Source organism: Magallana gigas, chromosome 3 (assembly GCF_963853765.1).
Source record: "Magallana gigas chromosome 3, xbMagGiga1.1, whole genome shotgun sequence".
Lineage (NCBI taxonomy): Eukaryota > Metazoa > Mollusca > Bivalvia > Ostreida > Ostreidae > Magallana > Magallana gigas.
Window position 1 is genome coordinate 31,752,472 of NC_088855.1, and position 61,440 is coordinate 31,813,911.

The 61,440-nt window shown below is 32.4% G+C and overlaps 4 protein-coding genes across 5 annotated transcripts in view; 2 read left to right on the top strand and 2 right to left on the bottom strand.

Moving 5' to 3' along the window:
* The window catches only part of LOC105319386 (bleomycin hydrolase), an 8,093-nt gene extending 1,895 nt beyond the window's left edge, over positions 1–6,198 (top strand). Inside the window, exons 5-11 of the mRNA XM_011416910.4 lie at positions 366–458; positions 1,946–2,101; positions 2,635–2,793; positions 3,500–3,570; positions 4,326–4,440; positions 4,768–4,831; positions 5,418–6,198. Coding sequence (XP_011415212.3) covers positions 366–458; positions 1,946–2,101; positions 2,635–2,793; positions 3,500–3,570; positions 4,326–4,440; positions 4,768–4,831; positions 5,418–5,572 — 813 coding nt within the window. The 3' untranslated portion in view covers positions 5,573–6,198. The remainder of the gene's footprint in view (positions 1–365; positions 459–1,945; positions 2,102–2,634; positions 2,794–3,499; positions 3,571–4,325; positions 4,441–4,767; positions 4,832–5,417) is intronic.
* A 4,079-nt stretch (positions 6,199–10,277) lies between these two features.
* On the top strand, positions 10,278–18,447 carry LOC105319388 (small integral membrane protein 14). Of its 2 annotated transcripts, none has more exons than XM_011416911.4 (5): positions 10,278–10,359; positions 12,401–12,476; positions 16,560–16,608; positions 17,043–17,188; positions 18,361–18,447. In XM_011416911.4, exons 2-5 carry the CDS (start codon positions 12,405–12,407, stop codon positions 18,397–18,399), a joined length of 306 nt encoding a protein of 101 aa, XP_011415213.1. In that variant the 5' UTR covers positions 10,278–10,359; positions 12,401–12,404; the 3' UTR covers positions 18,400–18,447. The 2 variants fall into 2 exon arrangements, with proteins under 2 accessions (XP_011415213.1, XP_011415214.1); XM_011416912.4 differs by lacking the exon at positions 10,278–10,359 and adding an exon at positions 11,252–11,319.
* A 367-nt stretch (positions 18,448–18,814) lies between these two features.
* Positions 18,815–25,670, bottom strand: LOC105319389 (fructosamine-3-kinase). The gene is made up of 8 exons (XM_011416913.4): positions 25,384–25,670; positions 25,074–25,157; positions 24,614–24,714; positions 24,215–24,374; positions 23,690–23,740; positions 23,231–23,375; positions 22,215–22,389; positions 18,815–21,852 (listed from the first exon to the last, which is right to left on the bottom strand). Exons 1-8 carry the CDS (start codon positions 25,525–25,527, stop codon positions 21,789–21,791), a joined length of 924 nt encoding a protein of 307 aa, XP_011415215.3. The 5' UTR covers positions 25,528–25,670; the 3' UTR covers positions 18,815–21,788.
* A 2,423-nt stretch (positions 25,671–28,093) lies between these two features.
* Positions 28,094–60,383, bottom strand: LOC105319391 (uncharacterized). Its single transcript, XM_066077853.1, has 39 exons — positions 60,238–60,383; positions 59,317–59,459; positions 58,514–58,625; positions 57,757–57,873; positions 57,233–57,346; positions 57,026–57,139; positions 56,224–56,501; positions 55,760–56,033; positions 55,050–55,637; positions 51,882–52,028; positions 50,940–51,082; positions 50,431–50,542; positions 48,937–49,053; positions 48,400–48,513; positions 48,162–48,275; positions 47,380–47,657; positions 46,628–46,901; positions 45,909–46,505; positions 43,111–43,253; positions 42,657–42,768; positions 42,287–42,403; positions 41,325–41,438; positions 40,419–40,532; positions 38,357–38,470; positions 37,372–37,485; positions 36,321–36,434; positions 36,041–36,154; positions 35,674–35,787; positions 34,759–34,872; positions 34,447–34,560; positions 33,381–33,494; positions 33,100–33,213; positions 32,716–32,829; positions 31,767–31,880; positions 31,456–31,569; positions 31,252–31,365; positions 30,810–31,087; positions 28,971–29,244; positions 28,094–28,868 (listed from the first exon to the last, which is right to left on the bottom strand). Exons 1-39 carry the CDS (start codon positions 60,278–60,280, stop codon positions 28,270–28,272), a joined length of 6,912 nt encoding a protein of 2,303 aa, XP_065933925.1. The 5' UTR covers positions 60,281–60,383; the 3' UTR covers positions 28,094–28,269.
* Positions 60,384–61,440: the final 1,057 nt, after the last annotated feature.

Genomic DNA, 61,440 nt, shown 5'->3' on the forward strand with positions numbered 1-61,440 from the left:
GAGAAAACCATTGTCAACCGACGCGAAGCGGAGGTTGACAATGGTTTTCGAGGGGTGTCAATTTCAACTGTTATCCTCCCAAACAGGCACTATTTATTTTGTTATACTGAATGTCTTTTTTAAAATTTTTAAGAAAATTTTACTGCTTTTATATAGGAATAACGTGAATTCTACAGCGAACCGTACGCGCATAATTTTCGCGCATGTAACATTTTTTAATGTTACCCGTTGCCAAGTGCGTTGCTAACGCTGAGGGTAATAGTAAATATTATTAACTGCGTCTTAACCAATCAGATTTCAGTATTTAACATGAAAGTATAACAATCTACCTTATGTCACATTGATTCTCCTTTTAACTGTGTCAGATGAGGGAGTTCTGCAGGAGACTTCAGACAATGGTTTTTGAAAAGGCATCAGATGAAGAGATCCAAAAGGAAAAATCTTCAATGTTGCAGCAGGTATGTTATACTTTTATTTCTTAATTCCAAAAAACACAGTCATTGAATGTTTTTTTTTTATTTTACAAGCACTTTATGACTAAATTATTGTAATGTTAGAATGTACACAAGTGAAACTTCTGCAGAGCTAGGGAAACAGGAATTTAGGAGTGACTCAAATTGAAATGTCCAGAGAATTTCAGGAGTGTCTGCTAGAGAGCTACTTTGAAAGCCGATTTAAAATTAAATCAATAACAGTTATAACATGTGTTGTATATGTAAGGCATAAATGAGAACATGTACAGTAATACAACAATATCTACCAAAAAAGTAAACAAATATGTGCACATACATGCATATCATGTTTCCAGTTTACAGACATTAAAACCTGAATTCTGTCATTGCTAATTACTCAATTCAGTCCTGACAAAGTTTCACTGTAATCCCAGGCAATAATCAGGTGAATTATATAAACATTTTTTGCAATGTAAAACAAATCTTAAAAATACATGTAAATGAAACCAGACAACAAGTTACAAATATCATCTTTTCTCCCAGATAAAAAAGAATCATTCATAAATTGTTTACAGTATATTACAAATAATAATGATGCTAATAAGAATTGATTTTTTTTTAAAGTTTGGTTTTAGTGTAAAAGCTTGTTAAACTTTCATTCTGCTTCAGTGAATTTTATGTATAAGAATGAAACTTTGAAATATTAAAGCATCAAACCTTGAAATATAAAGATTTTTATCTCTGCAGTCACCCTGGGTCTGCTCAGAGCAAAAAACCTCTTACTTAATAGATAAATTGATATAGGACAAGAACAGTCAACTATATATTGCATTTGACAGCAATATTATCAGAATTCCCTGCTTAATTGTTTATTAAGTTGAGAGCAATTACAAGTATTTTGAAGGAGAAAGAGTAGAGTGTTTTTAACATTTATTACTGGTGGCCAGAAGGTTATAAGAAAGTTTTGAGTAGCTGTGTGTTTCCACAGAGTTATTGTTTATTTTGAACAAGTCTCAGTCGACTAGATCGATGCTTTGTTTAATGAAATGCTTTGAAACTTTGGAGAGAGAGAGAGAGAGAGAGAGAGAGAGAGAGAGAGAGAGAGAGAGAGAGAGAGAGAGAGAGAGAGAGAGAGAACTCATCCTATAAGTATTAAAAGTATATGATATTGCACATTCATAATTATGCATTTTCAAACACATTTTCAAATGCTAATAATAAAAGTAAATGGAAACAGAAATTATTTTGGTGGAAGTATGTATTGAGATTTGAATACAGGATGATCATGTTGGTACATGTATTTCATAATTATAAAGGCTGACGCCAGCGTCCATGTGTCTGCCTGGATTTCTCATGTATTGCAACAACATGATTTAATTCGTTCATTTTAAATTAATCCATGTGTTTTAGACATAGTTTTGTTTAGCAACCATATGGTTTGCTGCCACTCTTTTGACACTTGCATCACTTGCTTTCTTGTTATTATTTTCCAGATTTATACAACTCTTTCCATTTGCTTGGGAACACCCCCTAAAACTATTACTTGGGAGTATTATGACAAATCCAAAAAATACCAGAAAATTGGACCAATTACCCCCCTTGAGTTCTACACCACAAAAATCAAACCAATTTTTAATATGCAAGACAAGGTAAGTATCTTTTTTTAGTTTCATATCAAAATATTTTATGCATTCTCATCACAATATGTTTTGAGAAGGTGGGATGGTGGTGGCCATTTTTAGACTGTATTGATCTCCTTTTGAAGAAGAGCTCGGTATAAAGATATAAAAAAAATACTCAAAATTTAAAGCTAAAATTTACAGAATTTTTCTTTACAAAATGATACATGAGATTATAGCTTAACAAATCATATCTAAAAAAATTAAGGTAGTTCTGATGGTTAATTTGTTAACCACTTTGCCTACTTAATGTTTTTTTAAAGCAATCTATGTATGTATGATACTGATAGCTATATATACAGCTCTGTATAATCAATAAAGTACCAGAATATAGTTCATAAAAAAGCATTACTCTTAAAAAAAAAATATTTATTTATATGCATGACAGTACGTCATTACGTCGTAAGTTAGATAACACTTGTGTAATCTTTATCATCAAGATTTTATCCTTTGGAGCTCTTTGGTACAGGTACATGTAAGTTGTCAATACCTGAATTTTGCAGTTGTGCATTGTGAATGATCCACGAGCAAAGAACCCGTACAACAAGCTGTACACAGTGGAATACCTGAAGAACATGACTGGGGGTCGGCCGGTGCTCTACGTCAACCAACCAATCGGGGTGTTAAAGGAGCTTACCATGAAGTCCATAGCTGATGGAGAGGTAAATAGTGGAGAGAGTGACATTTAATAAGAAGCTTTATAAAAGTCTGCACAATCAATCTTTCTCAATCTTGTCATTTTGAAATACAGTAAAACACGGTTAAAGCGAACACACTTATAATGAACTGACGCTTACAGCAAAGTGATTTTCATTCCCTGTGACTTAATACATGTTGTGAACTTGACGGATATAATGAATTACGCTTATTACGGAGCAATATCGCCTGTTCCTCTAACTTCGTTATAGACATGTTTTACTGTACAGTCATGTACCTGGTTTGTTAAAACTACAATGTTCAGTGCATCGTAAAGGTTTGCTCATTTTTTTCAAAAAGTCTGCCCAACCAATCTTTCTCAATCTTGTTATTTTAATTAAAATACCTGGTTTGTTGAAACTGCACAGCACAATTATGCATCATAGAGGTTTGCTCTTTTTTTGTTCATACTACGTTATTACATGTGCATTGGTGTATCAGGCTTTATACTAACAGAACTAAATTAAAAATCTAAAGCAGCATCTAAGATGTCATGATAAGGCTTTAGCTAAACTCCTCTAGTCAAATGAATAAAGTTATTTATAACCATGCGTTAAGAAATTGTGGGTACCGTACATAACTAGTAAATATGATGTTAATAAAGAGAAGTTTTAAATGACATGGAATCAATGTTTGAACAAGTACTAGCTGGTACATTGTTTATTTTTGCAGGCAGTTTGGTTTGGATGTGATGTAGGAAAGTACAATAGCATTAAACCTGATGGAATCCTTGATCTCAAAGCGTGAGTACATTGCAATGTATATTTTGGATTTTGTGTTATATATCCTTACAGGATCTTAAAGCGTGAGTACATTGCAATGCATATTTTGGATTTTGTGTTATTTATCCTTACAGCTTGTACAATTGTTTATGTTAAAATGCATTTCATCTTTTTAGTAATACCCGTATAATTTTATTTTAAAAACTTCAAGCCTTATTTTTGTCACTGATAGTCAAGCACACAGTCACTAAGAAAATTATTGTCGCATTTGACATGCTAATTATTAAAAAAAAAAACCAGGATCCTGATATATATTTGTTTGTAAAACTGCCTATATACTATGACTTTATAATGTACAAAGCAATAGTCAATCCACAGACACTTGACATTATATATTTTTCTTATAAGAATTAATATATACCCTAGGCTATACCCTCTACCTAATGTTTTACATGTATTAGGTAGAGGGTATATATATATAAAGTCAAACTTTGTTATCTTGAACTAGATAGGACTGTTTAAAAACTTTGAGATATCCGAGTACATTTGTATTTGAGATATCAAGGGTAAAATACTTAAAAAATAAATGGTTGAGACTTACAGTTCACTGCAACATATCCACTGTAATCGAGATATCAGTGATTGAGATATTGAAGTTTAACTGTATTTTTATTTAGAGAAAAATATACATACATATTGTATAATGTCAGGTACCTGTGACTCGATCTTACAATTCAATTAAATAGTGTAGATAAGTATAAATCTATTCTTTTAAGTTTGGATTACAATCTGGTGTTTGGATTCTCGGCCCTTGGATTGGATAAGGAGGGAAGGCTGAACTATGGGGAATCATTGATGACCCATGCTATGTTGATTACTGCATTCCATAAAGTAAGTACTAACATTAAAAGGGTACACACAATAATGTATGCTGACAATATTGGCACAGGGTTAAAAGATGTGTGAATGTCAGTCAATATATCGGGTAGCAGTAGTTCAGTGGTTAGAGTGTTGGCATAGTACGCCACAGGCCCTGGGTGGGAGTCCCAGTGGAGATTTAAATTGACCTTTCACCATCTGTTGCAATGTACATGTACTTCCATCTATATACATGAATTCTTCATGCTGTATGCATATCACATTAAGATTTTCTAGGAAGTTTATTTAAAATTATCAGCCTTTAATGATACATACTGGTTATGTTTATTGGTATTTCAGGAAAATGGTGAATCTACAAAATGGAGAATAGAGAATTCGTGGGGTGATTCCGATGGAGACAAAGGTAAAGATAAATTTATTAAATTCATTATTTAAAATAGAGAACTGCATGTACTGTTAAGATCTATAGAAAATAGCAAGCTTTCGGTTTTAAAATGAACAAATTAATACAAGAATAGCCATGAACGTTTAATTTTGATGCATAGATTCTGATTCACATAGATATACCTGTATTCAACACAAAATTGTCTTGATTGATGAACATCTGCAAATGTTTATATAGTAAATTAATCTCTGTTGTCAGAATTGTTTAAATCAAATTCCATTTTTTGACTGGAAATGTTAGCATCTGGATGACTTACTGGTACATCCTATATTTAATTTCATACTGAAGGTCCACTATAAATGCATACAGACTTAGAATGAAAATTGGACTTAAAAGAAACCCAGATCATAAAAAGATGCAGTTTTAGACAACTCAATCTTCACAAAAATACCTGTATCATATTCTTATAACTTTAGTCAGATCTTGTGATTCACTATGGTTGAATTATGTTTGATGAATTTGAAATAATGGTCTCAAACTCTTTTGAAATATATGTAATGATGTGTCTTTCAGTGTTTGAAACTTATATTTTCTTTACTTGTAGGTTATCTGATCATGTCCGACGACTGGTTTTCAGAATTTGTGTACGAGGTTGTCATTGATAAGAAGTTTCTTACAGAGGAAATTCTGGCTGTCACCAAACAGACTCCAGTAGTTTTACCGGCCTGGGATCCCATGGGAGCATTAGCCAAGCTCTGAGTGGTAGCTAGTGATTGAACTCTGGTGACATGTTTCTTACCGAGCTGAAGGGACATAGTTTCTTACAAACTGTAGGGACATGTTTTCACCAAAAGAATAACATTATATCTATAAAAATCAGTATTCTCTGCAATATTTGTTGAATTACTGTCGATATACAATTATGTGTTGTCTTTGATTTCCTTTTAATTTCTTATTTACAACCGTAAGAGGAACAATATCATAGGATTCTTTTAGTACCATATTTTACCAGTATATCAAAAAATATTTACAAGTTATTTTTATATTTGATTTACATATAATTTTCTCAAAGAAATTGAAAAAAGAATGTGTACATCGATCTGGGACTGTAGTATTATATTTACATGTATTCATGCAGGGCCACATATACTTACATGTTATATATGAACCTGACTTTTCAATATGTACAGCTAGATATCGCCCAAGATTGAGGTTGATTGGTCTTTGCGAAATGAATGCAAAAATTGTCTTTTGATAAAGAATTATGTATACTTTGTAATACTGATAGATTTTTTTTCAATCATTAATTTTTTTGAATTTTACAAATACATGTATGTTTAAAAGTATACGTATATTTGATTGAGATTAAAATGGAAAATTTATAATACCAGAAGTCTTGCTATTTATTTGAAAGCTAAGGCCAGTCTTACATATACGTTTTAATCATAAACCAACTTTTCTCGTTTTTTAATACTACAGAGCCTGTTTAAGCTCATTTTCGTAAATTTGGCGTGCCATAGGGAGCTTTTGGGGACCCACTTGGGGCCCCAAGGCGGCCCCAGACCACTGTCCTTTTACCCTCCCCCCCTTCCCCTCTTCAAAAAATCCTGGATCTGCCGCTGAATATATATACATGCAGATTTAGGGAAAAGTGGCGTAGCTAGAGATAAAATATATGCAGGGGATCTGAGCACATTTTTAAATCATGTAAGCAGTAATTCTGATCTAATATAAGTTTTAATATATGTCTCAGTAATTATATTGACGATAATTGTAGATGTAATATCAGTGGCGGATTCAAGGGGGCGCACCCCCCCCCCCCCTTGTCAAAATAAAGTTAAATCATGCTCCTTCTGGCAAAGAAAATATTCAGCTTGCGAGTCTTAATTATCAACTTTTTAAAAACACTCATGGGATTCGTTTACATTAGACTAATTTTAACGGAGTAGAATAAAAAAAAACCGTGGGTTCAATGGGGTAAAGTACATAGAAAGCCCATTTTAAATACGTTCTCCTTGGGTTCAAATGTAACCATTCACTCACTTGGTTATACTTGTGTTTTTAACGACTCTTTCAAGTTTATAATAATACAAACTGGCATCGTTATCTTTTTTAAAACTTCATTTACATGGTCCCATCAAAATAGAATTTTTAAAAACTGATTAATTTACAGCCATTCGTTAGAAAAAAAAAATAAAAGGAAAGTTTCTTATATTTCTGCAAGACAAAGGTTTTGATGTGATTACTCTAGGTCTTAAATCTACAAACCTTTAAAAATCGTTAACAATTGTTTAACTTTTAAATTATGCTCACGAGAATAGAATATCATATGTAATATAAATTTGAAGGCTTCATTTTTACCCTAAAAATTTCTAGAATCCAAGAGCTCCCGGGGTTTCGCCCCCTGGATCTCCACCAGGGCTTTGCCAAGCTTGAACCCAATGGGGCAACAAGGCAGCCCCCCTGACCCCCTGCCTAAAAGTGGGGCACCTTCTAACTTCAAATTCTGGACTTGCTGGATCCACCCATGAACAGAACAATCCCTAGTAGATAAAGGATCACAACCAGGGGGTAATTATTTTGATTTTTGTATTTTCTTTGTGGGTTTTTTTTTTCTCCCTCGAGGGGGTCTTCACCTAACAAATACTTTGGAATATAAAAAATTCAAACAACTAAGAGAACCAACGGGCACCATTGGATTTATGAAATACAATTCATAACACTAAAAATAAAGTTTTTGAATTGAATTGATCAAATTTTATTGATTAAAATCAATTGGATTAGACACAAGTTCTAAATAACTTAGGTACTTTTATAAATATTGCCAATAATATCGTGACATATGAATATACACGAATAAACATGAAAAGAGCAATCTGCTACATGTATAATATCACATTTATAAATTTAGACATTTTTTTGAGAAGCGACCACATTCACTGAATTTTTTTTTGTTGAAAATTTCAGTGTTTTGTTTATTTGTCAAAGAATCATCCCCCAAAACAGTAAATTTACGTCTATGGAACGCCATAGCTGCCTTAAGGTCAATTCATATTATATGAATTGGTACATATCTTTTATATGCAATAGTAATATTTTCACCAATGAATTTTAATGTAAAGTTCCTATCGCGAATTTTCCGTGAAGTTGCGGTTAGCCCGGTAGCATGCCAATCGGCTTTTTACTAAAAATACTACCCAACTTTCACGAACGTATCTTGTATTTGTTTTGTATTGTAAACTGTAAATTGAAATGTAAAAGTTCTTAAAATCCATATGGTGAATTCAGGGGAAAGCTCAATTCGTTACACTTGCTCAAGTTTACGCTGAATAAAAACTCCAAAACGAAACAAAAGTTCAACAACTTGTATTTAAGTTGATGAAATAACGGTAAATGGTATTCCAATGAAAACCGATTCTCGGAGTTCCGAGATAACAACTTAATAGACGTGCGGAGATTCCAGCACGGACAGTCCGATATAATTCTGTGCACAAAATAGACACTAACGTGCGGAAATCCAGCACAGCTAGCCTGATATCACACACACTCCACTAACGTGCGGGGTTCCAGCACAGTTAGCCCAACATAACACTCTATGCTAACGTGCGGGGTTCCAGCACAGTTAGCCCAACCGTTCTCTTCCAGATCTTAAACCATTCTCTCTTACAATTATTTTTTTTTTTTACAGGCATTGCTTTTTTTTCGATGACAAAGAGATGACATGCCAGAAAAATAAACATTCACACATCTAGCTGTTACGATAATTTCACACTTCTATTGTCCAACAATTATTTAATTTGCCTGGAGATTAAGTAAAGAAGATATCAAAGACTAGTGTCAAGAGGATTAACATTTTTGTCAAATGAAAGCATCTCCGTTTGTATGTTTGGTTATTTCCTTTTTGTTACAAACTAGGCCTAAATTGCGTAGTTAATTTGAGAGAAAAAAAAATTAAACTTAAGTTCTCATAGCAGCTTGTAAATTTTGAATTGATAACCTGTTACATTGTTATAGATAAGTTTAGAAATCTTCGATTTTAAACTTTTAATGTAACAATATCATTATATGCAGTGGTAACATCATTATATGCAGTTCCTGTGCTATTTTCCATAAAGCTGTTGCAGATATCTTCATATCATTTTTATAAGACCATTTTATACAGTGTACGAGGATCCAGAAATTTTTTTGCGGGGGGGGGGGGTCCGATGAATACTGGTCCCGCCGCCACCAACGTTTTTTAATCACTCAACTCAGTCCTCAACTCAAATCCTTAAAGAAACAATGCATGAATTTGAGGTCAAAACTTAGACTTGAGGCTGAGTATTGACTTGAGAAAAGTTGGTGATAGTGGGGCCTGAAGTTTGCCGAAGGGGTGGGGGCAGGTGGGATGTCGGGATCAATAAGTTCCAAAACGCTTGTCATTGTAATATTTTACATGTGTGCTGATGATGTTAGCACTGCATATAATGATGTTAGCACAGTATATAATGATGTTACCACTGCATATAATGATATTACTATTGCATATAAATGAAATACCAATTCATATAATATGAAATTTACCTTAAGGCAGCTATGGCGTTCCATAAACAATGATTGACGCTGAAAGTGGGACTATTTAGAGGTTTTTGACGACTATGGTTGCAGTGTTTCTCAATTTTATGCCTGCTATTTTGTCGGCTGATAATGGGAATAAAGGTTGTCATATATATGGTTACCATTTTGATAGCGAAGATCTAGATGACTACATGATGCAAATTAACGTACGCATTTATGGTCTGTTTTAAAAATTACTGTCCCCTTTATCTCAAAACAATGTTGCATATTTCTATTTGAAGAGGATAGAAGCGCTGAGCCGATCGTAATAATGAAATGCCAATTTGTTTATCTATACTCTGCAGTATGGATATATATTTTGAAATTACGACCCAGTCAATATTTCGTAAAATGTTTATTATAAGAACAGCTTTGGAATTCTTCAGGAAAGTTTTATCAAAACTCGAAAAGTTATTAGGATTTGCAATGAAAAGATACATGCATGTATAACGTGAAATGTTTTAAAAAAGGTTTCAGGAAAAAAAATTATAAGCATATATATGTAAATTGTTTACGTACATTACTTCTATGTAGGCCTAGTACGTATGCCACTGGATAGATAAGAAAACCCAGTGGGTTCCGAGATGTCATACTTACTGAAATAATAATAAGGTGCTTGCTTTTCAGGACACTTATAGGATGCGGAACTTACGAATTGCACCACATTTTAAAAAAGTTATTTATCACAGATACTTAGGCCCAACGTTATAAATAATCATAAATGTTCCACTTTATTACCGTTTAGATTGAGATCATTCAAATATAGTTAATGTTTTTGTAATACATACAGACTACGATTTGCCAAAGCTACATGTGTATCCGAGACTAACGAAAACTATTCGATTTTCCCGCCATAAAAAGTTTCGGACATCCGGGCAATTTCGAAATCATACGTGGCCTTGTTTTTCGTTGAGGCGGAAGTACGGATAAGGATAAAAATACCATCGAAAGTAAGTAGATTGTGAATGCCATTTATAAAATCGGTTACTATCACTAAATAATAGGATTGATTGCTTGCACTTCTACACAGAATTATCCCAATGTAATTCGGGTGTTTAACTCTTTTCATTTGGTGCACAACGAAACGTTTGTTTGTTTACCTTGTCAAAAAAGTATAACATTGATTGCGTCACGCCTTGAAGTCGAAGATTTAAAGCCGATTTAACTGATTCATATTTTGTTAAAGAAAATGCAGGTTACATTGTATATGCCGAACAGAGATAGAAATAGCATTAATGGACGTACAGTATACATATATACAGTGTATTGAAAGTGAAGGGTTTACATAATGTCATTGCATTTATCATGTACATAACGTTGACTAACATGTGCATATAACCGTACATTAGGCGCAAGGTAAATAGCTCTGAATCTCAAGTTTATCATGGTAACAATTTTTATTACTTATTTACTAATATTAATTATCCAAAATTTTGATTCTTGGATTATTTTAAAAGTTGAAGTTAATGCACATGTAACTGTGTATGTCAGTTCTAGATAAGAATAAAAACTTAAAAATGTTAACATACAAGCTTATTGTTACATATCTGAAAGTATACATGTATATATGTAAGATGTACAAACAGATATAAAGCCAAATAGATCTGTAAAGTGTTCAATAATAAATGAATACCTAATTTTGCATGCACATATGTTTTTGTCACTTTATAAACTTGACATGCGTCACAAACGTATATTTATTTCTCTCGCCAACTGGGACCAATCAGGGAGAGTCTAGTCAGCAATACACAATACGCTTGATTTGTTATATGTTTGGATTGTCAATGCATATGATATCACAAAAGCTGTGAATTCATACAGCTAAAGTTTGAGGTAAACAAGGCTGTTTTGATGTTAGTACATTATACTTTTGGACTATAAAGTTATTCCCTAAAAAATTGTGTAAGAAGGTATGTATAAACTGGAACTGAATAATTTTACCGGTAATTAGAAAATATATTTACTAAATAGCATGTCTGCTTATCAAGAAGCAGATAATAATATATATGTGCATCAATTAAGATTAGTTAAAACTTTTGCAAGGACTAGAATTTCCATCTGCCATTGAGTATAATTCATTTGTTTGTAAATTTTGACATTTTCTTTACCATACTTTCTGGAAATCAAATAAATGTGTTGTCTTTGCGACTCCCTGTACCGTTCTATTAAATGTGATATTAATTGTAAAATTTATAAAAACTGTATTACCAGTAATATGATATGAAAAGAAAATTTATCTTCTTTTCTTATTACATAAAAACTTTTTTCTATGCATAACATATTACGGTAAATGCATTGCCCTTTCACTGAAACAATTTTACAAAATTGACTTTTATTTGACTTAGTCTAGTAAATGGGGAAACTTTTTCTGCTTAAATTATTCAATTGGGCAGGGTCTAATTATCAGACTGATATCGATGTGACTAACATCTCTGGTGCATCGGCTGCGTAACTAATAGAGATTGCAAAGTTGTCTAAAGAGCAATCAGTATAAAAAATTTATGAGTGAACGTCATCTGTTTAAAAAGCAGACAAACAAATTAAACATTATTTTTACCATTAACAACAATTTTGTTGATGTTTTCGTTAGTACGAGTATCAATTTTGAGTATTTTGTGAAGGTATCCGGTAATTGGTGTGAAATGGGAAGATCAAGCTGTACTGTACATGTTCCAGATTTAATTGTTTCTATTGGAAGTTGTTTTTGTGTCACCCTGTAATTATTGTAGTTGAATGGATGAAAACAAAAACAGCGGGAGTGTTATATTGCTTTAATGATTTTTTTTTATTGATTCAAAAATATATGACTGTTTGTGCGAAATTGATAAATTGTTTTGAAACCACATCCTTATATATAAACACACAGACCCATGCTAGTTAGCTTATTGGAGTTGCATTCTATGAACCAAAATAATATTTGATTATAATTCTCTTTTCACCACAATTTTAAAGGCGCCAATTTATACACAATTTTATTTTTGTACGTTATAGGAAAATGGCGGATGGATTTGATCCTTGTGAGTGTGTGTGGAATCATGAACATGCCATGCAAAGACTCATTAATCTGGTAAGTCTGTACATGATTGCCATTGTATATATTATATTTATATACTGTGGCAATCATTAGATTTTGTGGTGGCTCAATTTTCGTGGAATTCGTGGGGACCGCTCACCCACGAATTTATATCCTTCACGAATAAATAAATTAGGACAGTAAAGTCATAGTTCCTTTTGTGTAAGTATCCGAGAATACACGAAATTATTTCCCAACGAACCTGTAAAATTCAAGCAATCCACGAAAATTGGCCCCCACCAATTTTAATGATTCCACAGTACCATAAATTTTTTTGCTTCTTTATTTCAATTGGTATCCTTTTAATAGGTTGTCATTATGGGCTGTGTTGCATGTATGCGCATTTTAAAATCTGTGCAAAATAACACAAAATGTAATACTGCCTCCTGTAGTCTAGATATTTGCCTTAGTCTTTTATATGCCACAAGACGTTAAAGTGTATGATTTGACCTTTATTCTACATCCACCTCTCAAATTGTTGTAGCTCACTTTCATTCAATTCAGTACTTTCATTTATTAAACAATAAAATATGACTCCATCATCAATTTTTATATGTTGATGGCAGGATATTGTTTTATAAATCAGTGGGACAAATATTTGATCATCAATGATCGTTTAAACATGACAAAGTGCAATAATCATTAGGGGCGCAATTTGCAAATATAATGACACCAGAGGCGAATATGTGTTAATCAATGCGGAGCAGAGTAATCCATGATAGGCAGTTTCGATGTTCAACAAATATGGCTCCTTTTTGTGGGACAAGTTTAACGGGGCCCTAATGTATACCATTTATCTTTCTTCCTTTTGATGATAGACATCAATAAATTGACACTGTATTAATTATATCATTGAAGGGTATACCTTTTTTCTTTGATGGTTTAGAGACTTAATTGACCCCAATGTACTGTAATAGGTTGAATGTTTTACTTTTCATCAAAACTTCATAGGGGTCTGAACTTCAAAATGAAAGGATGTGTCCAATCTATACCGATCATTTTTTGCGTGCAGATTTTGTTCATTCGGATTTCTGCTTGAAGTTTATCGACTTACTGTGTACATGCAGTCTATGTTCTTGATCAATTAACGTGTATTTTAAACATCAAGTCGCCTGCTTCATTCAATATTTAAGAACTGGATAGGTTGTAATCGGAAGCTGGATTGATTTAATGATTTTTTTTTCTCTTGAAAGAGACATTTCATTTTGTTGAATAGGAGTTCAATCAATCATTTATAACATAGCACAACAAATATTGGTACACAGTGATGAGGGAATTAAAATTGAAGGAGAATTTGGTGGACCTTAATGTAGCTCTTTGGGGAAAAGAATAAAAAAAATATCAGTTGTTCTTATTTAGCTAGTCTGGCTTGTTCACTTGAATATACCAAACAATTTAAACTAGCTTGTGTAGATAAATGTTGTTACCAAATAAGGCAGATAATTTTTATCCTTTGAAAGTTGATATCTTCCTTGATTTTCTTTATTTAAAGAAAATTTGAATGTACAAGCTCATTTCAGATATCAATTGGCTTTCATTCTATAATTTCATATTACATACAGATACATGTATATAAGCTACTTGTCATTAATTATATGTTCTTCACCGATTACACATAGAATTATTGATTTTATTTCCGTTTAAAGAGTCAGTGCGTTGTTTTGAAATTCTTGGGAAATTAGCTGTGTATATAAATAAGTTGGAAAATCCTTTAACTTGCAGAATGTAATGTGAACAAGTCTGTCAAAAAAAATGTTTCATTTTGATTTTACTTAAAACAGAATGAGATCTATTCTTTTGACTTATCAGCATGATCAGAATTAAATCTAGAATTCTTCTTCCTGAAAGTGGAGGTACATGTAGAGCTATAGTTTCACAACTAAAGTTGTATTAATGAGGGAAACTTTGAATTATTATACCCCCGCAAACGAAGTTTAGGGGGGTATATTGGTTTCACCCTGTCCGTCTGTCTGTCCGTCCGTCTGTCCGTCCGTCTGTCCGTCTGTCTGTAGACGCAACTTTGTCCCCCCTATAGAATTTTTTATTACTGCATGGAACAGTTTGAAAATTTGTACATATGTTGAACACCATCTGAAGATGTGCACCTGCAATTTTTTTTAAGATCAGACAAGATTTAATGATTTTATGACAGTTTTCATTTTCCTTGTTCTATATATTGTACACTAATGTTGAAAAGTAAGGGAGGTAATCCTTACAGATTTTATTAATTAATTAATAGAAAACACTCTAAAATATATTTATATAAATACATCCAGATGGAGTTTTTTGTCTTTATGTCTTAATTAATAAAAAAAAAATTATTTTTTATAAGTATTCTATCAACTGACAATGCAAAGTTTATGTTTGTCAATGATAAATTCTTAGGAGCTAATGAGAACATCAAAGACAAGTGTGGCTGAATTCATTTGTCCCAAGGGGCCATTATCTGAGCCATGGTTCAGATGGAGCATGTGTCTAGGGGAAATTGATAATCTGTAAAATGGGTGATGGTTTTGGGGCTATTTTAAAACTGTTTCATGTAAACCAAAAGGTCTATCATTATAAGGAAATAAATAATATAATTATTAATAAAGAAGTTAAACTATTTTTAAAGGTTGTTTAAATTTATTTGTCAAGTAATTCGTGAAGTGACCCTATTGGGCATTAATTTAAACGAAATTCAAAATTACTGATATGATTGTAGTGTTTTGGCAATTTTAGAATTGTTTGTAATATTAAATTTTCTTTTTTACATATTTTTACATAGTATGGTAATTATGGTAATATTTTGGAGTTTATTAAATTTAACAAGCTCATCAAAGAAAATCATAGTCCTATGGGATCAATTTTCTGATATGGAGTTCAATTGTGCCATAGGAAAAAGTGAGGAAAATTTGAAACAACTAATTGCATTTGTCAAGACTCTTATTAGAAAGATATTGAAAGTTTTATCAACAGAAGAGCATTGCTTGGCTACCGGTATTTCTATTCACTGCAAAGGGAGGGGTTATTGTCATTTTGTTGATTTTTCTTTAAATCAATTAAATTAAAAAAAATATATCATCAAATACATACATTTGTAAATGTATTACTGTTATAGATATGTATTTACAGTGAAATTCTGACAATTTTGATTTTGAATTTTCTTTGTTAACTATTTTTATTTTTTTTTACATTTCTAGAATTTTTTTTTTGTATGTGTTCCAAACCTTAATTATTATTCAATTCAATTATTTGTCCCATTTGAAATTAGCCTAGCGGGGGTATTAGTCCCATTAGGACAGTTCTAGTTTCCAATAATTTTTTTTTATCAATTGTTCCTTGGATCAGCTAGGAAATGCACTTACCTGAACCAAGTTTCTAGGTCAAAGGTAAAGGTCAAAGCAGACCTCTGTTGATAATTCTTGTGAAAGGGGGAAAAATGTAATCCATAATCTCCCTTAAGCCCTGTCTTGCTCCAGATATAAAAAGGCTTCAGCCTTGATATGGGTAAAGGGCATGCATTGACTTTGAACCATTTGGTTAAATTGAATTCTTGTCCAGATCAATACAATTTCTTCCCTTGACTCCAATCTGACTCTTACTTCATCCACAAAGTGCCTCTAGGTTAAAAAGGTTGTGCAATGACCTTGTACATAGTTGGTCCGAGTTAAAGGTCACCTCAGAAAAAAACTTGGCCCTATATGGCTGATATTTCACAAAAAGTGTGCACAGTGACCTTGAGCAGTTTTATAGGTCAAAAGTTAGGTCATAGCAGACCTTTTTGAAATCAATTTCAGGGCCGTTTTGTTACATTCTATGGTTCAATCATGCTCAAACTCTACTAAATAACTTCCTTTAAAATTGGGTAAGGTCAATGACATTGAACCAAGTTTTTTTTAAATCAAATGTCAAGGTCATAGGAAGTGCTTAAGTAAATCTTTAGCTGAATTTAATGTTTTACCTTGTCCTTATCTATTGGGTTTTTTTTTTATTTGAAAAATTTGTATTCAGGCATTAACTGAATTTAATTGTTTGTACTTGAGGTTATTAATTATATCACATATATATATAATAATATCATTTCATCATTTACAGTTGAGGAATACACAGTCCTATTGTACAGATAATGAGTGTCTAACAGATTGTAAGTATTGATGGTATTTCATATGTAAAGAATTAAATTCTTTCATCTCACTCTCAAGAGATCCTTTTGAACTCAATTTGTTCATCAAGTTATGTGTGAATTTTTGCACAAAGTTCATAAAATATTTTGCTAATAAACTTTACTGTAAGCCATAGATAAATATGACTTTTCATTAAAAATTTGATTGGTAATAAATCTAACAATCCATGGTATTCTTGATGTCTGCACACTGGTCAGTGGATTTTACAACTTTTGATCATCATTCTTTTGGTCTTCCATTGACCATCATTCTGTTAGTTTTCCATTGAGCATCATTCTGTTGGTCTTCCATTGATCATCATTCTGTTGTCTTCCATTGATCATCATTCTGTTGGTCTTCTATTGACCATCATTCTGTTGGTCTTCCAGTGATCATCATTTTGTTTGTCTTCCAGTGCCGGGCTCCAATACAGCTCCTGATGGAGGATTCAGTTCCATGATGCTGATGATGCTGGGATGGTTGGTTGTAGCTACCTGTCTCTATCTACTACGTCCCAACAGTCTACGTAACCGAGGCGATATGAAACCATCCAGGAACAATGTATGAACTCTCATTTTAAAACAGATCCTCTATACACTCTTATCCAAAAATTCTCAAACTAGCACTAACTGCATGGTGTACAGTAATCTTAAAAGATTTGAATGAATTACAACTTTCAAAATGAATCAAATGAAGATATTTTTAAAAAAATATAGCAATTTTTGAGAAGTTTTCAATTTTGAATTGAAAAAAAATATTTATAGGTAAAAACATTTTCATGTTGTACAGTGGAGCCTCAGTTATCCGGACGCTTTCGTTCCCAAGTTGAATCGTCCGGATAGGTGAAGCGTCCGGATATCTGAAATGTGTCTATTGTTGCCATAAATGATAATGTATTTGTATACTGTTGATACTAGTTTTTTTGACTTTCATACCATATAGCAACACATGCTAGAGTTGTCTGTTGATATGAACGTTTTTAGAGATAAAGAACTCTGCTTTATTGTATTATTTTGTCATGAAATATTAACCGGACAAAATGATAACCGAATCTAGCTAAATTCTTTGTGTCCAAGTGTGTTATGTGTGTAATACACTGTTGTTCGCAATTTTCCAATTTTTGAAAGTGATTTGGGAAGTCAGTGTGTTTATACGAGCTACTCATGAGAGTCTAGCACGTAAAAAAAGGTGTGAAACTTAATTGACAGGGGTAATCTTTAGTAGTGAATAGGGCATCATCAAATTTTACCGTCCGGTTAAATGAAGCAAGATTAGTAGTAAATCGGTGTTTTGTGGTAAAAACAGACCGTCCGGATCCGGAACGCGGAATTCCAGATAAATGAGACAAAATAATGTATAAAAAATCTGTTCCCAAATAAAATCGTCCGTAAACTGAAGCGTCCGGTTATCTGGCGTCCGGATATCTGAGGCCCCACTGTATTCAAAATTGAAATCTGCTGGTCAGATGTATGATACTTTATCCTGTAAGCTACTAAGTTAGACAAGCAAATCCATCAATATAAATTATTTTGCAATGTATTTAAATCTCCATGCTGTTGAGTAATGAGTATGTGAAGTTTTGTAAGAAGTATTATAAGTCAATGCTGAAGAAGACTCCTGTTCCCCATCACCATAATGTACAATGTACACAATCACAGTACACTAAAAAAAATTTATTGCACCGGTAATAAAAAATGACATTTTTGTAATTAATTTTGTTTTGATATTTTTAGGATCCTAGTCCCCCTCCCCCTGGCCCCTCAGTAAGTTAAATGTCCACTCAGTAACTCGGGATTTCAGACTCGGCTCACCCTAAGGACCCAGCCCCCAGAAAAACAACGCCATCATTTCTCTCGCATCCTGTCCGAGGAATGAGTGCCGCTGTGTGGTTCCACTTCATCTCATCATTTGTACACACGGAATATCATTTTTCCATCTATCCATAACGGTGCAATCAGAACTGTGTATTTATGTATCAGCATAATGGATATTGATGTGGGATTTTTATTTTTATTTTAATTTGATTGATTTTCACACGTGTGCTGATCAATACATTCATACACTGAGTGTGTGTTGGAGAGAACTAGGTGAATGAGGATATGAATTCGACCTGATATGTAAATCTCAAAAATTCAAAGATGAAAAAGTTGTTATGTAATGTAATAGGAATACAGAATTTTAATATTAATAAGAAACTTGCATGAACTTCAAATATTGATACATTAATTTTCTATGAAAACAAATCTATAAAAAAGATATCGAAGGTGTGTCCCCATGGATATTTTTCCGATTTGTATTCATCATTGTTGAATTCCCATATTTTTGCTTCATGCACAAATATAATGTCATGTAACAGTTGGTGCATTTTAAATGGTGATTTTGAAAATACTTTTGGTACAGGTTTCCTTTTAATTGTGATTCATGAATAAACAAAATAGAATGTAATCTGTCCTTTGAGGGTTCAAATTTTGACTTTTTCAGTGCTTTCATGTGATGGTCATGGTGTTGGTTTAATATTCTATGCGTCATTTATAAAAACATGTTTATAAATCCAATTTTTGCATTATAGCCCATAGATTATGAATTATCTGTAAAATGCTCCCTGTTTCATTTAAAAATAAGTTTGTTGATCATTATACCAATTAAGGTTACACCATTATAATGGGTTTATATATTTTGCTGTAATAGTAACATACGTTTTATTTGTTTTTTCATAGTTATATTTGTTAAAATTTATAAAGTTTTGAAAAAACACTATTTAGAATACATGTACACAACAAATGTATTTTTTTTACACAAACACGTGTATATATATACAATTTTAATATAGTCAATAGGAAACTCAAGCTTTTAAGAAAGATATATGGTTCTACAAAATAGTGGAAATTTCTTTTAAATTAGTATGGTTGTAACTGCTAATGATACATGTATCTTGTTGAAATAAGATTTCTTTGTTTATGAAATAAAAATGTTTTTGTTAACGAGTCAGATTGTTATTAATTAAGGAATAAGGAATCATTCTTTGAGTGTTATGAGATGATCATTTTGGATGGGGCATGATCAAATCCAATTAAAGGGGCATGGTCACAATTTTGGTCAAAAATTATTTTTCCTATTTTAGATGTTCACAATGCTTCAGCAAGACATTTTTAATAGGCAAAGAAAATTTGAGTGTCATTTGTTGAGCTATTAGCAAGTTTTGGAGCTTCCAATTCTTTGCTATGTAAACAAAGCTTTTGTTTACATTTTGAATGTTGATGGGAAAATTCAAGTTTTAGACCTAAAATGAATGCCTAAAACATTAGGTGCTGTTTATTTATGCTTATAATGAATTAGAATATGGACAAACTAGCTTGAAAAAATTCTTTACTGCTATATTAAACCTTTGTAAACAAACACAGGGCACGAGCCTATGTTTACACGACAAAGAATTGTGAGCCCTGTATCTTGCTTAAATTTCTACGACTGACTCTCAAATTTTATTAGATCATTAGAGATGCATTCCTAAAGCATTGTAAATAATAAAAACAGAATTTGACCAAAATCGTGACCATGTCCCTTTAAGCCCATAGGTCAGTAATTGTTATACTTTATTGTCGGAATGCCAGAGTTGAGTTTCAAAACTCCTACCTTTGCATATAAATAGGGTTACAGGCTAAACTTTTGAAACAGTTCGAAAAGAACAACAACACTATTCCTATGGAAGATGACTAGGCATCTGTGGGAGGAGCTGTGCTCTGCTTGATTGGTCACAGGCATTTAGTTAGTTACAGAAATGTTGCAGGGTAATTTTTGAATGAGAAGTTTTTGGACAAAATGTCCCATAGATTATTTAACCAACAGTTCCTGTTATCAAAAGGCTTTTGGTTTGAAGAGAAAATGTGCATGCTCTTAATAGCTCATTCCCCACAGCCTGAAAGAGTCTCCATGCATTAATTAACAAACTTAACTGCTTCAGAACCTTTATTTTAACAGTATAAATGTACATCCATGTATAAGCAAAGCAAAATCAATCTGCAGAACAAATAACAACTAGAACTGTCCTAATGGGACTAATACCCCCGCAAGGCTAATTTCAAATGGGGACAAATAATTGAATAATAAAGGTTTGGAACACATACAAATAAAAAAAATTCTAGAACTGTAAAAAAAAAAAAAGTTAACAAAGAAAAATTAAAATCAAAATTGTCAGAATTTCACTTTAAATACATATAACAGTAATACATTTACAAATTTATGTAACTGATGATATCTTTTTCCATTTAATTGTTTTAACGAAAAACCAACAAAATGACAATAACCCCTCCCTTTGCAGTAAATGGAAATACCGGTAGCCAAGCAATGCTCTTCTGTTGATAAAACTTTGAATATCTTTCTAATAAAAGTCTTGACAGATGCAATTAGTTGTTTCAAATTTTCCCCACTTTCTCCTGTGGTACAATGGAACTCCATATCAGAAATTTCCCTAAACACATGCTCCATCTAAACCATGGCTCAGATAATGGCCCCCTTGGGACAAATGAATTCAGCCACACTTGTCTTTGATGTTCTTATTAGCTCTTAAGAATTTATCATTGACAAACAAAAATTTTGCATTGTCAGTTGATAGAATACTTATAAAAAATAAATTTAGTTAAGACATAAAGACAAAAAACCTCTATTTGGATGTATTTATATAAATATATCTTAGAGTGTTTTAATACTATTAATTCATAAAATCTGTAAGGATTACCTCCCTTACTTTTCAACATCAGTGTACAATATACAGAATAAAGAAAATGATAACTGTCATAAAATCATTAAATCTTGTCTGATCTTAAAAAAAATTGGAGGTGCACATCTTCAGATGGTGATCAACATATGTACAAATTTTCAGACTGTTCCATGCAGTTGTAAAAAATTCTATAGGGGGGACAAAGTTGCGTCTACAGACAGACGGACGGACAGACAGATGGACAGGGTGAAACCAATATACCCCCCTAAACTTCGTTTGTGGGGGTATAAATATATAATTTTAATGATTCCTTTCAGCAAGTCAAATGAATCACAGATTCCTATACATGTATATTCCATATATTCTTTTTCAAAGGACTCTAGATTCAATAAAGGTTAACCTGCTTATATGATACTTAGATAGCACTCGTATTTACTAGTGATTAAGTTACTTCAGTAGGCGGTGTAGTGTTGAAAGGGATGAATCTCTGTATGAACCTCCAAAATGATTCCTAAAAAGGAAAGGTGTAGATAGTGCATGTACAACTAATGCTGAAAACATGAGCATCCCATCATTAAGCATCTCATTTGTTAATACATCCTAGTGATAGGCACCTGAAGTTGTATACTTTTCTAGTATAAATTTTAGGAAGAGGGTATTCATTTTTTATTATAAGAAAAATATATTAAGTCAGGTGCCTTTGATCTTAGTAGATTAATTTTAAATGAATTACTGGTATTATATTCAAATATTGAAACAACTAGAAAAAATTTACTCAGTTTCAATATGTGTACATTAATTATGTAATTGATAAGCATAGAATCATAATTATTTGTGTTTTAACCGTTAATTTTAGTGTAGTAGACAACTAACCAATGATTAAGGTAATGGAAAAGTTTGTACAGATCTGATCGCTTCCGGAAACCTGCAGCACGAGGAATAACTTTGTGGTAGTGTTCGAAGAAAGCTGTTGAAAAGCCCCCAAACATCTTAGCAATGGCAAGATCAAATTCTGAATGGCCGTAGAAACTGGCAGGGTCAAATATCACTACAAAGTAAATAGAACCATTTTAACAAGAGCTTGGACTTTGGGTAGTTGTGTCAAACTGCATTGTGATGTACGCCTGTCTATTTCATTGCTGGCATTACAGCTATGGCCCTTTGAAATCAACAAGATTTGTCTAGCCTTTGAGCTAAGACTAAGCAATCGGTGTATATTTCGCTTGAAACCAGCGTCATTTTAACTTGTTGTGGCATAAGATATGGATGGTTACGTCCTACTGAAAGTCCAAGGCCGTGTTAAAATGGTTCTAGGTTAATTTAGTACATGTAGCATGCATGCATATAGATTTCATACAGGTAGACATTAAAATCAATGCCTGTTGTATGTACCTTAAAATGTACTCTTCACAATCTGAGAAGGGAAATAACTATTTTTTTTCTTGGATTTCCATAATTTGATTTTAAAATTTTCAATTTAAAGTGGGTCTTAATTGTCCTTCATTTTTATATCAATATATACACAAGCACCTCTAAGCTATTGTTTTCCTCTTTTATTTAAATATTTTGCAAAAAAATTTTATAAGTTGATAAATCTCAGTTCTAAATACAGGGTCACAATGTTCTTGGCTCTATAGCTCTATATAACCCTCAGTTTTAATGAATACAAATAATTTAGGGGTAATTGCAATGTGTTTTTTCTATAACAGACACAAAAATAGAGGCAATGAATTTAAGTCCCTTTTTCTGTTAAAGTTTTCTTCACAAGGTATGCATGCAGACAGCGTGTGAAAATCAATAATTTTAGGAAGATTCTCCTAAAATCATTTTCAAAGATTACCATGTATGTAAGAGCACTAAGAGAGATTTAATGAAAAAAACTCTTTTACCTGGACCATCATCATCTTGTCCAACATTTCCTCCCCATAGATCCCCATGCAGAAGAGCTGGTTGTACATTATCCAACATCTCAAAAAAGGGCGGCAACTTCAGTTGTAGTTTTGACCATAATTCCCTGGCCTCTTTGTCACCAGACTGAAAGCCGAAACAATAAAAAAATCAAGGTAATTGAAGCATTCATTTATATACATTAATTTCATTAATATTTATGAGCACCAGTTTTGGGATATTTGGTTGTATCAACTGCAGTTTCAATGACATATTAATCTTGTAATATGAACATAACATATAATTTTTTAATTTTGCATTTACCCTTAGCATTTTTAAGTAAGATTAGCTAATTAGACAGCATACAAAAGTTGAAGAAACTGCAAATTATCACTATAATTCTGATCAATATCACCATTCATATAGCATCTTTGAGTGAATATGGCTGTTATTATACTCACATCTTTTTCTACCAAATCAAATTGTTGCTTTAACTTTTGTGCATAAAAAACCTGAAATGCATACAAAATCAATTCAGTTAATACAAAATAATACACATGTATACATCTATAATGAATAACCTTGTTTGATGGATTTGGATGCATGGTCAACACTTACAAAATTGCACACTTTAGAAATTGTTTTGACATCTGGTCAATTTTAAGGCCAAATTAATCTTTGGTGAATCTAGTTTATTTTGCCAAATTAAATATCAGTTAAAAAGTTTGTAACATTTTTTTTCAAAATTTATTTTTATTCAAAATCAGCAATTTTTTTTTTTTTTTTGAAAGGAAAGAATAAAACAAAAATATTTTTGATTTAAAAACATAAAATATTTGCATGTGTATTCTTCAAGTAAAAACACATTTTGATGTCAGAGGTAGAGACTAACTATATATCTACATATACCTCACGCAGAAGTCTAGCATTGTGACCTACATTGTAACTAGCCATTGGCTTTATGAACAGCATTCATTATACTGTACCGGCCAGCTACTCTGCCAAGTGTTGTTTTGGGGTAAAAAGCCACAGCATGTATCTATGTCAAATCCAAACTGAGTAACAGGTGTCAACTTTTCTGCCTTTCCAACAAAATTCTCACTTTTCTTAGACTTTTCTATAATCTCTGAGTTTTGCAAATGCAACCTGGTAAAAAAAAAAACCATGTGCAGTTTGAAAATGTTTAGCTCTTGTAAGGATATTGCTACAATGACAACAAGTTGTTCCTTCCTCCTATTTTATATTTTTCAATATTCTATATATTCTATTGCAGAGCTTTGTATTTTTGCATTGTGTCCTACAATATTGAGAGAGAGAGAGAGAGAGAGAGAGAGAGAGAGAGAGAGAGAGAGAGAGAGAGAGAGAGATGGCTACAACTACTCTACCTTGCCATGAGCTCTCCCAGTTTCCCAGCCTGAGATGACAATCCATTGATCTGAATGTGTTGCATGGCCAGTGCTGAACCTCCCTCTGGTAGATCTATAACCTTAATAACAATAAGATTGGCCTAATTTCTTTCTCAATAATGACCAAGATGTACATTCTACCATAACCCTGATTCATATCTCATTTTCAACAATTCCATTTAAAAAACATCAACATTTTAATTTGAACACAGAACATTAAGTTTTACTTATCAGTTAAGATAATTATCACACTGCATTTGTATGTAACTTAACCACAAATTCATTTGTAGCCTGGAAAAATATTGTCTGACTAGATTAGAAAAATGAATTTTTTTATCTATTTCTTTTCAGTATATTTCCATTGTACATTTAATTAACACAAATATGCTATATATCTCAGTTTTATTGCACATCAATATGACTTGGTGTAGTACTGTACCTTAATTGGCTTTGGAACATGGACAATGTCTGCAGCATAGAGACATTCTAAACTTCTATATTCCCCATCAAACATCGTTCTAGCCTACAATTGTTATATTCACATGGATATAATAATAATAAAAAATAAATGTAACATCTGTATATCAACACATCAACATTTTATATAGTACATCAATCATTGTTGGATGTTTAAGAACTCGTAAGATATACATGTATCTCGAAGTCTCTTTAGAGGACAGGACAGCATTCATAACCTTTATAAATCTAGTAATGGATTTATTTCACATAATAAAATTATTTTTGTATACCCCAGGTTTGTTGTTAAATTTAATAAATAACTTTTCTCCTTTGTCGGTTTGATATGTCATCCCTTCACTGATGCAACCTGAGCCACCTTTACCCAGACACTTCAAGTCTTCAATTCCCAATTCGGACCGCAAAAATTCTTCCATTTAAACAGTTTAACTTTTTTATGGCACAAAGTTAGAAAAGGAATATGATAAAGTAAATTTGTAGAGCTGTTTCGTATATTTTTCTCTACACGTCGTATGTGGGCATGGTTTAATTCATCATTTCATGCTAGCAAATCGTAGGTCAAAAATGAAACTGGATGTGAAATAAGGGAACTAAATTCAAAACCAGCGATGATCGAAATAACATGTTACGGAATTTCGGGTACGAAATATTATGTACTATTGAAAGAAGACAATTTTTTAATTGTTGCAGTATATTTTTGCGAAATATTTTTTTTCTAAAAAAAATCCCTACTTAAAGGCTAGAGCAATTGATAACATGTACTGGTTTATTTGTGAATTTCGGATTTCATATCATATGTGTTGGGGAAAAAGAGTCAAACATGCAAAGTAATGCCTGTAGTGGCTAAGAAGAAGAGGGTTAAGGTCATTAAGCAGAAACAATTCTTGGTCTCTTTTAAATGCAGGGGTGTCAAGATAAAAGGGATGAACATCAGCTGGGAAATTCAATAGTAAGCAGATTTTTTTTTCAAAAATCTTTCATGTAATAAGCTAACCAAATCAGCAATGAATGGTGTTAGGGTTACTGAAGGCTAAAAAGAAGAGTAATTTAAATACCATGCACGAGGGACAATCACTGACTGCATGGGAGCTTATAGTTATTGCCATCGTAGGAACCCACGGGTTTTCTATCCGTTATACACTGTTGATAGCAGTGTAACGGATAGGAAAAAACATGGGTTATTGCAGGTAGAACTACTATATGTGTAGCATGCTGCTCTTTGGATGGCAAAGAACCTACTTGGAAAGAAGTTGTGGAAGATGTAAAAATAGCAAGATCCCAATCAGCTCTTTGAACTAGCTAGCATTCACCAAAATCATATATATTACAGCAACCGTGGAAGCACTTTAAGTCATCAATTAATGGGGAAAAAATTATATACCGTGTGTGAGACTATCAACTTGGAAGTAGACGAAATATTGAGAACAAAGACTAAACATGATCTTGAAGATATACTTTTTTCCTTTCAGAAAGGATTCAATTAGACGCGCATCGTTTCGGGGCTACATACACGTGTATAATGTATTTTTTAATTTTATATAATGTTTATTCGTCGAAGGAACTCTGCTTAGAAATTAAAATTACTACAGTTTTTCATTCCGAGTTTACACCTTTAGTATTAATGATACACACATATCAATTATTTAAGCATCTAAATGGATACGATTTTGGACTGTTCAGATAATCTAGTACTAGTAACTCAAAATGTCCAAAGTTCAGAATTTTCAATTTTGTTTATTTCAAACAGAAATATCATAAAAATATCTTGTAATATTAAAAGGTTTCCTTTTCATGCTTGCGTCTTTAGTTTTCTTAAGAATGAATAAAAAAAGATAAAAATTCAATGCTTGTAGTACATGTCTGTTACAACACATTTCTATTCAAGTGCTAGTATAGTATTGCAATGTTTATAGCAGGTCGATCATTCAGTGTGTTTAAACAATTCCTTGATAATCGTTTGACAAACTCGAATAGATAATGTTTTTGATCTGGAAGCCAAAATATGACAAAGCACGCAACTGTCTGTATTTAAAAACAAAATAGAAATCAATACTAAAGATGAACTTAGTCCTTTCCATCTCATTTAATTAGGTTCATTAATAACCAAATGCAACACTGTATTTCTTGGATTAGAACCTCTGATATTGCAAAATAACATGCTTGTAGGAAGATGCATTCATTTCTATCTTCCCTCCGAAGGGGATTATGATGTGATATGAATGGTCAAAAGCTCAAGGAAATGGTGAATTGTGCAAGTTAAAAACCACAATGCATAGGATATACAGGAGGAATTAATTGAACATACAGAAATGTGCCAAATAATACAAACATTATATGTTCACTAGCCGCTACTTAAAGAAACATATTCGGAGCGACAAAGTTGGGTGAATGTTTGTTGACCGAGAAGAACAGAAAACAGGTGGTCATCGGTAAGAGGGCATAATTTAAATACGCCGACAACCGAATATGGAAAATATTCACAATGTCGTTCCACTACTGGTACTGTACCAGTATCTCGGATGCTGACGGTAGCCAGGCAAACGCAATAGGCATGAGCAAATGCAGTCGTAAAGAGTTTTTGACACAATTTCAAAAACGATGATTCTGTATTGCATGCCGAAGATAGTATTAAAAAAGGAGAAAGTCAGGGTCGCAAGATAATCGGTCCTGACGCTGCAGAGAACTAGGAACGGTATATGCAAAAAAAAAGGCCTTATCTCTAAATTGTACGATATTTTACTAAAAGGCAGACATTAATATGTAACGTCATGAAATAGAACAGTTTTGACAATTTCTTCATAATTTTTGTGTGTGCCACTGCTCAAATAGTGGGTCATATAAGACACGCCAGTTTATCGGGGAATGATCCGTCCAGTAGCCAACATTGCAAGTGGTTCGCGAGTCGGGTACAAATGTAGACGTTGCAGAATTTGGGGAATAAAACCGCGAAGTCGTAAATATATGAATATATTAATCAACATATATTAGACTATAAATTTATTGAATATAATACATTGAAACAAATACTAGAGTAAACATTCATTTACACTAAGATTATTTAAAGACAATGATCTTGATAACATGACTGAACAGGTCGCTGGGAACAAATATATTGTCGTCAAACATTTTGACAAACTCGTCAAGTACTATATATGTCTTCATATTGCTCGTTTGATGAAAATATCTTTATCACAGATTTCATAAGTTGCTTCTGCAGCAATTGTTTCAAGAACAGACTGTGAATCTTCTGTCATGGCATTGATTATACCATACGTGGGTTTAAAATGGCCGATCAACATATTTACTTTAGCTTCATCATAACTAGTTACAACGTTAAACAAGTGATAACCTTCGGACATTAAGTTTTTAAATTCGGAATGCAAGGTTCCAAAGTCTGACCAATTCCCACTGGAATACATAACAACTATTTTCCTTGAATCCAACCTCCCTCCGTTCGAGGGAGCAAATCCAATATCGCGAACATACCTAAGAGCGTATATCATATCTGCATCATCATCAATTTGTGGGAATTTGCTCAAAGCCGGGTACAGTGTATTATGATCTGTGTGCGTTGTCAAAGAAAATTGGTTGGTGACGTTTGAGGCATACGTCATCAAGCCTATCCTTGATTCGTTCATGCCAAAACTGAAGAAAGACGAAATCTCCCTCATAGTGCGACTCACAGAGGCAAGTTCTTGTCCTTTCTGTGTTACGTCAACCAAAAATATAATGTCAGAATCCTTACGCAAAATGCAATCTGAAAGCAAATAAAAACAATACTGTAATGTTTTGCAATAATAACTGCAATAATAAATGAAAAAACAGAGCAATGATATAAGGATGTACTATCTAGCCTCACCATTACAGTCTTGATGTGATGTTTCTCTGAGTATTGTATTCAGCATATCGTCATTATCTGGAGAAAACACGTCATCAATGTTAGAAGATAAGATTATTAAGTCAGTGTGAGACACAGAGCTACCAATCCCGACCCCCATCATCCGGACGCCCCGCCACTGCATGAGTCTGGCCTGGGTTACGTATTCATGTACATCTGTAGCCAGCCCGTCCGTGAGAATCACCACATAACACGGGACGGAGGGTCTTCTTCCATTCGCTGTACCACTAGAAATCTTTGAAAGAAATAAAATGAATTTACTAACTCGTATTCTGAATCTATCACAAGCAGAACAGTCCTCACTCCTGGAAACTATTGAATACTTGTACACACAAAAAAGCTAATTGCATTATTTAAGGAGACCGACTTTAGTTCTCATTGCGTATATTTTTGCGCATTCTAGTATAATATTTTTATGAAATTTTTAAAATGTCCTTTATAAAATTGAACACAATAAACAAAATACAGATGAAAATATTTAGATTTTTTAAGAAAATGTTTATTTTTAAACGATTTTTCCGTTGTGCGGTAGGGTAGCATGCATTGCCGTTGCGCTTTTATGATATAATGATAAAATGAAGCTTTGTAAGAGTAATTATAAGGAATAACATAAAAGAAAAGGAAAAATTGTACACCGTTGAAATTTCATACACAGAATTATGCTATCCTCGGTGACATTTTTCTTATTTTTTGAGTAAATTCATTTTACCAATCTTCATTCGTAATGCTCCAAATATATTAGCAAAATTTGGTGCATTTTAATATTTTGAGATGGCCCCCACTAAAACAAGACGATAGAATGTAGTATTTTTTACATATAAGGTAGGAAATGATATTACCAATCATATATAACAATTTGAGAAAAAAGCTATTGTAGTATTTTTTTAATCTGCTTCGAAGTGCGGAAAAATGACAGTTTCCTATATATTCCTTTAGCAAATGTACCTCTATTTTGAGATGGTCCCTAAAAAGAACCAGACGGTCAATTTTCTTGAAACTTTGCAAAGTAACTAGAATTGGTTAAATGACATATGGTTAAAAAATGAAGAGTTTTGCTATTGTAGTTTTTCCGCCAAAAAACCCAAATCGGCCACCTTAAATCAATTAAAACACTGTTTATTTGATTTATGGACCGATTCTAAAAAATTTTAATAACAAGGTCACCAACTGTGTAATTATGTCGGAAAAACCATACGTTTAATTTGGTTGGAAGTCGCCAATTTAAAGGGAATTGGACACGATTTGAGATCAAAATTTTACTTTAATTTTTTATGTATAAAGTGGTTTACTGGTGCATTTTAAATGATTGAAAAAAATATGGAATGTTAAGGCCCAAGTTACAAGCGAGATACAGAGGTAAAAATTGATTGTAATGTAAACAGAGCTCGAGTCTTATAGTTGTTTACAAAACCTGTCTTGTACAGAAGTACCATATCTTAGACAAAATGACATGTAAAAACATTGTAAAAAACAATTTAAACTCATTCAATATCTTCATAGATACTATTTTCAACTAAAGAAAGATACATTTAATTGAAACTTACACCGATACAACACATATGTAAAAATGACAATGTTCGAGCTTTGTTTACAAAACAAAGAATTATGAACTCTGTTTCTTGCTTATAACTTGATATTTGACTTTTTCATAGCATTGTAAACTTCTATATTTACCATTTTAAACATTAAAAATGGAAAAATAAAATTTGAAAATTTTAAGTCAAATCGTATCTAAGTCCCTTTAAGCACAAACCACATTCATATGATTAGTTAATAAATACTCTCTTAATTTTAACATACCTGTTCCGCTAAGGCAAGTGCTTGCGTCAAAAAGGTCGGACCATATTCTGGCGTGACACCATTCACAGCGTCAAAAAGAGACTGATTGTCCCTGTACTCATCAAAAGCAAACTCCAAAGTGGCGTTCGATGAAAATGTTACCATAGCTATTTGGAAATCATCGGGTCCAATCGAGAGGTTTTGAATGATGTTGAACATGAAATCCAAGGACCGGTTAAAATCTGCACTCTCTGAAGAATCCACAACAAAAAGAATGTCTGCCGGTCCTGGTCGACAATCTGTGGGTCAGGAATAATAATTTTTTTTTTTATTTCAGACTAATGAGTACTCTAGTACACAGATTTAAAGACATATTTTAAAAATATAATCAGTGACAAAGTAAAAGAAATTAAAACACCAAGGAATGATATTTTATAACATGAGGACAGTATCATACAAATACCTTTTTCACAAACAGTTCCATTATATCTCCCGGAGCAGGTGCATTCAAACCGATTGACCAAATCATTGCAACTCCCGCCATTCTGACAGGGTGAGCTTTGACACTCATCAATGTCTGGAAAAGGTTTGCACCAGGTTATGAATGATACAACATATGTTTAATGACGTACATGTTTCTATAATACATACTTGTATGAATGCATACCTATTTCACAGTTGGTTCCCATATAACCTGGTACACAAGTACAGGAGTACCTGTTCACATAATCCACACACTGGGCGCCATTTTGACAAGGGTTGCTGTCACATTCATTAATTTCTTTAAAAAAGATGACTTTTTATCAACAAAGACCTTACTATGAACATTGATTCAATAACCTTTGGTTTCACATAATCTAGCAAAGAATATGAAAAAACGTACGAGTTATTTTCATAGAATTAATGATTAAATGCACTTCTTAAATCACGATTTTATATTTTGAAAGATGTATTTGTAGCGCCCTTAAGTGTTATTACCTGTCTCACAGTGTATACCCATGTAACCTGATACACAAGTACAGGAATATCTGTTTACTTTATCCACACACGTAGCGCCATTTTGGCAAGGGTTGCTGCTACATTCGTTTATGTCTGAAACGCAAGTTATATATCTTTGAGAAAGAAAACAATTGCAATCTTATAACACGTTTACAATGTTTATATTCTTTTGTTCATTTTTCGAAACACATTTGAAAACAGAATCATACTTATTTTTAGTTGTTGAAAACTCTTTCTTAAAATAGTCCCCCATAATTGTGGATTTTCCAAAAATTTTGTTTTTATTTTGTCTGTTACAAGAACTTGTTTTTGCATTACATGAACAATCAACTAGGGATTAAATTCTTGAGGTATCAAAATTATTCCTTTTCAATAAGTATAATTCAATTCGAGCATTATTCCAAGGATTGATTTAGGGCAGGTAGTTCACCGTCCAGCATTTTGCAAACCTATGCTGATTTCGTTGACCATAACCGAAGCGTTTCAGGTAACACTTCAAAAATGACAGAATTAATGATCAATTCTTCTATGCAATGTACTGATCGTAATAACGATAATTAACAGAGGTTTGTTATTTTTTTTTATGTATTATTGAATGTATATTCAAAGACAACAAAAATATACTTTCTTAAGTGATTCACATATATACGAAAGTCGAAACTATCGCAGAAAAATATCTTATCTGTGTCATACATTAAACATGTAAAGTATATGGCGATTTTGTTAAAGATACGATTTTTTTCCTCCAGATTATGCCAAATATCAGCAGTTGCAACATAGCAAATATAAATTTCATTGGGGTTTTTTGCCCACTTCTTATGAAAATTTTTGTGAAAATGTCTGTGCTTTTACATACAATCATAAAAAAGTGATGTTTAATCAAACATTAACTTTTTGATGTTGCATTTTAAATACTATAATCTAGTACCTGTTTCACAGTGGGTACCCAGGTAACCTGGAACACAGATACACGAGTACCTGTTCACTTCATCCACGCACTGGGCGCCATTTTGACAAGGGTTACTGTTGCATTCGTTGATATCTGAAAGATAGATTATCTTTTTCAATGCAAAAAAAACCCCCAAAAAAACAAAAACAAAAACAAAAACAAAACAAAAACCCCAATACAATTTACACCCCTCTTTAAAGGCAAGCCATTTGATCACCTTATTATGTTCATGATATATTATTATCAGAATAATTGAATTCCATAATTTCATCGTTCACAACATTACGATATCATCTTTGTAAATGTTGATTGTCTACAAGTTGAATAATGTATAAATTCTTCGTGATTATAGATGTTTATTACCTGTTTCACAGTGGGTGCCCATATAACCTGATACACAACTACACGTGTATCTGTTGACTTCATCGATACACGAGGCCCCATTTTGACATGGGTTACTATTACATTCGTTTGTTTCTGAAAAGTACATATACTTATTCATAACAAAGTTAAACGTACATATTGTTTTAACCTCTTACAGAAATCCATCTTAAGTTCATAGGTATTAAATTTTAGAAAAAATACCCAATTACAACATTTCATGAACATGTTAAATTATTACTGGTATACACACTGTACGTAACCTGTTTCACACTGGCCACCCTGGTAACCTGGTTGACAGGTACAAGAGTATTTGTTCACTTCATCAACACATGTGGCGCTATTTTGACAGGGATTACTGTCGCATTCGTTAACATCTGAAAATCAGATTATCAAAATAAAAGAATAGAAATAAAAAAAAATGTTGGTGATAAATACCCGAGAAAAAGTTGTTACACAGTTTGTAGCATAATTTGTATAAGATAATTTTTTTAGTATTACGATATATTTTATTTCATTATTAAACAAACGTTTTTTAACTAAAAAAAACAACTTAAAATAGGAAACTCCAACTTTTTTATTTAACATTAGAAATACACGTTATTTTATTAATGTGGTATGTTGACAACAAATTTGAACTCCCCCCCCCAAAAAAAAAACAAAAAAAACAAAAACAAAAAAAAAAAACCAGGAAAATTGAATTTCTACTGTTTTATCATTATATATGAAGATTACATGTCAATTAAATTGGTTTGTTGACATCTATTTTTTTTGTTACTCTGAAGTCTTATATGCGACAAATACATGATAAACAGTTCAGAAATTCAAAATTCTTCGTTTAAATAAATCTTTCACAAAAAAGAAAAAGAGATTGAAATGACATTAAAAGTGTGAAATAAGTAAATCCTTTTGAACAAAACAAATTCCATTTTCACAATTATATCAAACCCTACATAACATGTTTTGTTAATTTGTTGCATACCACTAGAACAAGGCTAGTCAATAAAACACATACAATTGTGTATTCTAAAGCAGCATAAACTGTCTGACTATTGACACATGCGTATCTCAGTCTCCGAGTGTCTGACCCAGGGGTCAATTGCATATCTTTGAATACATCAGTGAAATATTGTCTTGCAAGAAAAAAATTCTTGCTGAGCATTTTTCACGTTTTAAACAGGTTTAAGACTCAATAACAGATAGCATTATTTTAAAATGCTATATTTAAAAGTGGCTGAATAGTTTAAGAGTACTAATTTCGGCGATTGATAAAAGCTATTGCCGTTGACAGGTTTTATTGCTTTTAAAATGTGTTCGTATCTTCTTTACCTGTCTCACAGTGGCTGCCCTGGTAACCTGGTACACAAGTACAGGAGTACCTGTTCACATAATCCACACACTGAGCGCCATTTTGACAAGGGTTGCTGTCACATTCATTAATTTCTTTAAAAAAGATGACTTTTTATCAACAAAAACCTTAACTATGTACATTGATTCAATAACCTTTGGTTTCACACAATCTAGTAAAGAATATGAAAAAACGTACGAGTTATTTTCATAGAATTAATGATTAAAAACACTTCTTAAAATACGATTTTATATTTTGAAAGATGTATTTGAAGCGCCTCTAAGTATTATTACCTGTCTCACAGTGTATACCCATGTAACCTGATACACAAGTACAGGAATATCTGTTTACTTTATCCACACACGTAGCGCCATTTTGGCAAGGGTTGCTGCTACATTCGTTTATGTCTGAAACGTAAGTTATATACATGTATCTTTGAGAAAGAAAACAATCTTATAACACGTTTACAATGTTTATATTCTTTTGTACATTTTTTGAAACACATTTAATAACAGAATCATACTTATTTTTAGTTGTTGAACTCTTTCTTAAAATAGTCCCCCTAATTGTGGACTGTCCAAAATTTTTGTTTTTATTTTGTTAATTACAAGAACTTGTTATTGCATTACACGAACAATCAACTAGGGATTAAATTCTGGAGGTATCAAAATTATTCCTTTTCAATAAGTATTATTCAATTCGAGCATGATTCCCAGGATTCATTTGGGCAGGTAGTTCACCGTCCAGCATTTTGCAAACCTATGCTGATTTCGTTGACCACAACCGAAGCGTTTCAGGTAACACTTCAAGAATGACAGAATTGATGATCAATTCTTCTATGCAAGGTACTGATCGGTAATAACGATAATTAACAGAGGTTTGTTAATTTTTTTATGTATTATTGAATGTATATTCAAAGACAACAAAAATATACTTTTTAAATACCATATCTGTGTCATACATTAAACATGTAAATTAAGTATACTAGTATGATGGATATGTTAAAGATACGATTTTCACCCCGATTATGCCAAATATCAACAGTCGCAACATTGCAAATATAAATTTCATTGGGTTGTTTTTTTTGGCCCACTTTTTATGAAAATTTTTGTGGAAATGTCTGTGCTTTTACGTACAATCATAAAAAGGTTATGTTTAATCAAACATTAACTTCTTGATGTTGCATTTTAAATACTATAATCTAGTACCTGTTTCACAGTGGGTACCCAGGTAACCTGGAACACAGATACACGAGTACCTGTTCACTTCATCCACGCACTGGGCGCCATTTTGACAAGGGTTACTGTTGCATTCGTTGATATCTGAAAAATATATTATCTTTTTCAATGCAAAAAAAAAGAACAAAAAAAAAAAATAAAAAAAAAAAATACAATTTACACCCCTCTTTAAATGCAAGCCATTTGATCACCTTATTATGTTCATGATATATTATTATCAGAATAATTGAATTCGATAATTTCATCGTTCACAACAATACGATATCAATTTTGTTAATTTTGATTGTCTACAAGTTGAATAATGTATAAATTCTTCGTGATTATAGATGTTTATTACCTGTTTCACAGTGGGTGCCCATATAACCTGATACACAACTACACGTGTATCTGTTGACTTCATCGATACACGAGGCCCCATTTTGACATGGGTTACTATTACATTCATTTGTTTCTGAAAAGTAGATATATTTATTCATAACAAAGTTAAACGTACACATTGTTTTAACCTCTTACAGAAATCCATCTTAAGTTCATATGTATATAGTTTAAAAAAAATAACCAATCACAACATTTCATGAACATGTTAAATTATTACTGGTATACACACTGTACGTAACCTGTTTCACACTGGCTACCCTGGTAACCTGGTTGACAGGTACAAGAGTATTTGTTCACTTCATCAACACACGTGGCGCTATTTTGACAGGGATTACTGTCGCATTCGTTAACATCTGAAAATAAGATTATCAAAATAAAAGAATAGAAATAAAAAAAATGTTTGTGATAAATTCCCGAGAAAAAGTTGTTACACAGTTTGTAGCATAATTTGTATAAGATATTCTTTTTAGTATTACGATATATTTTATTTCATTATTTAACACACTTTTTTTAACTAAAAAAAACTTAAAATTGGAAACTTTAACTTTTTTGTTTAACATTAGAAATACACGTTATTTTATTAATGTGGTATGTTGACAACAACCCCCCCCCCCCAAAAAAAAAAACAAAACAAAACAAAAAACAAAAAAACCCAAGAAAATTGAATTTCTACTGTTTTATCATTATATATTAAAGATTACATGTCAATTAAATTGGTTTGTTGACATCTATTTTTTTTTGTTACTCTGAAGTCTAATATGCAACAAATACATGATAAACAGTTCAGAAATTCAAAGTTCTTCGTATAAATAATTCTTTCACAAAAAAGAAAAATAGAAAAAGACATTGTATTGACAATAAAAGTGTGAAATAAGTAAATTCCATTTTCACAATTATATCAAACCTCACATAACATGTTTTGTTAATTGGTTGCATACCACTAGCACAAGGCTAGTCAATAAAACACATACAATTGTGTATTCTATAGCAACATAAACTGTCTGACTATTGACACATGCGTATCTCAGTCCCCGAGTGTCTGACCCAGGGGTCACTTGCATTGCATATCTCTGAATATGTCAGTGAAATATTGTCTTGCAAGAAAAAAATTCTTGCTGAGCATTTTTCACGTTTTAAACAGGTTTAAGACTCAATAGCAGATAGCATTATTTTAAAATGCTATTTCTAAAAGTGGCTGAATTGTTTAAGAGTACTAATTTCGGCGATTGAAAAAAAATATTGTCGCCGACAGATTCTATTGCTTAAATATTGTGTTCGTATCGTCTTTACCTGTCTCACAAAGGCTGCCCTGGTAACCTGGTACACAAGTACAGGAGTACCTGTTCACATAATCCACACACTGGGCACTATTTTGACAAGGATTACTAGAACATTCGTCAGTGTCTGAAAAACATGTTATATCTTTTAATGAAATAAAGAACTTACTTGAGAAATAAAGTACGAGTTTTCGTGAATGTTGCAGAATAACCTCCGAGGTCGAGAAATGTTGTTTTGAAATATAAAAGCCGAGGCGTTAGCCGAGGCTTTTATATTTCAAACAACATTTCGAGACCGAGGAGGTTATCCTACAACATTCACGATAACAAGAACTTTATTTCTATTCTACTAACAGCTCAGTATTTCTACAGATCATTTCTCCTATAGAGAGACGATCTAGGTCATTTTGACAGCTGTTCCGTGTAACCCCAATGGTTTTGTTAGTAATGTTTACATGTGTATCGATCAAAAGAATCACATGCAGACGACAGAATTTTTCTTTGGATTTTTAATACTCTTTACTTATTTATAAAATATCTTTGAATCATGTTCCTAATTTTATAAAGGCAATTTAATACGATGATTACTACTACACGTTATATATTTTATGTAAAAACACGCAGTGAAAATGTGCTAGGGAGGTCCTAGGAACAGCCGTATTGATCTCTTAAAAATAAACATTTGAGGCAATACACATCGTTTTGACTGGAACTAACACGTGAAATTGACATGGTTTTAAAATTTTTACGGTTTGAAGTTGTACTTTCATGATCAGTGCGAGACAAATAGGTATTTCTGATCTGATAATTTACTGATGACGTTCGTGGTATATTGGAGAATAATGTCCGCGGCATCTCTTTGATCTCGGCAATAACTGTAGTAGAATTTACAATATTTCCATCAACCCTGAACAAACTTTTCATTAAACTTGTTTAGATGCTTTAAAGATTTTGTTTTTTAAGAACTCTTGCAATGTCTCTGTCAATGAATGTATTACCCGTTTCACACTGGGTGCCTTGGTAACCTGGTTGACATGTACAAGAATATTTGTTCAGTTCATCAACACAAGTGGCGCCATTTTGACAGGGATTGCTGTCACATTCGTTAATTTCTGGAAAATAAGCAAGTGATTAAAATGACTCATCTGAATAACATTTCTTTTTTTTTTTATTAATTAACCCTGAAATCTTATGTCGAAACCACTCATGAATGGCACCTATTTATTTATTTATTTATTTTTTTGGGGGGGGGGGGTCTCATGGTTTGAAATATTCAAAATATATTATTTATAACACTGTGCCGGAAAATTATGCCAGTGCCAAGATGGCATTTTTCCACCCACTTAATATGCAGTTTCTTAAAAATCCATACATACCAAATGATAGACAATTGTCTAGAGGGTATATAACCACTTTTGTGTTTAGTCTGTCTCACCTGACAGGTAATATATTTACCTTTATATATTAATATCTCATAAGAAAGTGATAATTCCCATAAGAGAAATAATTTTGCTACAGGAAATATTGAAAATCCTGTAGAATTTTCTAAAAAATTCGGTAGGAATTACATTTCTTTTAGAACAGTATTTCCTACAAAAAGATTCAGACAGGTAGTGTTTTTTAAATAGGAAATTAAGATTTTAAAATCCTATGGGAGTTTAGTTCAAATCCTATAGGAATTTAAATTCCTTTAGAAAGATTTTTTATTCCGGTAGAAAATTTCTAATATCCTACTGGAAAATTTGATTTTCTATGGGAAAATTATTTTTTGTAGGAATTTATTTTTTAAAGGTAAATATATCTAACCTGACTGGTGAAATACATTGATAGAAAAGATTGTTATAAATTTTGAAAGCAATGGACTATCATATTGCATATTTGAATCTTTTGATACATGCAGCTGAGACGTGTGCCAAAATGCCACCTTGGCCCTGGCATAATTTTCCGGCACAGTGTTATATCTGAATTTATATCTTAAACATAAGCAATTAAGAGACAATTTTAGGTTGCATTCATTCATAATACTTTGTATTATTGTATCTTTTGAGAACAATGCTCCATATAAATAGTTTATATATTTAAATCTCTGTGACCTTCCTACAAAAACCTACATCTTGGTCCTGGGGCACCGGTATGAGCAATTTACAATGTTCTCTATATTAAGACTGAAGCTTTCTCGTACTTATTGGCATGTTTTGTGCAATGTTCTTAAGAATTTTTTAAAAGACATTCTATTAAATGATTTTGTTTTGCATTTTTTTGTAAAGTGTTCAGTTCATTTTTTAACAAATGTGATTATTGACTTCATCTTTATGCAAAGTTAAGTTAAAATAAGATCAGTGGTTTTAGGTAGGAGTATAAAAAAATAAAAGGTTAGGGATGAACACACAAAAATTCGACGATGAAACAGCTAAACAGACCCTCTTTCAATATAAATGGGCACACTGTAAGTTTGATAATCTGGGGGTAAATGTTAAATGACACGAAGGTTCAATTTTTGCAAAATTATTCATTACATGGCTGTTGCTCTACTATTCTCCTAACGTTTGAAATAAATATGATAACCATTATAACAAGAGGCCGTCTGGCCACATCGCTCACTTGAGTAACAATAGCCATAACTTTGATAATATCAGCTTAGATTCTTTAAGATTTTTCTTTATTAAATCCTATGTAAAAAATTTTTGAGGTTCCGTCTTACCGCTTGTAATCATGATTGGAATCTACATCTACACAACCTTAGGAAGCTTTCACACAAGTTTCAGCATGACAAAATGAGTTTGAGAAAAAGATAATTAAAGAGTTTTCATTCACTATTTTCCATATGTAAAAATTTGACGACAATCCCATCCCGTGTTTTCCCTCACAATGCCAGGGGATCATAATTGGATAGCATTGCTGTAAGGGCTATACTTATTCCATTGTGGCTCCAAAAATCAACCTCTGCGTATAAACTTAAACTCAATATATTAAAGAATGCATATACTAGCATTTCTTTCTCACAAAAAGTATCACAGTACACAAATTTGATTATGTATTGTATATGTTGGTGTACATTACCTGTTTCACAATTGGTGCCCTGGTAACCTGGTTGACAGGTACATGAGTATCTGTTCAATTCATCCACACATGTAGCACCATTCTGACAGGGGTTGCTGTCACATTCGTTTATTTCTGAAAAGTTTATTTAAATTTAATGAAAAAAAAAATTAAAGAGTTTAAATCTTACACTATTGGATTATTCTACATTAATGCGAAATTTCATTTTTCATTCAGTTGGGGTACAAATATGCATTTAAGCTTTATTTCTCATTGAAATCTATTAATTTCTGCATAAAAACCCTCAGCATAAGATATCGTTTAATAGGTTTGCTTGATAGCTACAGATACATGTACACGATACATGTACACGAATAACAGAAATTTACATTGCACGGTCCTTGGATGCACACTTTGTACTATAAACGCTCTTTTATTCAAATAAATTGCACCTCTTATAACCCATGATGTATTATGATATTTACATAATCACAAAAATATACAATAATTGCACACATCGTCATTCAATGTATGAAATTTGAAAACCAAAGTTAATGAGGGCTTGAAATGGTGACATCTTGAATTTGGTATATGGATGTCTTTTGTTAAGCGTTTTAAAGTATTTTATACCTACACAGATTTTAATGTTTGGTAATCTAAATACGTCTACAGTGCATAGAGAATCCCCCAGGACAAATCTAATTCTTAAATGCATGCAATAACTTTAATGGAAATCACAGAATACGCAATCATGGCACTCCTCTATATAACAACTCTTGTATCTGTAATCATTATTTTACTATAAACATCATTTTGTAACATCAATATTTGATAAATAATCCCTTACATTACATTGTTTTATGCTTTATAAAATACTAGAGAGAGAATCGATTATTATTTTAGATTAAATGGTTATAGTACATGTACCTGTGTCACAGTGGGTGCCCTGGTATCCTGATTGACAACTACAGGTGTAACTATTTAAATCATCCACACACGTGGCGCCATTTTGACAAGGATTGCTGTCACATTCGTTAAATTCTGAAAAAAAAATTATTTAAATGTTTTGTTAAAACCATTTAAACTGACCTTAAATTTTTTATTCATAAATACACTAATATATCACATTGAAAGTATAAGATGAAAAATGATAATAAAAGAATGAATTCACATTTTGATACTATTAATTTTGTAAAAAATATTCCGATACTTTTGTACCAGGTTAAATCGCGTGGATGTTATTAATATTGATTCACAATATTTTCCATTTTATAAATTATGATATATATATAATTATATTCACCTGCCTCGCTGATGTATATGTTTTAGATATCTAGTTTTTTTTTGCGATGATCAGATTTCCGATCTTTTTATGACAACTTTCACCTCGCTTTCAATTGCAACATACACGACTTGTTTGAGAATGTATTGTGTTACTTCATTGAAGTTTCGAAATCGTAAAAATACTGGGCAAGCAAAAAAGTTATTGTCTTCATTTCTGCAAACTTTACAACAAGCATAAAAGACAAGTATACATGTATTTGTTTGTGGTATATATTTTTGACAGCAACAAAAGTAAAGTCTATTTGAAAATTTTGATGTTTAAAATTATGCACGCATACTGTTTAATAATTCAATTCTTACAATGATGTAAAACTTCTATCTAAATGATCGTTTCTTACATATTTTTTTACACTAGAATTAAAAACTAATACTAAAAAAAAGTTGCACTTATCGGTTTCTAAAGGTACGGAATAAATGTGTTTTGGTCATTCGAAGATTTTCCAATGCAATTAAAAGTTTTTAAGAATAATTTTTACATCAAATTTGCAAAGATAACGTTTAAGATTTTACTTAATGCAGAAACGTTAGCACGATAAATACTGTACCAGTAGCGCAATTTGTTGAAGGGTCGTATCCAGCAACGCAAGAACACGAAAATGTGGAATCTGTGAGCTTGGTGCACGTTCCATCGTGTTCGCAGGGAAAACTTGCACATGGATCAGCTGCACGAAAATAAGACACTACTATTTTATAGGAAAAATAAAAAGGTCAAAACTAGAGGATAGATTTCGAAATTAAAAAATTAAAACAACCCCGCAATTTTAAAATTAAATTATAGCAAGAAAACATTCTATGGAATAGTATAGTAGCTTTCAGCTCCAAGCTTTCTGAGAAAAATAATTAAAACTTTTAACACAAGGTTTAATATAGGTTGTGTGCCAATACCGATAGTTTTCGATTCTAGACATTACACACCTATACAACTAAGCTCGTAGTGAGCTGGACAAGGTGTGGACAGATAGCAGACCGTTCCCGAAGGACAGGTGTATCCTTTACAATATTCCTCTCGCACAGGTTCATTCTGATTCTGAAAATAATAGTTTTATTTATTCAAAAGGGAACAACCCCTCCCCAGCAAAAAAAAAGAAAAAAAAAAGAAACAAGAGTATAATAGAAACAAACATAAAAGAACCAAAAAAAAAAAATAAACAAACATACACACCCTTAAATAACATTTTTGTGTACTAGAGTTAACAATTCGATTTTGAAGTAATGTCAGTAAGATAAACTACGATGAAGGTCTGATATGTCGGGTGTAATATACTAGTATCACTTTACATTTCCAATGGTAAATATTCATTAGTACAAGTATTCAAGATCAAAAATATGTCCATAAAAATATAAATGCAATACCTGGACACAAACTTACCTGGCAGGATGGCTTGTCTATCTCACATGCGGGTTCATCAAAGCAATTTGTGGCCCTTTTTTCTCTGTCCAACAAAAAAGAAGCTGATTGTTGATGAGAGATCTCGCCTGGGAGATAATGATGACCCTTGTGGCAAGTGACACCTACATGCAGTTTTATTTACAGAATATAGTATTTATAGTACAAGTATAGTATACATGTAGTACAAGCCTTGAAGGTAATACCGGTAGTCACCAGAGGAAACTTTTTTTTCTACCGGCGATAAGAGCTGTTAAAATTTAACAAAAAAAATTAGAAAGATGATATTGTAAAGTATGTGTTTAAAAGAGAGAGAGAGAGAGAGAGAGACACACACACACACAGACAGAGAGAGAGAGAGAGAGAGAGAGAGAGAGAGAGAGAGAGAAATTGTTGTTTGTATCTACCTGAGATAAGAACTGTGATTGTCATAACTAAAAAAGACAACATCAGTAAGAACTTTCTTTGCCCCACCATATACACCAACGATCCTTAGTTAGTTTGCGAAAGATTTTCTCTTCCTTTTTTCCAATAACTTTATATAGGTTGGTGTCCTGGGTTTTCCATATTTTCTAAAGTCTGGTCCACCAATAAAGTGCAGGGATTTTGTTGATCAGTTTAAATCTCCAGAATCAATAGAGGTAAAGAACTCTGATTTCAAAGGCAATATAAACCATTTCATTGACGACTGTCCTTTAAAAGTAATTTGTTTAAGATTTTATACAGCAACAAACCGCTGCATTTGTTTGAATTTTAAAATGATTTTAGAATGCACATGGAAATATATGATTAAAGTGTTCAACTTCCAAAAAGTAACACAGTTACAAATTTGGTGTTTATCATCCCATATGGTTTGAGTAAGTGGCACAAATCTAGACGAATTTCAAAAGGGAATGGAAAGTGATTCATCGTTGATTTATGAATTAAAACGATTAATTTCAATAGCTGATAGAACTAACAATTCTAATAGTATGAAAATTTAGATTTTTAAATGCCTTGTCACCAGGGGAAGGGGATGTTAAACACATATACCAAGATGCCATTATAATCAAGTTCGCTAATATATCACCTAAGAAAACATATTGCATAAAATCTACCATTTAATGCGCGATAGCACAAAATAAAAATACATACATGAAGAGAAAAAATACATACATGCATAATCATATAATTAAGGGTAGAGGTTTACAAAGTACGTGCCATTCTTCAGATAGTCTCCGTTGTCATGCACATTATGATGTTAATGGTATCAATTTTAATACCAGTAAATGATTCAGAAGACAGTTAGTAATTCAGTAGGCAGGCTATACTTTTTCAATAATCAAGTCATAACTTATCATTATAATGATTTTACCAAATTTAAAAACTCAACTTTTAGAAAGAAATGAAAAACATAACTGTACAACTACTACTTTTTGTTCGGTTTATTTTGAAATAATTCTTAAATATTTTATCATAGTTTTTCTATGGCTTGTTTTCATTTAGAATGCTGACGATTTTAATTCATCCTAATATGTAAAACAATTATTCATCAATGGTATTAAAATCTAAATATATTTACAAGCACAGATGTTTTAAGATAACCGATTTTTAACATATTCAAGTTGCAACTTCGTATAAATGTTCAGAAATTCTCAATTCTCGTCAACTTTGATTCCACAAGAAAGATTTATTTATTGAACGACCGTAGTTCAGTTTTCTTACTTGATGAAAGTAAAATTATTTTCCATTTTGATTGATTTTAATGAACTCTTAAATTACTTGCAAATTGCATAATATGAAAAACATAGGCTTGTTTAAGGCACCATCAGTAAGTAAAAATGAAAAAAAGTTTAATGATGAGAAAAGTTAGCTGTAAACGGTGGTGGGTGTATGATTTTACATTTAGGCACTTATTAATCATTTACAAAACCTCTCTTACGGAAACCTAAAGACTTTGAAGCTATTTTTCCTAGTATATCTGGAAAACCAAAACGGCTAGCGGCTAGAGTGGCTAAAATATTATATGTCAAAGACCAAAAAAAAAACGGTGGTATGAGAACGACAAACAGTGTACCTTGGTTTCTTGAGAAGAAGTGTAAATAAGAATATTAATCACAGGTTGTATGACAGTTCTAGTGTACAGGCTTTGAATTGCTAGAAGATTTGTTTAAAGATTTTAATTCCTGACACTAAATATCTAGTTATTCTTGGTAGAGGTCTTTTTTTAAACTACTAAACAAAGTTTTAGGAGATAAATCCAAAGAAATAGAAAGACATGGTTAACATGATGGTTTTTCGTGGCTTCAGTGACTTTGGTTATTGTTCCATTTTCAATTACTTCAACTTTATTGTCTTTCTTGGGTTTTCTTTATTATGTCGCATCATTTTTTTTCCAGTCGATATAGTTATTTTCTACTTTTAAAAGTTTCATAACTGATCTATATAAAGCCCTAATCAACCAAACACAATAGAATAGAACGAAAAAAAAAAACAACATCATTACTTCTTTATTCGTTGACAAATTCCAGTTCAGATGATTTCATGCTATAGCAAAAATACATCATTCATATACAATAGTTAAAAATTTCGTAAAGACCACATTAGTTCCGCTTTGTGGGTCTCAATAGTTCTAGATCTAGTTTACTAGTTATAAAACTAACTCATGGTGCATGTGCATATTTAATCTGAACCTTTTTAACAAAACTTCAGGTCTACCTCTATCAGTACTCGGCGCATTAATCCCATAGACCAATGAAACCATTTTGTTACCAGTTCGATTGCAATGTGTTTGTACCTTCATATTGCTCGTTTGGTGAAGATATCTTTGTCACAGATTTCATACATTGCTTCTGCAGCAAAAGTTTTAAGACTTGACTTGGAATCTGCTGTCATGGCATTGATTATACCATAGGTGGGTTCAAAATGGTTCATCAACGTATTCACTTTAACTTCATCATAACTAGTTACAACGCTAAACAAGCGATAACCATCGGACGTTAAGTTTTTCAATTCGGACTGCAAGGTTCCAAAGTCTGACCAATTCCCAGTGGAATACATAACAACTATTTTCCGTGAATCAAACCTCCCTCCGTTTGATGGAGCAAATCCAAAATTACGGACATGTCTTAGAGCGTTTACAATATCAGAGGCATCTTCTAATCGTGGGAATTTGCTCAGAGCCGGATACAGTGTATTATGATCTGTGTGCGTTGTCAAAGAAAATTGGTTGCTGACGTTTGAGGCAAACGTCATCAAGCCTATTCTGGCTTTGTTCATGCCTAAACTGAAGAAGGACGAAATCTCTCTCATTGTCCGACTCACAGATGCAAGTTCTTGTCCTGTCTGCGTAATATCAACCAAAAATATAACATCGCAATCAGAACGCAAGCTGCAATCTGAAATCAAAATATATGCATTGTTTATTTAAGTAACTATATTAACTAGGTTTGCATCGAGCTTCTAATTTTCGAAAACAACACGGAAAATGATGGAAGAATAAATCTTGGTCAAGCCTCACCATTGCAGTCTTGATGTGACGTTTCTTTTAGTATGGTATTCAGCATATCGTCATTATCGGGGGAGAACACGTCATCAATGTTAGAGGATAAGGTTATTAAGTCAGTATGAGACACAGAGCTACCGATCCCGACCCCCATCATCCGGACGCCTCGCCACTGCATGAGTCTGGCCTGGGTCACGTATTCCTGTACATCTGTAGCCAGCCCGTCTGTGAGAATCACCACATAACATGGGACGGAGGGTCTCCTTCCATTTGCTGTATCACTAGAAATCTTTGATGAGAAAGAAAGATTCTACTTTATCGTACTCGGAATCTCTGAAATATTCACAACAGCCCACTGCCACCACCCCGTCCCCTCATATATAAGTTAACTTTATTCCACAGAAAACGCTTATTGCATTACTCAAATTATTTTAAACAATGTGTCATTTGATCTTCTCCCTGAGCTCCAAAAGGCTTAACAACAAGATTTAAATGTTGTGTATTGATATTGGAAAACTGTATATTCCAGTGTGGCTACCAATTTAAGCACATAGGATATATATAGTGATAAAAATGATATCCTTTTGATATTCACGTCTCTGGAATCACTTGTCTTACTCACGTATAGCGCTATTCCAAAAAATTATATGTTTTCAAGATCACTTATTGCGAACAGAGGGGTAGTATACGTAGATGTTGTAAAACTTAGGGTTAATTTGGGATAGGAGATTACAATAAAAGGACAGGCCACGTTAATATTGACGTACCTGTTCCGCTAAGGTAAGTGCTTCCGTCAAAAAGGTCGGACCATATTCTGGCGTGACATCCTTCAGAGCGTTAATAAGAGACTGATTGTTACTATATTCATTAAAGGTAAATTCCAAAGTGGCGTTCCATGAAAATGTTATCATGGCTATTTGAAAATCATTTGGACCAATCGAGAGGTTTTGAATGATGTTGGACACAAAATCCAAGGACCGGTTAAAATCCGCACTCTCTGAAGAATCCACAACAAAAAGAATGTCTGCTGGTCCAGGTCGGCAATCTGTGAATCAGAATTATTTAATGTTTGGTTTGGTTTAAGACTTTACACGTTTTGAAAATAAAGTCAATGACATAACAAAAAAATTTAGAATAAACATTTAAAAGGTTATATATATGTGATACGTGTAATTAAGAGATATCAATATTATTTTATCATCTAACAAAGTTAAATGATAAACGTATATATCATAATTAAGGGTTTAAACAGGAGGTTTTTTTCAAATACATGTAGTTTTGTTTGATCACTTTTTGCATCTTTTTGTTTCGTTAAATCTCTTTGTAGTTACAAATAAAGGTGATTTGTGTTTATAATTTTTAAAGAATTCTTTTTCTGTCTTTTCTAAAAATATCCAAACATCAAAAATCAAAATTCGATATTGATTAATAAAATGTGTCACTTATAGGTAGTTTTGGCGTTAAACGAACGTATAACAATATGTCAACTTGTAGATACCAGTAATTAATAACTTTTTTTTACCTTTTAAAGAAATAACTAAAAAATTACCCTTTTCACAAACAGTTCCATTATATCGCCCTGAGCAGGTGCATTCAAACCGATTGACCAAATCATTACAACTCCCGCCATTCTGACAGGGTGAGCTTTGGCACTCATCAATGTCTAAAAAAAAAGTTTGCATATAATACAACACAATTGATTGTTTATCGTACATATTTTGTATTTACATGCATGCATACATACATACATACATACATACATACATACATACATACATACACATTACCTATTTCACAGTGGGTGCCCACATAACCTGGTATACAATTACATGAGTATCTGTTCATTTCATCCACACACGCAGCGCCATTTTGACACGGGTTACTGTCACATTCATTAACTTCTGAAAAATTGAATGTTAAAAAAAAATAATAAAGCCGACACAATTAAATTGTTCCATGAAAACTTAGATACAGAATTTTTAAAGTTCATGAATTGTATTGGTGCCTTTGGATTTGCTTGAGAAAAGTATATTTTTACATTGAAAAATCGCAAATTCTTAATTCCCAGGGTGTAAATTAATTGTTTCATAATGTAACTCTGGTAATCTGGGTAACAGGTATATGTTAACATTAAGGTTCATTTTTATTTAATATCTTACTTTTTCTTTTTCATATATTTTTTTCATTTTTTAAAGTATTGATTAACACTGTTAAAAACAAAAAGCTATAAATAAGCATACATTTTTAAGTTAAAGGCTACTTATGACGATTACTCTTCAAATATGTTCACAGTGCCAACTTTGCTAATGTATGCAATGCCATACCAGTAGCGCAATTTGTAGCTGGATTGTATCCAGGAACACAGGAACACGAGAATGTTGAATCTGAGAGCTTGGTGCACGTCCCACCCTGTTCGCATGGAAAACTCGCACATGGATCAGCTTTTTGAAGAAGAAAAAAAGATTGTGAATAATAATGATAATAAATATCTAAACGAACGATGGATATGCAATGGAATTTATAAACTTTGAAAACAGATATGTATACCACAATTGCACTGCGAATCACATTCATGTCATTATGTTACTTCCTCATATGCTTTATAATAATAATTTTCTTTTTATGCTGATCACTCTTCTTTATTGTTGATACATATTTTTCTAATCGATAAATTAATTAATGCTTGTTAAAACTCTGTCATTATGTGCTAATATTTTGTTACATCATATGCTGATATTTTTGCTTTAAACAACGTAATAAAATTTCGTCATGGTGGTTTAAAGAACACCAGGTTCGAATAATGTTTAAATTGTTCTTTTGGATTGTACATGAATAATGCTAATATATACGAGAGTACGTTGCATAGATAATACTTTATGAACAAACATGATAGGGGTTTCATTTTCGATTGTATATAATCTATTTACATTAAACCAAATTTCTGATGTTTAGTTTCTTTCATTCTTCTTTAACAAGATGGTCCTAAATCCACTACATATTCATCATTAACTTCTTGATTCATTAATTTCTATTCATAAACTCTGATTTATTCATCTATTTTGCCCAATTTAATGAGAAACACGTTCAAAGAGGGGTAGCCAAACTCTCTTCATGACTCAAGAATTGCATGATTTTGCTAACAGATTGTTACATGTAAATGGTTTTTTTTCCAAATGATAAAGAGCAAAATCTTATTAATCATGTGCATGTACTTTTAACTTTAGCGGTGACAACACAAAACTGTATTATTCAATATTAAACAGTGACAACATAAAAAGACAAGTTTGAGCATATAGTATCAAATATCATCATATAACGAAGCAATGTTATCCTGCTAGGTCAAACTTTCACCAAGTATTCAAGAATTACACTCATATAAAGTATCAAAGAAGCAGTTCGATAAAATAGAATTGCAGCATACAAAAACAAATCAAATGTATCAATGTACACCTAAAATATCCGTTTCTAGAACAAATTAAAAATATATATAATCATGTCATGAAAAAATGACATATAACATATAAAGGCAAATGATCGTCTTATCATCGAACAATATAAACACATTCGTTGGTATATACATGTATAATAAAAAAGAATAAATAAAGTTTATTTATTCTTTTTCATTATTTTGATTATTTAATAAACGCATAGGTGTTATAAAAATGACAGTTTCAATGTTCCTTGAAAAACACAATGTAATATCGAAATAAAATGATTTCATGTATAAAATGCATTGACTAGAATAGCTATATCTTATTGCACGGTGGCCTGGGAACTCATAATTCGAGTCCTGTAGAGACAGAAAGAAGAAAACTTACCGATACAGCTACGTGTATAGTGAGCTGGACAAGGTGTGGACAGATAGCAGGTCTTCCCTGAGGGACAAATGTATCCTAAACAATAGGACTCTCGTACAGGTTCATTCTGGTTCTAGAAATGAAGGGTTTTTTTTTTAGATTTTAAAAGAATCACAACTATTTACGTTAATGTTTCATGTGCTCCGCTTGGAATTAGGACCCATGTACCTTTCTACGTGCACAAGAGCAGTTTTCGACTGTGTGTTTCGGCTCTTTGATGTGATATTAAGGTGGAGTGTACTGTTAACATAGAACATACCCGCTAAGACGGAAAATGGAACTTTTATGTCAACAAAGGATTGTATTTCATGATTTTCTCCTTAAGTTAGACGCTTGACGAAAAACATGTGGCATCGAAGAGCAGTAATGTCTTAAACATACAATGTTATTTTATCAGTATTTATACATGTACTCATATTACAATTAAAATTGCGAAATGTGTTTTCGACTCCATGTAGAAACTAACTCACCTGGCAGGATGGCTTGTCTATCTCACATGCGGGTTCATCAAAGCAATTTGTGGCCCTTTTTTCTCTGTCCAACAGAAAAGAAGCTGATTGTTGATGAGAGACCTCGCCCGGGAGATAATGGTGACCCTTGTGGCAGGTGACACCTACATATAGTCCTCTCTCAGTTTCAATTTATTCTTTAAATCAGTTTATCGGACAAGTATTTGCATTTAGTCAATCTTTAATATAGCACTATAACATATCGAATGTGCAAATAAATTAACTTATTTGAGCAAATTTAATTTTTTCATGCATATTTTATGTCTGAGTGAAATGAACAAGTGAAACTCAATTTAACGTCATTATAAAGAACAACACATGCATACTCTCATAGCTCTTGCAACATTCCTGTAACGTCTAGACTTTATTTGTGGCCTCTGATTTATAACTGTAAACTTTTTTGTTGATTTTTTGTAAAAAGAAAATGCATTTGACAAATATTAAAGCAAATTTAGTCCATCTGCAACATTTAAAAGGCTGTCATTTAGAGTATACCCTAGCACGCAGAGACTTTATGCATATCTGCATCACTTATTCCTTTTTATTTTTATTTTTGTATACCATGCTCTGTTTACATTGTTCAATTTTTTTTCACGAAAACTTCATTCTTATATTGACAATATTTTGAAATGTTTAAAACACAATGTTTTCCAGATCTATATTCTAACTTAATTTGAAATAGAAAAAAGCAATTTGTCTTCCTTAAGTCATGAGAATAAGTACACGTTGAAGAGAGAGAGAGAGAGAGAGAGAGAGAGAGAGAGAGAGAGAGAGAGAGAGAGAGAGAGAGAGAGAGATTTTAAAAAGTACAATTTTAGAGAAGACACAAAAATAAATAGTGAAAATAAGTGACTTGAAAATATGCACAGAGAGAGAGACAGACAGCCAGACAGAGACCTATACCTGAGAAAAGAGTTGTGATAATCATAATGATCAACATCATTGTAGACCTTTTCCGCCTTGACTTGGGAATTGATTTACAAGTGAAATGTTGATCTCCTTTCTTGTCTAATCTATTTATATAGAAGAAGTTTTCTGGGGGTTTCCCAACTTATAATCCACCAATGAATTGCTGTTCGTCAATTTAAACCCCTAATACTATACGAACGCTTGGAGAGGTACACATATTCGAATAATAGAATAACTTAAACCATTCTAGCAGGCACGGAATAATTCTTTGTTGCTAAAGGAAGGACTTTAAGTTATCGTTCAAACTGAAGTAGGCCAGCGTAATTATAATATTTCATTGAGAAGGAGAAAGGGTACATATAAAAAAGTTTATTGTGAATGTTTGGACGTCAAAGTTGATGTGGGTTGGGGAAAACATTTTTGGTAAATGAAAAGAAGTATAGTTTAGGTCAGACGACACGTTCCTCAATTTTAGATAACTTTTTCAAGGAATTTGTTAATGGTTTACTACTACTTTGACAAGCTTTCTTGTAAAAAATTAGGGTACCTTACCAGGCATTTCTGCAAAATACTAGAGTATGCAATTTCCTATATAAACTTCTTGAAAATACACTTGATTTGCTGATATAAAAATAAATACATCTACAGCACAGCGAAATTTACTAAATTAGAACTATATCTCCGCCGGGGCGGGGCTTTGAACTCACGACCTCTAGAACCTAGTATACGCTTCTGGCAGTGAGCGGCCACGGTTCTAATCACTCGACCATGTACACAAATAACCAAATTCAAGTAAATTTTGATCATTTTTAAAGTAATTATAAAATTAATATTTTTTTTTTGGAACTCTTTATTACGAGGAGATACAAAAAAGATTCTCGAGGAACGTGTCGTCTGACCTTAATAAAAATAAAACAAATACAGGTAAATGAATGTGACGACGGGTGAATGATTAGTTTATAATGTATAAGTAGCTACTCTTCGAGAGTTAAAGTATGCATGAAGCTATCTATGATTAAACTCATGAAAATAAACAACATTGTACTGAAATCGACCTGTTTTAGACTAGACACTGTGTGTTACGAAACAATAAAAAATACAGTAGTCACGATACAACACGTGTTTGTACGAAAAGCATTATATAGCACTGACTATCTTTTTAGAAATTATCTTTTCATTTTTAAGGAAAATGAAAGCTAATTTCAGCATCTTCATTTCAAGATATAATATTGTCACTTGGAAAAACGTTAAAGCAAATCAAAGATTTAATCTAACTTTACCATGTTATTAGCATTGTTGTCTGCCTTTAATTTTTAATACCCTTATCAAAAGCATATGCATATTCTTTAAAATACATGTAGAGCGTCGAAATTTTCAATTTAATAATTGAGCAGTTTAGACATTTCCTTAGAATATACCCTCAAAGGAAATGAGAAGGCCCATGATTGTCGAGGAATAATTTATAATACACCTACTTCAACGTTTAATACAAAACAAATTATGTAGATACAGAAACAGATAAAGGCAATGTTTGAATTAAATCATAATGAATTGTATACAATTTTATACACATATCACCGTCAGAAATGGCATAGTGATCTTGGACCAACTCATTGAACTTTTCTCAATTTCGTGAATATTTATTAAAGTCACTCCATCAAATAATAAAGAAAACTCTTTAGATACATGTATTTCAGGTTTGAAAAATGTTATGCTTTGAAATTATGCAGTTGTTGATAAATGCATGTGTAGATATTAAAGGGATTGTCGAGATTTCCTTCCCTTCATGAAAATGTGAAGAAGCAATTCAGAGCGCGGCTTGAGTTTTTCAGAAGAACGACAAAAATTCAGTGAAAATGAGTAGGAACTAAGCAACAATATATGTAAAACTGGGAAAGGGTTTTTGGCGATGTTGTCAAATAGAACTTTCCATATTTCGATTTTATAGTGTTTTTAAATGGCTTTTGTGACGTACGAATTTGTTTGAGTTCAATTAAGTTGCAATTTGCATGGAATTGCCCTAATAATATATACCAAAAACACCAGTCTTTGGATAGAGTCACCTTCGAATCAAAGCAAAATGTTTCTTTCATTTGAGACGATGGATCAAGCGACCGAAAAGTTACATGCATACCTCTGAAATACAGTAAACGGTAATACGGTTTATCAAAATTTGGAACAAACAGTAATTACACACTATCCATTTTTATCTCCTGTGAATAAGAAACATTTATCATAAATCTAATACACTAATGTACTCGTTATATGTACGGCCTTAAAAAGTCATTTGAAGTTAAAACTTTCTTTTAATAACAGTCTGGTATATTGTTATTTTAAGTTTTAAATAAACTTTTCAAAACCGTTATTGAAGATATTACAACAGCCGTCATAAGGTTAGCAATATTACCAATTGGAAATTTATCGGCCTGTGAGAAGGTTCGACATTCGCAATAAGTGTTCCAGCCTTTTCTAAATTGATTTTATTGATTCATAATAATCACCATAGTTGGTTTGAATTTAAAGCACAAAGCAAACATTTTGCTTAAGTTTCTTTATTTAAGAATTTAAAAAAAGGTTATTCAGTCCATCCCAAATAAATAAATGTATTTGAATAAATATATGTCCCGAACGTCGATGATAAAGGTTTATGTTCTGCACCAAAAAATCATGCACATTTCAAACAAATTTTCAATGCAATGTATGTAGTCGTACAACTTGTGCACTAAGGCGCTCGGGTATGTCTGAACTGTAACTAATCACTGTTACTGTTAACTCACAACACCTCAGGTTCATCGCTATATAGACTCGAACCACTCAATGTTCTTCAACACAAGTTTAACCGTGGCAGCTTGCAGTGTTAAAAATATATACTAGTGCGTCAGGTATAAGAGCAATGTCTCTGTCAAAATCAGAAGCTTCTATGGAACAGTATTATTTGTGTTTCGGCAACACATATACGCTAATAAAACTTGAAAAGCTGTGTTTGTGTTTACGCAACGGGACATATAACTCCCTTTTGTGCTATAGGAAAAGGACAGGGTGACCGAGGGTCGTTGAGAAACGGTGAAGTGTGAAATTTGTGGTCAATCAGTCCAACACTGTGGAAGGAGCGAGTGAAATAACTTTTCACCACAACTAGGTGATGAAATTATCATATTGCACGCTTAATGAATACATCTTTGTCGCAGATTCCATACGTCGCTTCTGCAGCGAGAGTTTTGAGAGCATATTTAGAATCTGTTGTCACGGCATTGATGGTTCCATACGACGGTATAAAATGACCGATAAACGAATTTACTTTAGCTTCATCATAACTAGTTATTACTCTAAACAAACGGTAACCTTCGGTCATTAAACTTTTAAATTCGGACTGCAAGGTCCCCAAGTCTGACCAATTCCCACTGGAATACATAACAACTATTTTTCGTGAATCCAACCTTCCACCGTTAGACGTAGCGAACCCAAAGTCACGAACATACCTAAGAGCATATATGATATCTGATTCTTCGTCTATTTGTGGGAATTTGCTCAGAGCCGGATACAGTGTGCTATGATCTGTGTGCGTTGTCAAAGAAAATTGATTGGTGACGTTTGAGGCATACGTCATCAAACCTATCCTGGTCTCGTTCATGTTAAGACTGAAAAAGGACGAAATCTCTCGCATAGTGCGACTCACAGAGGCTAATACTTGTCCTGTTTGTGTGATGTCCACCAAAAACATAACATCAGAATCCTTACGTAAAATGCAGTCTGAAATTAAACGATGCAGCCGTGTTATTTTTAATTATATTGTATTACTAAACACAATTTGAGTCTTGAATTCTTAAATGCAGAAAAGGAAAATGATAGAGGGATGTACTATCTAGCCTCACCATTACAGTCTTGATGTGATGTCTCTTTGAGTATGGTATTCAGCATATCGTCATTATCTGGAGAAAACACGTCATCAATGTTAGAAGATAAGGTTATTAAGTCAGTGTGAGACACAGAGCTACCGATCCCGACCCCCATCATCCGGACGCCTCGCCACTGCATGAGTCTGGCCTGGGTCACGTATCCCTGTACATCTGTAGCCAGCCCGTCTGTCAGAATCACCACATAACACGGGACGGAGGGTCTTCTTCCATTCGCTGTACCACTAGAAATCTTTGATAGGAAAAATATAAGTATATAGCGGTATATATAAGTAAGTCATCGTTACTGACCTGGTCTAAAAGTTTCCACAACAAGTTTAGAAGGATTATTAATGGCCAAAAGTAACAGGAAAAATTAAATGATAATTCAAATAAATCATGACAAAATAACGAGCACTTTCACTGTTTTGAATCTTGCAGACCTGTTCCGCCAAGGTTAGTGCTTCCGTCAAATAGGTCGGACCATATTCTGGCGCGACACCATTCACAGCGTCAATAAGAGACTGATTGTTACTATACTCATCAAAGGCAAACTCCAAAGTGGCGTTCCATGAAAATGTTATCATGGCTATTTGAAAATCATTTGGACCAATCGAGAGGTTTTGAATGATGTTGGACACAAAATCCAAGGACCGGGTGAAATCCGCACTCTCTGAAGAATCCACAACAAAAACGATGTCTGCTGGTCCAGGTCGGCAATCTTTGGATCAGAATTATAAATAAATTTGATATGTTTCAGACTATTGATATCTAGAAACATGTTTTGAGAATAAAATCAGTAACAAAGCAACTGAAAATTTTACAAAAACTGCGAAAAAGCTTCATGTATGTATATGTGATAAATTAACATACCATTATTTTATAATGCATTAGAGCACGGTAACTCACTAAAATGAAAGACTAAAAATATCTCTTTTATAAACATTTCAGTTTGATGACTATACAAGTATATATATTAGTATGTTTTTGTTTAGTTAATTTCTCTTGAAATTACAGGCAAAAGAGATTAATGTTAATTGTTACTCTTTTCAATTTTAGAACTTTTTTTTTCTAGATTTCTCTTTCTTCTTCTCCTAAAACAATCCCTCAAAAACATTTTAAAATGTCATAATGTTTAAAAAATGTCCTCTTTTTGTGTACCTTTAACTTTAGACATTTTTAAACATTCGTAAATTTGAAGTCATTGACATTTTTATCATTTTAGATTTAAATCTAAAAAATTACCTTTTTCACAAACAGTTCCATTATATCTCCCGGAGCAGGTGCACTCAAACCGATTGACCAAATCATTACAACTCCCACCATTCTGACAGGGTGAGCTTTGACACTCGTCAATGTCTGGAAAATGATGTTCACCATGTTACAAGCATATAATACAACATATTTACTAATTACATGTCCGTATTACATACATGTATGAATGTATTTTACCTATTTCACATTGGGTTCCCATATAACCCGGTATACAATTACATGAGTATCTGTTCAATTCATCCACACACGTGGCGCCATTTTGACAGGGGTTGCTGTCACATTCATTAATTTCTGAAAAATGGAATTGTTTTTAAAGAAAAAAAATCCCTCAACCGATTCGTTAATATTGCATGCAAACAGAAACTTGAAGTACATTATAAATCCTTAAAGCAATATGAGCTGTATTTTTTAGAATTTTATTTTGCTGCAAAAACCTGCTAGTATGCTAAGTCTGCATGTAACTTGAACTTTTATGATAAAAAAAGATTTGAAAAATCACTTAATTTTTGTCAGCAGAAAGATTTCTCTTATAAGGAATATATAGCAGTTCAATTTTTGTACAGGACGACAATAATTCAATTAAGGCTTCTTAACTAGAATTATTGTCACTGAATGATAGTATTCGAGAGAAGTTAGAAAAAAAAACTTTTAGGAGGGAGAGACTATTTTGCCAGTCAGGAGTATATGCATTGATACTATACCAGTAGCGCAGTTTGTAGCTGGATCGTATCCGGAAAGACAGGAACACGAGAATGTTGTGTCTGAGATCTTGGTGCACGTCCCACCGTGTCCGCATGGAAAACTTGCACATGGATCAGCTTTTTGAAAAGAGAGATAACGGTTCTAATCGTATCTTCCTTCAAATAATTATTAGAAATAGGAATATTGTATAGACGGCATATTTTTTTTTTTTCTGATCAACACTGTGTTTTAATATATAAGGTGGTATGGGACACCTCCATGTTGCTACATACTATTTATCGAAATAAACAATAAAATCAAGTATAATTTTATAAAGTATTTCTTTCCCAAAATTTTCATCTAACTTCGTAACGTAGTGGATTTGAGGTTTTTCTTCAAATTGTTAGTCAAAAGTTCGAATTACACCGGCGATTTTAAAATTTCCTCCTTTCAAACATTTTAAAAGGTATTGTTTGTTAAATATTGTGAAATTTGAATATTCTAAACCGATTAAAGTATCTCAATTATACTGTACTTTAATTCACATTAATTGATCTATTATAATAAGAACATTCTAATGATACTTTTCTTTCATTTTACCTATATTATCAGGTTTTATTAAAGACAAATTATTTCTCTCTCTCTCTCTCTCTCTCTTTATATATATATATATATATATATATATATATATATATATATATATATATATATATATATATATATATATATATATATATATATCTTGAGCTCTGTGGAGTCAGTAAGTGAGGCACTGACCGATACAGTTGGCGGTGTAATGGACAGGACACGGTACGGACAAATAGCAGGTCAACCCCGAGGGACAGTTGTGGCGGGAGCAGTACGTTTCTCTCACAAGTTCACTCTGACTCTGAAAACATTTGATATTGTTACTTTAATAATATCATTGAAATGTAATAGATTTTGAATTAAAAATGTATAAATCTTTGTTTGGTGAGCGGATTGGATTTCAGCTCATTGACTTTATGTCTCAGATGTGTAAACTTATATTGAAGCTGCGGGTTGAGATTGAAATTGATTTTTTAAAATTGCTTTCCGTGAATTAGACGCTTGCACTAATAATTTGTCATGAAACAAAGCGCGATATATTCCTGTTAGTCTTTTAGTATTCTTAATGTTACGTTACTCAAAAATATAATGAATGCGTTATTGTATGAATAGAGGCATTATAAATTGTAGACTTTTCCTAAAGTCTTTATATAACTCAAACAGGGTCAATATATGCAATATTCACATTATTTAACGCATCTTTCTCGAAATATAACATCTTTAAATTTTTTCAGTTAAATAATGATACAAACAGGCTTTTGTAGCATGTCATACCACAGGTACCTGAATTTTTAACAATCAGTCGCTCAATTAGCTATAAATATCGAAAAATTCTGCCTCCTCTATGTATAGCGGAGGTAGAATTTGGTTACTAGTATTTTTGGATATTTAGCATATTGAGCGATTAATTGATAAAAATTGTAAGAAAGTATATTCTAGTGTCATATGATTATACATTTATGTTTGCCTGCGTATTACAGAATTTAACTCACCTGGCAGTATGGAATGTTTCTTTCACACACGTATTCATTAAAGCAATCTATGGCCCTCTTTTCTCTGTCCAACAGGAAAGAGGCTGACTGTTGATGGGAGATCTCGCCCGGAAGATAATGATGACCCTTGTGACAGGTGACACCTACATGTAGTCATTTACTGGGTTTTAATTTATTTTTAAAACCGACATATCTACTAGATTACTACATGTACATGTAACAATACATAAATACATCATCAAAATACATCATCCGTCATACCATGATAACAGTTATATGTAGTTACTGTTATTTATAAGATTATTCAAATTAAGGTTTAATGTTACAGTAATTTGTACATGTATCTATCGAAGTGGTTTAAGTTAAAAATTTCCTGTATTTTTATTTTTTTAAACGCATTTTGTGATTGAAGTTTACTTAATAGAACATATATTTTCAAATAAGCATTATTTTGTTTATCTGAGTAAAAATACAGTCATGTATAAAAGAGTTGTAAAATCAAACTCGTTTTTCGCGTCATGATTGGCGCTCTCCCACAGTTTTAAAAAAAAAATTCTTGTAACGAACAATGTTTATATATATATATATATATATATATATATATATATATATATATATATATATATATATATATATATATATATATATATACACACACACACACACACACACGACGTGGCTATAACATGTATCAATGGCTCTTGAGTCTACATGTATATATGCCGCTTTTAACGCTATTTTTGCTATGTTTCGAACCAGACCCAAAGTTTGTGAGCATGGTGAACTGCATAAAAGAAAACATTATGACAAATGCGACAGGCTTTTTATTTGAATTTGTTGAGTACTAAGTAAGAGAGAGAGAGAGAGAGAGAGAGAGAGAGAGAGAGAGAGAGAGAGAGAGAGAGATTATGTTATCTTTACCTGAGAAAAGAGCTGCTGTTATAACCGTCGCAATGGTCAACATTATTGAAGACCTTAATTTTTTTTTGGCGTGCCTCGGGGATTGCAATCAAGTGTTATATTTTAAAACTTTTTCTGTGTCGGACCTCTTTATAAAGATTAAGTTAACAGGGTTTTCCCAATTTCTAATCCACCAATGAAGTTTGTTGCATAGTCAACGTAAGTCTGCAATTGACCAATCTACTTTTTCCTTTTTTTTTTACTCTTGTATCATTATGTTGTGTCTCATTAGACGCTTGCTATTATTACCGGTATTTAACGCAAGCATACCGGTTTGTACCTCATATCCCATTGTATATTAATACAATACCAACAACATTGAAACTATTCATTCAGGCGAGACCGGGGGCTGTTTGTCGATTTTAGTTAGGTTTGGGAGATAATGTAATTAGTTCAATTGACTATGTAGCTCCAAATATAAATGTTTTGCTCAGAATTTTAAAACATACTGATTTGTGACACCTGTAATAATAAAAACAGTGTCCTCAAGCGGATGCGAATTAAATCGTAAGTGTATATTGCGATCATCTTACGAAAATGGGTTGATCTGAGCGGTGTCTTATTTTTCACTTATGATTTCCTTTTATATGTTTTATCTGTTGAAATTAAGTGTAGAGACTGCTGTAATATACCCTAAGTTGTTTTTGTTTGCGTTAATGAAAGAAATAAAACATAATAAGGATTTCAAAGTTGTGACTAATATGTAGCAGTCTGGTGACCAATAACAAAATAAATACAATGTACATGTAACTAAATAGGAAACACCAGTATAATAGCTTTCATGTTATGAAACATGTTTAGTAGATTAATGGATTTAACACTATTAAAAATTTGCAGGCGCTGTGTTTACAAATAATTCTCGTAAAGTAGCATACGGTTTTAGTTTTAAATTAATACTGCAGGCCAGACGGTGCCAAAATTTAAAGAAATATTTATATAACAGATAAATTGTTTTTTTTTTTTTTAAAGTACAATAACATATCAATATCTATAAATAGAATAAGTATTCGTTTTCAATAGACATACAGTTGTCACTACTCGATTATTAATTCAACTTCTTTTGAGCAAGAAGTGAACCGTGCATGCAGCGCTGTATATTGTTCAATAAATTAAAAGTATTGGACAAAGATTTAGCATTTTAGGTATTAGTTTTTAAAAGTTAAT

Excerpts from the sequence above, each read along its gene's own strand:
- LOC105319388 (XM_011416911.4), top strand. The coding sequence starts at position 12,405 with ATGGCGGATGGATTTGATCCTTGTGAGTGTGTGTGGAATCATGAACAT. Across the intron at positions 12,477-16,559 it reads TGCAAAGACTCATTAATCTG|TTGAGGAATACACAGTCCTA; the intron begins GTAAGTCTGTAC and ends CATCATTTACAG. Across the intron at positions 16,609-17,042 it reads TAATGAGTGTCTAACAGATT|TGCCGGGCTCCAATACAGCT; the intron begins GTAAGTATTGAT and ends TTTGTCTTCCAG.
- LOC105319389 (XM_011416913.4), bottom strand. The coding sequence starts at position 25,527 with ATGGAAGAATTTTTGCGGTCCGAATTGGGAATTGAAGACTTGAAGTGT. Across the intron at positions 25,158-25,383 it reads AATTTAACAACAAACCTGGG|GCTAGAACGATGTTTGATGG; the intron begins GTATACAAAAAT and ends TAACAATTGTAG. Across the intron at positions 24,715-25,073 it reads ATGTTCCAAAGCCAATTAAG|GTTATAGATCTACCAGAGGG; the intron begins GTACAGTACTAC and ends ATTGTTATTAAG.
- LOC105319391 (XM_066077853.1), bottom strand. The coding sequence starts at position 60,280 with ATGTTGACCATTGCGACGGTTATAACAGCAGCTCTTTTCTCAG. Across the intron at positions 57,874-58,513 it reads TTACACCGCCAACTGTATCG|CTGATCCATGTGCAAGTTTT; the intron begins GTCAGTGCCTCA and ends CTTTTCAAAAAG. Across the intron at positions 46,902-47,379 it reads CACTTACCTTAGCGGAACAG|ATTTCTAGTGATACAGCAAA; the intron begins GTACGTCAATAT and ends TTCTCATCAAAG.